The 71,897-nt window shown below is 43.3% G+C and overlaps 2 protein-coding genes across 10 annotated transcripts; both read right to left on the reverse strand.

Moving 5' to 3' along the window:
- Window positions 1-2,728: 2,728 nt before the first annotated feature.
- Window positions 2,729-19,408, reverse strand: FAH (fumarylacetoacetate hydrolase). Its single transcript, XM_053955186.1, has 14 exons — window positions 19,260-19,408; window positions 16,904-17,014; window positions 16,163-16,284; window positions 15,006-15,055; window positions 13,423-13,513; window positions 12,782-12,879; window positions 12,473-12,525; window positions 10,987-11,086; window positions 10,185-10,315; window positions 9,353-9,428; window positions 8,711-8,757; window positions 7,655-7,756; window positions 6,552-6,669; window positions 2,729-2,948 (listed from the first exon to the last, which is right to left on the reverse strand). Exons 1-14 carry the CDS (start codon window positions 19,338-19,340, stop codon window positions 2,869-2,871), a joined length of 1,260 nt encoding a protein of 419 aa, XP_053811161.1. The 5' UTR covers window positions 19,341-19,408; the 3' UTR covers window positions 2,729-2,868.
- A 2,211-nt stretch (window positions 19,409-21,619) lies between these two features.
- ZFAND6 (zinc finger AN1-type containing 6) lies at window positions 21,620-57,958 on the reverse strand. Of its 9 annotated transcripts, XM_053954533.1 has the most exons (8): window positions 57,854-57,868; window positions 56,595-56,626; window positions 55,049-55,139; window positions 32,764-32,933; window positions 31,577-31,688; window positions 29,384-29,484; window positions 23,190-23,303; window positions 21,620-22,602 (listed from the first exon to the last, which is right to left on the reverse strand). In XM_053954533.1, exons 4-8 carry the CDS (start codon window positions 32,912-32,914, stop codon window positions 22,454-22,456), a joined length of 627 nt encoding a protein of 208 aa, XP_053810508.1. In that variant the 5' UTR covers window positions 32,915-32,933; window positions 55,049-55,139; window positions 56,595-56,626; window positions 57,854-57,868; the 3' UTR covers window positions 21,620-22,453. The 9 variants fall into 9 exon arrangements, with proteins under 9 accessions (XP_053810508.1, XP_053810504.1, XP_053810506.1 ...); XM_053954529.1 differs by lacking the exon at window positions 56,595-56,626 and having other exon boundaries at window positions 57,854-57,937; XM_053954531.1 differs by lacking the exons at window positions 56,595-56,626; window positions 57,854-57,868 and adding an exon at window positions 57,371-57,466.
- Window positions 57,959-71,897: the final 13,939 nt, after the last annotated feature.

Below are 71,897 nucleotides of genomic sequence, written 5' to 3' on the forward strand. Positions count from 1 at the left end.
CCCACAACCAGAAGAAAGATCCATCAGCTTCATTTTAAAGGAGAAGGGTGCAAACTGCTCCCAGCTGCCCCAGGGGAGGTGGAGCAAGCAGGAGGTGCCCATGTGTGTTTCCCAAAATTCGGGTCACAGGCTGCTTTCCCCCCAGGCAGTGGGTGCTGCTGGTCCCAGGCCAAAGCTGTTTTGTGGGCAGCCCTGCACACTCAGCACAGGTGTGCCCTTCACTCTCCCTTGACCCAAGGATGAGAATCAGCACTGCTGGTGGCTCCGGGCTCGCTGCGTTGGGCGAGGGCAGCGTGGCCATGAGCCCCCCTTCTCCACAGTGCCCACCCAGAAAGAGCCCACTGCATTCTTCTGGGGGGGGAAGAAAGTGGTCTTGTGCACAAAAGTTTGTCTCCTTTTTTATCGTCTCCTGGAATTTTGGCCCCCATCCATGTAGCAGGCAGCAGATGACTCTGAGCTCTGTCCTGAGATTTTGGACTTTGTCCAGCTCACCTCTGAAACCTGCTGTGCCTGAGGTCCTTTTCAGAAATTACCCACCTTCTGGGAATCTGGAACTTCTCCAGATGTCCCCAGGCTAGAGAAGCTCAGCTCAGTCACCTTGGGGCCACAGGGGGCCCTTCCCTCCTCCCACCCATCCCCAGCGTGGTGCAGGGGTGCTTGGCCCGGGGATGTACAGAGCGGCCACTGCAAAGCCACCTCCTCCCTCGGGGCTGGTTGGCTCTGGGGCACGAGCCAGCTTGGAAGGGTCTGTGGCTGGGTGCCTCCATCCTGGCCAGGTTTGGGGTCTCAGCACCACTGACCTTCTGCCTGAGCAGGCAACAAGCCCAATTCCCACTTGCTGGCAGGCCTTGCAGCATCCAGTTGGCTCTTTGGAAGAGGAATTCATTGGGTGTGTAAGGAGTTGCCTTCACCTTGCTCAAAGGTCAGGAAGAGCCCTATGGATTTACAGTTCCCCCAAGCATTCCTGCACCCAGAAAGCCTTGACACCACAGGCCTTCTTGGCCGTGCAGTGTCTCACACCAAGGTCACAGCAGATGGCCGCTGGCATATTGCCCCAACACCAGCTCTCTGTCTCCCTCCTCAGACATTGCACTTCCAGAACATCAGCTGTGCCAAGGTGCACCACAGATGTTGCTTCTGCAGAGAAATTTCTCTCCTGGATAAATGCTTTTTGTATGTCCTCCTGCTGCTGCCAGGAGCAAAGCCAAGCTGTGCTCAGAGGAACAGGATGGGTTATTTCTAAATCCAGGGGGGAAGGTGTCAACTCACAATTGTTCTTTGAGGTCAAAAGATTGCACAAAGCATCTATAAATTGATGATCCAGTAAGAGTACATTAAATAAATATCTGCCTATTAGTTCAGCTCCAAGAGCCTGAAGGCAAAATAGCTTTTCCTTGATAAACAACAAAGAGCCAATGTTTTCCTGGGCAGGTCACCCTTGATTTGGGGATGAACCTCCAAGCATCATTCTTTAAAGAACTATTATTGTAGCACACTAGAAGAGAGCTCATTACAGTGCACATGCCCCATTAGCAGTGATTTATATGTACTGCCACATTTTTTCTTTAATTTTCATTTCAAATTCATTTTCCTCCTCTGCATGGCCATAAGGTTCATGCTCCTGGTCAGCCCCAGGTGCTCCCCAGGATGACATCAAATGTCCTCACAGCGCACATCAGCAGAACTACCTGGTGGAGCTTTTGAGCAGCAATGGGACAGCTGCTGGAAAAGCAGCATGGGCTCATCCTGCTGTCACCACATGGAGCCAGCAGCCTCATCAGGTTCTTCACTTTGAGGACCAAGCAAATATTTAACAAGTTCCCCTTGCACTACACCACAGTTCATTATCCGGTCTCCCGAGCTCCTTCAGTCAGTAATATCCTCTAATTGATGTGATTTGGCACTGGGCCATGGAGTTAAATTGATTTGTAGGCCAGCAGGAGACAGCAGATGCCCTTTACACTTGAGGAAAGTGGCATGTGGCTGTGTTTACTGGCTGCTGCAGGGGAATGCTGTGGCACGAGATGCCTTTTAGGGTGCAGGAAGGGGCTTGGCCAGCTTGGTGTCCTCTGTGCACAGCCCCTGTTGAGTGGCAGGGTGTGACTGTCACCAGGGAGTGCCTGGGGATCACTCCAGTGATGAAATTCCCCCTCCCTCCTCAACCCAAGGCATGCTGGTGCACAGGGTGAAACAGGGAATTCTCTTCTCTAAACCAGGGCAGGAGGAACAAGGGTGATCTCTGGACCTTTTGAAGGGTGTCCCAACACAGTCTCCCATCTCTGGGCTGGAATCAGTCTGGGGCAGGAGAGTTGCCTCTGGTTGTGTAAGAGCAGGAGGTGCAGGGACATCCTGCCTGTTGCCTTCAGTAGTGTTGATTTTCACATTTCCAAACTGCTTTGCTGCAAATTATTTTAGGGCACAGTCATGTGACTCTTGCTCAGGAAGGTCTACAAGTTTTAACAACCATATGCAACTCGCCTTCAGGATTTCACCTCCAGCATACTAACACTGTGGAAAAAGGAAGTCAGCATGGAGTCTCAGCTCTTATCATCAGCCTAGTACTCTGAATATTTAAGCTTACTTGAAAGCCTCTTTTTATAATTATGAAAAAAACATTAAAATGGTAGACGAGTTAGGAATCTCATTTTCCATTTCAATCATCTTATTCATATTCAGAGAATTTTAAGCTAGCACTGAAATCCTTTCCTTGTCACACCAGAGAGCCACATTCATCTTTAAGATATTTATTGATAATTAAAAATAGTAAGATTACAATCACTCATATAAAAATAATAAATCTGAATAAAGCAGGATGACTGGTAGAGGTGGGAGGAGGGTTCCTCCTTGGATGTCACATTACTCCAGTTCTCATGGATTTGACAGGGCTGGAAGGATTTTTCCTGAGCACTGGCCAAATCCCACACGGAAGCCGTTGCCCTGGCAGTAACCTAGGGACAAAAAACAACACACAGCTTGTTCTGTAAGGACAGCGGGATTTTGCCAGGAATAAAAGTGAATAAAGGCATAAAGAGACCAAAACCAATTGAAAACATCTCAGATATGCAACGAGGGGTAGAAAAAGAGAACACCTGGAAGAGTTCAAGTAGCCCAGGAACATGAGGAAAAAAAGAAGCACAAACTGTTAAACACAGCAATATGCAAGTTCAGTGAATTGATCAAAGAACAACCAAGATGTGCCAGCAATATTTCTGTTTTCAAACCTAACCTGCAGCACCATCAATCTACCTGGCAAACTGATTCACTCCCTGGCCCAGCCCTGCAATTAATCAAATAAATCTGGATTCTCTTTCTGCAGCATCAGGAGTGCTCTTGGGATGTTAGGATGCTGACAGCCAGAAAGGCAGTCATTAAACCCCCTCAAACAGCAGCACCTACCCTTGCAGAAGCTGTTTCACTTGCTAAAGTCAAGTGGTTCTGTTCCATGAGAAATTCAGCATCTGACTCCAAGTTCTCATTAATCCTCTGTTATATAAGAGGGCGTGGAAGCTCTGCTGGCTGCTGCTGCAGAGCTCACGGGGCTGTGACAGCATCTGTGACCACGGGACAGCTCTGTGTCTCCCTGCTCCTGTGTGATGGAGGAGATGACATTGGGACAGGGAGGCTGCAGCTCCTCCTGCTGCCACGGGCCAGCCAAGCTGCTCCACAAACAGCAGCCACCAGCAAAGCTGCAGGCAAGGCAGGGGAGGGGACACAGCCAGGGCCTTCTGGCCCCTCTGAGAAGTCTATTCTGGGAAGAACAGCTGAGGAGACCTACTGTAGCCTTCTGCTACAGCAGCTGATCTAAGGAAGGACAAGTGGCATATGCTGCATTTTAAGGACTGATTTCATAGTTAGAGATGCATTTTCCTGATGGAATACATCACCTGCATGTGATTAAAAACAGCTGCCTTCAAGAAGCCAAGAAGGAGCTCAACAGAATAGACCTGAATTCCCACCCTTAGCACAGATCAGTGGAAAACTCCCCTGAGGAAGAGAAAGGGTGGGCTCAGGCTGCAGGGCAGCCAAAGTTACTGCAGCACAAAGAGAGACCCGGCCAGCCCTAACCCACACTACAGCTCTCACAGCCAGGCTGAAATTAAGTTTTCCAAGGACAGTGGTGTCTCTAAGTGCTTGTGTAAAGCCACCGACACCGTCCTGGTACGTGCCAGGTAATCCTCATCCTTAAGCAGCAGTGGAGTAAGGCACTGTAAGGCTCAGCTCAGCTTGCATTTGCCTCATTAGGCTTCATTGCCAGCTTTCCTTTGAGCAGCAGCTGATTATTTCAGTCCAGTTTGGTTATCCCTGCTGTCAGGCACAATTTAGAGCAGCACCAAGGAGCAGCACACTGAACAAAGCGAGCCCTGTGCTGCCAGCAGCCCTGGCCTGAGCTCTGTGTGTGCCAAGGAGCTACTGAGGGGTTTTTGCAGGCAGCTGCCAACACCACCAGGAGCCCTTCCCCTGCCGTGCTCCCTCCTTGAGACACTTCTTGGGAGAAATATATTTCTCATTTTATCCGCTAAGTCTCTGAAATAGGTCCCACGTGGAGAGTAAGAATACAAAGTTGAAACAGGAAACCAGAAATGATGTGTTGAGCACTTGGCAAGAGCTAATAGCAGCTCCTTGGGAGAGGATGGAATAGCACCAGCCCTGCCCCAAGGGTGCCTTAAGGCCCTGGACCTGCCATACATCACTAAATAAATAAATAGGAGCAGCTCCCAAACGGCCCCAGCAGACCCCGGCTCTTTGCAGGTGTGGGCTGTGGTGCCCACAGCCACCATCTGTGCCAGTGTGAAACAGCCCAGCAGATCCATTGACATGGCACTGTCCCACTGCCTTCCCCAGCTGAGCAGCAATGCCATCATGCCATCTTTAAAGATTAAAGACATTCAGGATTCTAAGTATTTAATTAATTGCCATAGCTCGTCCTGGGCAGGAAGAGCATGGCTCGTGGACTGGTCACATTTGTCCCCAGGCTGGCTCTCCGTGCCAGCAGCTCCCAAACTGTGAGGTGCTCCTTGCCAAAAGGGATATGAGTGTGTAACACCACAGGGATGTTCACCATCCCTCACTGTACCCTAATTTAGGGCTCCTGGCACAGTTACTGGGGACTCTGGAGGGCAGTGTGGCACTTTGGATTGCTGGAGGAGTGTCCCTGGATATATGGGGAGCCTGTAGAGAGCAGTCTCAGATGCCTGCACGTGTCAGCATGAGCAGTCACTGGGCTGTTGGGAGACTGGAGGGTGTCAGAGGCACTGGGGACTCCTCAGGTTCATCACCTATGGCTCTCCCTAGTACATCTCAACCTCCAGCTGTCTCAGCATCTTCCTCTGTCAAACTGGCAGCTGCTCACAGAAACATGATTTTCAAGGCTATTGGATGGGCTGCCAGGCAGGAGGCAATGGAATTGCCAGGGAACTGGAATACATACATTCCATTTTTGTTTTTTTAATCACAGAAAATTCTTAACTTTTCTTAATTTTTTGTCAGAGAAAAACAGTTTATAATTTTAAACTGTTTTGCCAAGAATCCTAGGAGTCCAGGTTGGGTTGAGCAGGCCCAGGTACACAGGTACACATATTAGCATCACACCATGAGGCAGCTGCCCAGGTGTTTGTCACTCCCATTTTCTCTGCCCTCAGTCACACCTGTGAAGTCTTTCCCCATTGCTTGAGCCATGTGTTCCTGTGCAGCTATCTCTGATCACATCAGCAGGATGGAGCTGCTCAGAGCCAGGTGTGGCACTGGCTGGTGACACACAACATCCCACAGGACGTTCCCTAAAATCCCAGTAGGTCACACAGCGAAGGCATTGGAGGCTTGAAACAAGTTTCTCATGGCTGTCCTTGCCAAATATTTGCCGTCCCAAAGATGAGAGGAAAGAAAAAAATAAATTTGTTTTGCACTAGGCTTTGGGTTAAAAAGAAGTAGGAGTGGGATTTAGATCACAAAACACCGTGGTAGATTTTAATTCATAAAATCCTTTGATTATCAAGATGAAAACGAAAACCATGTCTCAGCATGAAAGAGCTCTCAAGCAGAGCCCTTTCCAGAGGGGAGCTGGTCAGCTGTTCTAGAAGGCTCCATGCTGTTTCCCACATACTTGATTTGCAACACACTTCACTGAATATGCCTAGGTTGCAAATGAAATATTACTTGAGAAATAACTTCTTTTAGCATTTGCCAAGCTCTACTCCACATGCAAACTTGTACTGTGGTGGAAACAATTAAACTTCTCCTAGTCCTGGGGTATTTTTACCCATAAAGGCAAACCTACCTCCACCATGTCCTTGGTGCTCACACAGTGGCATAGCAAGAGCATTAAGGACTTAGCAAAGCAAACAATCCTATAATAATAATTCTAGAAAGCATTTATGGCAGGGAAATTTCCATCCACCTGCTTTAGCCTCCTCACAGGTAGGATGGAAACAACATTGCTTGCATGGCAGGCATGTACAGAATAGCCCAGCTCCACTCCAGGGGCTTGTCCTGCTGGGATCAGCCTATGGAAAAGTGCCCTTGCTGCAGTGTAAGAGCAGTTATCCAGCCATTACCTGTCAAAATTACTTCATCTCCATCCTGCAGGAATTTACGAGACTGCCCACTGCCAAGAGGGATTTCTTTTGTTCCATTCCAGGACAGCTCCAGCATGGAGCCAAAGCTCTCTGGCTCCTGCAGTAAGAGTTCATAAACAAATAAACAATTTTTTAGTGTCTTCCCTGCTGTTCAGCTTCTTGCTGCTGGGAGCAGACAAACAAGTATGTTACCTCTACTGAACTGAGTTTTGCTGTTGATTTAATGAATTGATACATTGGGTCCTTTTCCTGACTTTGCATTTTAATTTCTTGCTGGCTATTAGCAGTGGTGCTTACAGCTGTTATCTGGTGTATTTAACATAGTGTTCAACCTGTTAAAGCAGCTTGGGTGTGCCACAGCAAGAATGGAAACAAGTGGAGGAGCATTCTACAAGTCCAGTGCTTTTATGTAATCATGTTTCAGATTTTTAATTACATTTTGTTCTTCAGAAGAGCAAAGCTGGTGTTTGTGTCTTTAATGTCTTCTGCAGTATAATAATCTGAAGATTCAGAAAGCACCTCAGAAATGCTCAAAAGTGAAGTACAGGCATCCCAGCTTGCAGACAACTTACCTGAGGCTGTCTTTGTGACAGCATGTACAGGATTTGTGTTTGGTGGTTCAGAAAGTGAGGCTTGCCCATATATTGCAGCCACTGTCCAAATGGCAGCTCAAGGGGAGTAACAGCTTGTGAAGCTGGCTCCAACTTAAAGTTATACCCAGGCACCTTTTACATTCTTTTCAGAAATAAAAAGCTGCATTTCATAGAGGGTAAATGGATTGTGGGGATGATTCCACACAGAAGTTAATTTGCATCTGTTGTAAAATAGTTCTTAGGGAAAGAAGTACAGGAGAGATCAAAACCCCAAAACTCAACACCTTAAAAAAACAGCCAAGCAAAAACCCTACCCAAACCAAACCACTGCTCAGTGTGAATTTGGGGCTACCAAAGTAGCACCCCAGAGTGCCTGGGAAAGAGCTGCAGATGGTTTTGTGGTGCTCAGATAAGGAAGGGCTTAGCCCCAAGCCCTGCTCTGTTGGTTCTGAGTTGCTGACCAGTGACTGTCATTGTTTCAACACTTACAGGTCCACTGATGGTGCCAGAGGCCAGGAGGTCTCCAGGCCTGAGGTTGCAGCCATTGATGGAATGATGAGCCAGCTGCTGTTTCATGGTCCAGTACATGTGCTGGAGGAAGGAGGAAGAGGGGCTAAAGCAAGGAAGCAACGAAGGACAAACATCTCTGGTGGGCCATTAGGCTGTGCAGAATGCAGTCATGTGGCCTGGCCTATGGCATTCATAAAACTCACAATTTAACATGCAATTTAGTCCCTTAAAATTTTTCATATTTCAGCTGGATTTAATTTTTCCTCTTCTTCCTCTCTAAGACCAGTACTGCTGACCGAGGCTCCAGTATTTTAACAGCCTTGTAGAAAAATCTACTTATTACTGATTTGCTGACTACTGATTTACTGATTAAGGTAATTACTATGCAAAGAGCCAAATGTGAATATGAAATTGATTGAGAATTGCTGCAGCTGGCACATAAATCTCCTGGCTTCAATCGGTGGGTGGAGGCAGAGCCACCACGCTGCCCACGGAGGGGATGGGGCAGACCCAGGCTGGCAGCAGTGAGTGGCATCTAAATTAGAGCTGCAGAGCTGTATTGCAAGAAACAATTCCCTCTTCCTGCAGTCCTCTGCTCTCGTGGCTCCCTGCCAAATGGGCACAGAGATGAGGATGCTCTGAGCACCCCAAAGCAAGAAGCAGAAAGAGCTTCTTCATCAAGCATTCAGGTGTTTCCACCTCACAGGGGGGAACCAGCACCATCCTCCCTGTGAGCTGGAAACACTTGAATGTTTTTCATTTTTTTTTAAATTATGGACTGCCCAGGGAAGTGGTGGGTTCACCATCCCTGGAAGTGTTCAAAAGGTGTGTGGATGTGAGGGACAGGTTTAATTGTGGCCTTGGCACTCCTGGTTTAACATTTGGACTCGATGATCTTGGAAGTCTTTTCTAACCTTAGTGGTTCTATGATCCTGTTCTATGAGTCTAATACAAAAAGCAGTGTTTGAAATTGCCTGGGCTGGAGCTGATGGCATCAGCAAGATTGCAAATAAACAAAAGATGCTGGAGTCTTACCTTGAAATTGGATCTGCATATAGTAGTTGGCGTGCTCATTCCTTCTCCTGCAGAAAATAAAGGATAAAAAAGAGAGAAGCAATTTGTGTTGGATGAATGATGTTGGAGTCTTTTTATTTTACAGATGGATGGAGACTTCTTTTATCACTGTAATCCCTAGTGAGAAAGCAGTAATAACATTTTCTATTGCTATGAAGATCAGGATTTCATAGAAAACAAGTGTGTGTGTTGCACTGGAGTAGCATCAAGCTTCCCATTTCCCACTCTCTGCTCTCCTACAGGAGAAACACCTGGACCTAGTGGTCTGCAGGGCCCTAAGGTGGGGGCTGAGCTGGGTTAACATCTGGATTCCACACAAATCTGCTCAATCCATGCTTTGATGACCTCTGTCTATGCAAGGAGACCCCTCAGGGACCCTCCTCAAGAGGAGCTGACCAACTGGGGGGCATTCCCTGCTTGGCACATTGCTGCACAGCCAGCAGGGAGCAGGAGGAGTTCTGCCCCTTCCTCTGACAGGGGCAATCTGGGCAAAGCACGAAAAGAAGGAGCACAGGGCCCAGAGCAAAGTGCCTGAAGGTTGTAGAGGTGCCAGAAAATTTAATTGGCAATTGCAGCTTTGTAACCCACTCAGCTTTGTCATACCTTTAATGGCAACAAAGAGCTTGATGTCAAAAGTGTAGGGCTCTTTATCCTGAAGGTAGGGCAGCGGCTTAGGATCCTAAAAGCACATAAAACACATCATAATCTAAATAAAAAGGAATTTAAAAATCCACAAGACATTCCAGTGAGTATTGGTGTACCCACCCTGTGTTGGACAACCCATTCACTTCACCATTCTTACTGCTTAGATTATCACTGTTCTTGGTCTCATGCACACACTTTTAAAGATCTTTCTGAACAGACATGATATCCTTGTAATCCAATTCCTTTTTCTGCACAAGGCTCGCAAAAGCCATGCCCATCATTTCAGTGTGGATGTTAATCCAGCACAGAGTGCCAGCACACCTTTGCTCTGTGCCTGCACAGAGAAGATGGTGAGGTCTCTGCAAGACTCTGTTATCTTTCCCAGTTTTAACCACCTACACAATGCAGACAACTGGAAATGCTTGAACAAAGTGTTCTGGCTTGACTCCAGCCTCTCTCCACCCCTTATTGGGGATGCTAAGTGCTACCAAAGACCCAGAAGAAGCTCTGATTAATTTATTTTCCAGGTGTTTTAAAGATGATTTTTCTGCCCTCCTCAAACAGAATGACAGCACAACATGTGCCAGGGCCAGTGACATCAATGAGCACTCGAACTCAGAGGGCCCTGATTGACTTCATCTGCTCAGCAGCAAAATCACAACTGTAAATTCCATGGAGACAATCCTTGGCATGGAGGCAGCTCAGTGATTTCTACTGATGGCACCTTCCAGCTCTGCTGACATTTTTCTAGCACTGCTTTTCCTTTATTTCAACCTTTTCTCTTGCTGACCTGGACAGGGTTTGGCAACACAAATGGCATGAGAGCTTCCATGGTGACAACCCACGGAGAGATGGTTGTGCCAAGGCTTTTGCTCAGGAAAGGACCCAGAGGAACATATTCCCACTTCTGGATGTCACGGGCTGGGAAGAGAACGTTCAAAGCAATGCAGGTAAACATATCCTAGGAATTGCACATCCATCAGACCCATGAAAGAGTAACATGAATTGAAATTGCTACCCCCAGCCTTTTCTAGCTGTTGTGCCCAAATCCTAATTTAAATCCATCCATTTTCAACCCATATTTCTTAGATCAACTAGATTAGGATGATAAATCAGCAATAAGTAAAACAAACCAGATCATCCCCATATAACCAGTATTTTTACCCCTTCTTTAATTATTCCTTTTATACCCAGCTAATGGTCTTTGCCAGTCATAGGGAGAATTTCAACAAGTTAAATCTTTGCAGAGACTGAGGCATTTGTGATTGCCAAATCCTTTTCCTGACACCGAAATCAATCACCATCCTTCATATCACCATTCTTAGGATTCCTCCATCCCTGCCCAGAAGAAACTAGACTGATATTAGCTCTTTCATAAGTAAATAAATCTTCATTAGGCAGCAATTTCTGGTTCTGCTAATTGATCAAAGATGGATTGATACAGGCAACACTTCATTTTCACCCCCTTTCACTCGTACCCAGTGGTTTCAGTGATCAGCACTCTACTATTAAGACATGTGATTTATGCCTCTCTAGGGTTTCCCGTGGAGCTGTAACCCCCTCTCCAGGCAGATTCCCACAGCACCAGTTACCGCTCCAGTCGTTCATCAGCACCATCCCAAAGATGTGCTCCTGGGCTCTGCTGATGGGAATGGGCTCCCCAAACTTGTTTCCAGGACCTACAAAGAATGCCTGAAATCAAAAAGCAACATGTTGATTATGTTTTTGAAGCTAAAAATCTTTACTGCACAGAGAGTTACAGACAGCAGCAACAGAGGCTGGACAGGATGAGTTTTGCACCATTTCCCACACACATTTGGACAAAACCCATGGCCTGCTCCCCTTTTCTTCCCCTCCATTGAGCTGGCAGGCTTGAATTACTTAAGAGCTCTGTGTTGCTAAGAGACAGGCATTAAACAAGGGCATGATGTTGTCAAAATGCAGGAGGAAAAAATGGTCCCTCCTAATTAGAGTCCGGATGCAGAACAGGTTTGCCCACTGAAGGAACTGATTTCTGCAGACAGTGAACAGGAAGGAGTTTGAAGTTATCCAAGGGGATACTGAACGTGGCTGGAGCCTGATGAGACAGTGGGCAAGAACAGGCAGGTGGAGAAATGTGCCCACTAAGTAAAGTAGGCCATGAACTGGGTGCCTGCACTCATTCCCTTAGGAATCCACAGCCTGCAGATGCAGAGGATTTTATAGGAAAACTCAGCTGTCTCTTTCTCTGTACAATATGGAAGCTTTTCCTTCTGTTCTTGCAGCGGCCAGCAGTAGAGCTCAGGCTGGAAAGCAGAGCTATGGCAGCACTATGGGAACCCCAATTTGTGGGACTGCATCTCCCCTTACAGCACTGATTGGCAAAGCACACAGCATTAAAGAGTTTCACTACATTTTTATAACCATTTCCATCAATATTACACTTCTTCCACTATTTTTTTTAAAGGGAAAAGATTGGGAATAAAACATACAAAAATTATATAGGCCATTAAAATGATATAAATCTTAATAGAATCCTATGAAACCCTCCCTTCTGGACCACACTAAACCACAGCATGATGTGCCTTCCCACCAAGTTTTTTTACAACACCCACAGCACAGGTTTTAACTTTCCAGGCAGGAGAATCAGGAGTTTGAATCCCACTGCCAAGAACTCAGGGCTTCCTCTGCTCTAGCACAAGGTGCAGACAGCCTGGACTTCCCAACCCCCAGTGTCCATTGACAGATCCTGGCTGCAGTGCAGAGGGAACTGCTGACCAGGAAACGGGCTGTGGTGGCTCATGGAAAGAATTCTGCTGCCTGACTGCACCACTGGTGCTCAGCTTTGGCCAGGTGAGCTTTTTCCAGCCTGAGAGCTGTATGAGCAAACCTCCCAATGAGCTAAGGCACCCTGTTCCTCATCCAAAGCAAAGGTTTGTTCCACAGAAATCTTTACTGGCTGCAGCACAGACAGCTCTGAGAGGAACACAGGAATGGACCTTGTGGGATATTCAGTTTAGAAGAAGCTAAACCCACCCTTTTTTCCCTGTTTCTATTTTAATATTTTTCAAGTCATAAAGAGAAAAAAAAATCTCTCACCATTTCTAACTCGATATCCAGACGTTTACAAGCACCAAACACTGGAGGTTTATCTGTGGGTAGAAGCAAGAATATATTACAACAAGGGGCAGCTAGGGAAATAGAAGTAATGGCCAAAAGAAGCAGCAGCTGGTGCTGCTCGGCAGGGAACAGAAAATGGACTTAAACCAGGGCTTTCTCTTGCCCTGACCCCAGGCTGGGCTTTAGGCAAGGCATCCCAGACCCTTCCACTCCACTACTCTATGATATGGAGCAAAATTAAAGAATAAAAGAAATAAGAATCCAGATGAAAATCCCCCCAGAACTCACCATTGTCAGGTTTTGTTTGTCCCACAGGTCTCCTGATGGGCGTCCCAGACACCACCACAGACGATGCCCGGCCATGGTAACCCACAGGTAAGTGCAGCCTCGAGAAAGAGCACCACAGTGCCTGGGTTAGCTGGGTGCCAGAGCAGCCTTTTGGGGTGGAAGCACCACGGGAGTGTGAGGTACAAGGAGAAGGAGCTCTGCATGCATGGGCACAAACCTCAGCACCTTACTCTGATATAAGGATGGAAGTGAAATATAATAACAAAGCCATGTTGTAGTCTTAATGCACTGCTGTGCCACTGCTCCAATTAATTCCTTGGATCTTAAATTCTGCTCTCTTGTCCCTCAGCAAAAAAATTACCTAATTCTTTAGGTATACTTGTCTTTGAACTGGGGGGGCTGCACAGTAACTGGTGTGGCCACTGCAGTGAAGGGCAGTGCAGATTCAGCTGAGGCTGGGGACGTGTGGAACTTGGTTCTGGTATTGAACTCTGGACATCACTGATTCTCATCTGCTGTGAACTGAAACCAGTGTGATCCTGAAAAACTACTCACACCTTTGAAAGAGGATCCATATCATGTATATGTACAGATAAGCCTGCAAAATAATGCTGCACTAGAGAACAATCCAAGCCACCCACCAGTTGGGCATCAGAGCGTTCTCCTTCCCCCTGAACATGATCCCAACGTTTGTGGCGTGTTGGCGTGAAGAATAGAAGTCAGTGTAATCTCCTGCACGAGGAAAAAAGCCATAAAACAGGGATCAGTGGCAGCAAAGTCCCTCATCTGCGGGGGCTAAAGCACATCATACACTGCTGGGGATGGAAGGAGCAGAGAAGGAGACAGTGAGAGAACTCAGGGGATGTCACTAATAGCATAAAGGGGTGATTAACAGTTCACCTATAAATTATGCAGACAGAAATGGCTTTTTTGTTTTGTTTTGTTTTGTTTTGTTTCTTGAATCTCCAGTAGAGAAGAGGAGGGAAAAAGCAGGACATAAAGCAGCAGCCCCCTTTCCATAGACAAGGCAATTCCCGCTGCTTTTCCTCCAGCCGGCCGTACCCGGCTCAGGAATTCGGGCGATACTCAGGACATCTGCTGCCCTCTGCTGCCATCCCTGCAAACAGCTCCCACCCTCCTGATCCACGGGAAAACGGAGGCAGTGAGGGGAAATCACGAACTGGGAGGGTGCATTTGCATTGTGCTGGTTGGTGAGCTCAGTAATTATCCAGCAGCTCCAGGAGGATCCAGCAGTAAGTTATCCCTTGCAGTTCCAGCCTCCCAGAGGAGGACCCAGCCACCCAGGAGAGGCAGGAACCACACACAGGACAGAGCTGCACCTAAGGGCTGTGGAATCCTAAATGCCTCCTATCTGTGTGCTCCAGTTCAGTCACACCAGGGCAGTCCAGGGCAGTCATGGGAGCCAGGAGCCAGCAATTTTCTGACAGGACATGTTCAACCTGAAACTATTTTCAGGAAGGTATCACACCTATGGGAACTCCTCATGGTTCCTCTGGGACAGGCTAGACTTTGTCCCAAACCAGGGCTGTGCCCCAAGGAAGGCAAAAGCCAACTCAGAACAGAGCTTGGATAGAAAATGGGCAAGTTCACATCCCTGTTCCTGTGCAGGTCACGCCCTCAAGTGACTTTGATCAAGATGGTTTGGGTCCAAACACAAACTCCTGCTAAAACCAGGAAATTATTATCTATCTGTATGAACATAGGAATCCCAAAGCAGTCCTCCTGGGAGTGGAGGCAAGATCTGGGATGCAGAGTAATGGTCTGGGAGTGGAAACTCATGCTTGTTCATGAGGCTGTGCTGGGATATCTGCCTTGGAAACTTTGCAACACCTGAAATATTTTATGATGGCAAAAGGGGAAATTGTTGGAAACTGAACAAGTGTTTCTTTCCTGGCTCTAATCACAAAGGCCTTTGGTGATGCCAAGCTGATGACAGGAGTTATGTACCACCAGACACCCCTGATTTAATGGAAATTGCATCCAGGAGTGCTCTGTCTGCTATTGAGCTTCCCCAGGCTTTTATTCTTGTGCCACAGACAGCACCTACCTTTCATTATGTACAATAATCTACTTCTGGCTGCTGCAAACCCCATTCCCTGTCACAGCTATGATCTGTCTGTCTGAGCAGGCTGGAAATGAAGCAGCTGCTCCGTGTGGGAGCAAAGGGCAGCGCCGAGGAGCCCTTGGCTGCCCCCACACTCACCGATGTGGGCAGGCAGGTGCATCGTCGCAGAAGCTTGAGGTACAAGTGCTCTGAAATGAAAAATGATGCCTTCAGATCTCGGAAAACTTGCAGCTCCCACCCGTAAGAAGCATGGAAGAGGCCGACTTGCTCCCCCAGCTCCTTCCTTAATTTAGTTTGCAAAGCCTTGCAGAAATAAAAAAATCTGGCAGAAGAGCTGGTGACTGCACAGGCTGCTGCTGTTACTGGGATGGCCACAGCAAAAGGAGCAGCTGCCAGGGTGTGAGTGGGGAGGGGGCAGCCCTGGGGCTGGCTGGATTCCCAAGGGGCACAGAGAAATCCCAGAGCCCCTGCCCAGGACAGCACTGCCTCTGCTGTGTGGGAAGGATGAGTTCATGGCATGGGGCTCCTGGGGGGTCTGATTTGAACTGCTGGCCCTGTTCAGGGAACATCCACGTGGCAAGCAGCAGTTCAACCCCTGTACTGCTCATGAGAGCCTAAATCCTCCCAGTCCCCCTGGCAGGACAGGGAGGAACAACTCCTGCTCACTGCCGGGGCAGGCACCTGTAGTGCCTAAAGCATCACTCCAGACAAACGAGAGGTGAGGGGTTAACGGGCACAGATGTTTTCCAGCAGCACAGAACAGAGCACAGTCCTCCCCTCCTGCCCCCAACACCTCTGCACAGCCCCAAAGCTGAAGCCAATTTGTGACCACATGCTCAGTTTTAGCAAAGCCGAGTGGTTGCTGAGGACAGAGTGGGGGGGCGTCCCCACACCTGCTCCAGGTGTGACAGGCAGGGAGGGAGGCCCCGGGGGAGGTGGGAGAGGTGGAGACCCTTGAACAGCGTCTCCATGGAAGGCCCTGGTGGAGGGGGGTGGCCAGAGGACCAGCCCAGCCCCCACAGAGAGGCAGCAGGTCCGGACACACCCCAGGGCAGAGCTGGCTGTTTCCAGGTGCAGGGCGACACCCTGGAGCTGCGGGCAGTCACAGGATTAATCACAGATTAATCTTTACGTAATTAAGAGAAGGAAGCACTCGATGTGCACAAACCCCAGTTAATTCCCACGTAGGAGGCAGGTGGCCACGTCAGACTGTTGGTTTTGGTGTCCTGTCACTCAGGTGACACAGGGCACAGCTGACACCTCCCTGTGCCTGCAGCCACTCTCTGCTCCCTCACCTTCTCCGCAGCTCCGCGTTGTCCCTCAGGGTGGGCTCTGCAGCTGACAGCAGCTTTTGGAGGAAAGCCCTGGCCTCGGTCCATGCCGGCCAGCCCAGCCCCATGAAGGCATTCAGGGTGGGCTGACAGTGACCCAGAGGTGCAGGGGCAAAGAAAAGACCACATTTTGCTTATCCTTCACATGCAGGAAGATGTCCCACACTCCCATCCCGGTGTCGGATGCCCGTGGCCGGGGTTATGTGGCCGTGACTGCCCAGATCACCCGTCCCCCTGCCCATGGCTGCCCACACCCATCACACCCCACAAGTCCTCTGCAGCAGGACCTGCTGCATGGTGGCCTCACCCCATCCTTACACACCACTGCAGGCCCTGCTGGCTTTGATATCTCAGCCAGCTGTAGACAGAGGTTGTTTTATTTACCTTTATCCTTAACACAACCTCCCTGTCATTAATATCCCACCCACGGAGCGTTGAAGGTACAAGCAGGAGTGAATGAACATTTAGGTTTTGTGTCAGATACTTGCATTGCCAGAGGATGATGACACTTTCCTGGAAAATGACCTTTGGACCCCGATGCCCCTGCTCTCCTTGCTGTCACACCTGTGATGGTTTTTGCTCTACCAGAACCTGCCTGACAACATATTTCCAGTTCATGTTCTCTATCTCACCACAAGTTGCTAAAGTGCCTTATGGAATATTTTTTAAATGCTTGTGGAAATCAGAACAGACTCTGATAAATACCTGATCAAAGACGTGCTGGTGTTTGGCAAGAGCTGGTCCATTGAAAAGATGTTTAATGACGCTGAGATCCAAAATCTGGTCTCCAATGGCTACCCCAAGCCTGTGCCGAGGCTGCAAGGCAGCAAGAGGAGGGGGGAAGAGAAGAGTTTATGCTTGTACCCAAAAATGCCCCAAAGAGGGCTTAGGGGAAGACAGTGACCACACAGCGTTTAACCCATCCAGGACAAAGGTCTGGTACCACAGCAATGGACCTTCAAGAGCCAGTCTGAGTCTGGCTGCTGAAAAATGTTAAGCCCTATGGGCAGAGCATCACTGCAGACTCCCTACAGACCATGAGGGGTGGAAAAGAGCCTCATCCCCATCTTTTGGGGAAAGGATAGCAGAACAAAGAGAAGTTTCTCTCCCCGCCCTCTTTCCCCCAGAAAGAGGCTGATTTGCTCATTAACACCCCTCATTAACAACATGCATTGCAGAATAAGCCCATACATCTTCAATATGCTGTGAAGTAGGAAAACACTACTTCTCCTTCTACAAGTGGGGAACAGAAGCATAGAAAGGCCATGGGCAGGGTGAATTCCATGCCTGTGGGTATGCCACTGGAGAAACAGTCATTTCTGCACCCCAGCTCCTCCCCAGAGGACTGAGGGTGCTCTGGACTCCCCTGGAGATACCAGGAGGCACTCCATGCCCAGGCACACGATTTCTGCGCCTCGGCGGAGGAGGCTGCCCTACACCGCCCGTCCTCACACCACACCAGGAGCTCAGAACGTGCACACCGAGCCCAGCCTGCATCCCTGCTGGATCCTCGCTGCAGGAACAGCATCCCACACATGGGGAAATGGGACAGATGCAGCCCAGGAGACAAAGCTCCTGTTCATGCCCCGGGCGCGTGTGGAGCTGGCGGCGATGGCGGGGCAGCAGCACCGACAGACCCACGGCAGCTGCACGGGGCAAAAACACACCACAGCCTCCATTATTTGTGTCTTTGGGCAAAGAGAGACAAACTATTACAGCCACTTTGAAAAGCAGCTCACCAAAATAACCATCTTCAAAGATGCATGCTATTAAACCTATTTTTCAACCTTTAATTTCTAAACAAGATTCCAAATGTGGTAGTAGGCATTTATTCAGCAAGCATTCCTGCAGAAAAAAAACTAAAGGTCATGTCAGGTTAATTTGTAACTGGGATAGTCAGGAATGACACCAATTGTTTTAGCCTGAAATCATTAAAACCTTCAGCTACATTATTCTCCTAAATAATTTCTGTAAGTCTTGCCTGTCATTTCATAGGGTTTGAGTGAAGATGTCTTTTTCAGAGAACAGTTACTGAGGAAGGCAGAAAAATAATCCAAAGTTGCTAGATAACAGCATGCACATCTCAGAATAGATTAAACACACCATCTCATTTTATCTTCAGAAAATACCACATCAGAAAACACAATCTTCTGGTTCATTTTTTTTAAAACCTACATGGATAACTAGCAGAAACCAGAAGATAATAATGAAGTTTCCATAAGGAATGACAAATAAATTCTCCACTTTTTCCTTCTGAGAAGCAGCTCTTCACTTGTTTCCCTATCTCCATGAGGACACATGTCTGGAGCTCCATCCTGTCAGGCACTCAGAGGGGTGAGGCTCAGCCTAGCTGGGCTCAGTTCTCATGGAAATTGGGAATTGAGAGCTCCCCCCTCAGTAGAAAGGTTGAGTCACATTTTCTTTTGTGATCATAATAAAACAGAAGGCCTGGAGCTGGCTGAACTGGCAGGCTTTGAGCCCAGCTTTAAACATGACACATTTGCACACATTTAATGCAGGATTGCATAAACATACACTCAATAGAACACAATGGCTCAGCTGCAAAAACAGGTGAAACACACATCTGGTGCCCTGGTTTAATGCTTTGGCAGCCACCAACAAAACTCCCCAAGAGCAGTAGTTACTGGGGCTTTTTAAGGGGGATGGTGTGATTACAGTCACAGAGAAAATTAATGACTGAGTTAAAAACAAAAAAATTGAGTGTGAAATGTGCTGTGCCTCTACATAGGGAGTCAAACATAGATTTACTGATGTCACAGAAATGATGGAAACCACACAAGAACTACAGTACATATTAGCCAAAGTACTTCTCATCAGTATTAACACTTCCGATTTCTTTTGTGCAGTTTCAAAGAAGCTGTAATCAAAATAACCACACTAAGGAAACAGACAATGTGCCACCTACGGCTTTGCCATCAGGTCAGGAAGCCCATGAGTGTCTCAGGCTGGGAAATCTCCCTTTATCCCACATTGCTGGGAAATTCTGCCCTCTCATAGCCCTGGAACAACAGCCCAAGAACAAAGTTTGCTGTTAACTCACCTCCTCCTTCGTGGAGAAAACCCCATAGGGGAGGTTTTGGAGAGGAAAATCTGAGTCCTTGTCTACCTGGATGAAAGACATGCTGAACCCCGAGCAGCCCCAGCTCACACACAGCTCCCACTCTCCAGCTGCTGCAACCCAGAGCAGAGGGGCATCAAATCCCACCCTGTCCTCAGGCACAAACCAATCGCTGCTCCGCCACCATCCCACCCCCTGCCTGGGCCCTGGCAATGGTTAATCAGTGCCAGAGGTTTGCCTGAGTCAGCAGCTGTTAATTGTTCCCAGCCAGAAAGTGACCCTGGTGAGAGGGGGTCTTCCTCTCACAGGCACCTTTCCTGGAGGTATTTAGAAGATGTGTAGATGTGGCACTTAATTCAGGGGTGGACTTGGCAGCGCTGGGTGAGCAGTTGGGCTTGATGTTCTTGGAGGTCTTTTCCAACCTTAACACTTCCATGGTTTTACAAACTCTCACATGAAATCAAGGCTTTCCTGTAACAGGTAACTTTCTGGGGGTGAAGGATCCAGCAGCTCTAAGAGCAGAGGAACTGCCCTGGTTTAACTTTGGAGGGGTCACTTATGTGCCAGGTCCCTGGTGAAATGATTACGTCCACACTGATTCTCCCACCACAAGCTCAGCAGGCCTTGGGAAGTTGCACAATTCACACCTGAAACTGCACCTTTTGTGGCTTTTAGTTTTGCAATGCTGCTGCACCTCGTCAAGTTCTTCCATTTTCTCCAGATAGTTCCACCATCTTAAAACCAGAGACATATGTGCAGCCAACAATAAAAAACAGGGAAGCTGGTGCTTCTGCTCCCAGTCCCAGCATTCTCCCACTTGCAGCAGAAAATTCACTCATTGTCAGAAGTAGAAACCAATGAGGGAACATCCTTGAAATTAGAATAGCAAAAGCCAAATCTTTCCAATAAAAACAGGAAGACAACTGTGATTGCCAAGACAAAGAACTGGTTTGCTGCTCAACCTTTTTTTTTCTTTTTGGCAGAGGAGTCATTAGAAGAAATGCAGCAAATGGTTCAGCCGGAGATTCAGTGCAAGATGATATAACAGCATCATCTGTGACAGCTGCTCACTCATTGAGACACAAGCTCACAAGGTGCTGTTTGAAAAGGGGTCTTACTTAAACATCACAATGCCTAGCTTGTGGAATATTTATTGTAAAATTTCCCCTGACTGTTGGAAATGTTTTAAACACAGTGAAGATGTTTTGGGGACAGATTATAAGATCTGGGCTATAGAACCTGCTTATTCCAAAACAGAAACAGAAACATGTTGAAAACCTGTTCTAATACAGTGTCCAACACAAGGAGACAGACGCAAGCATTTTGTAGTGCTCTGAATGTGCTGGTGTTAATTAAGATGTTAATCTGCTAACCTCAAACTAATGACACAAAATACAGATTGAAGTGCAGATCAACCACCAGGAGAACACAGGGCCATGCCAAAGCAAACAAACATGACACACAATTCAAAGGTGTCACGGAAAGGTGGACATCCAGTCTAAATGTAAGCTTATACAACAGACAGGAAGTATGTGAATACTTTTCTTGTACCTTTCCTTCTTTCAGGCACCAGAGCACACAAACATACTAGGTTTCCCCCCACCTTGTGAAATCTATGGTGTGTTCTCTCTGCCTGGCCCAGAAGCATCACTGTCAGGTGAAAGGCAGATTGGTCAGGAGGGCACACAGAGAGAAAGGGAAGAGAGAGAGACCAGAAATTGGCAAGAAGAACAACTCAAAGTGAGAAGAATTAGAGAATAGGGAAGCAGCAGCAAAGAGGAAAGCAAACAGAAACACCCACCAAAGGTGACACTGCAGCTCCTCCACACTCTGTGCTGTGTAAGAGGAAGTTTAGCAAATCCTTTGAGGAAATACAGGATCTCTGACCCATGATAAGGCAGACTATTACTGAAACTTGCCAGTAAGTTATTTATTCCTTCCTTCACTATAAACTCCATGTGCTTCATAGATTGTGGTTAGGCCATTTCTGCAAGCACAAGCTACTCCATTTATTATTCGGTCTTGCAGATTACTTTAACTACCAGAGAAAGCTCCTTCTGCTGCAGTGTTTATATCCTAAATGTAGTGTTTTATCTACTAATTTCCAGCCATAGCTTTTTAAGAACATTCTGAATTTGAAAATCAACAGACAAGGTCTGGAATCTGCAGTGTCTCTGGTAGTTACAGGTGAAAATATAAAAAAAACCCATCAGAATTTAGCTGGCATTGGGATACATGTGGTAGCTGTGACTAAATAAAGTTTCCATTTATCAATGGAAGGTCCCCATTAAAATAAAGCAAGAGAAATCCAACTTATATATGCCAGTGACAGCCACAGGGGCTCAGATTTTTTTAAATTTTATTTAATCAAAGTTAAGACGTGGATAAACATAAATACAGCACAGGTACTTCAGATCATTCTTCATATTTGTGTACAGACAAACTGATGGATGTAATCCCAATGAAAACTGCAGTCAATGAAGCGCATACAGCCTTCCCCCCACACACACAAAAACAAACCCCAATTAAAAAAAAAAAAAAAAAAAAACAACAAAAAACCCCACACAATCTCAGCACACACTCTCATTACAAATGATTCATACATAAATAGGTAGAGGGTGCAAACAAGCTAATATGCGAACATGTATAACCTCTCGTTAATGGGAAAAAAAAACCAGAAGCAGCCATAATGATTAAAATACATTCAGTTACTGATAACTAGTTGTGCCATACAAGGCATTATCAATAAAAAAAAAAAAAAAGGAAATTGTGCTGCAGAGAAAAGCTATATACAACAAGAAAATAAACTGCAAAGTTAACGCATGCATGTTTTATCCTGGAAAAGCACAGCCCTCCAATATTTTCTCCATGTTTGTTATAAAAGCCCTCTGCACTCAACTAAAATTAAAATGATCTTAAAGGATAATACTTGTAAAGTTTACTTAAGTCTTCAGCCACAGTAAACTGCAATGAAAATAATGTTCAGAGTCATTTTCAAAACAAAACAAACAAAAAAAAACAAAAACAAAAAAAATCTATTCATCTGATGACATGCATGATTAAAAGGTCTAGGCAAGATACACTGCTCTACGTTCCTGATGACTAAGGAAAAAAGCTCAAGTCAATTTAATCTGCAGATGGTCAGAAGATTTTTGTATTCCAGCAGTAGCAGCAGTTCAGATCTTCTGGATCTTTTCCCCAACAACTACAGGATTCTCTTTTCTGATTTTCTCAGCAGCATCAGCTTTGTAATTGTAAGAGCAACTGTGTACATCTGAGTAACGGTGCATTCCACAGTAAACGTTCCCACACCGACATTCGAACCCTGTGGACAGAAACAGCAGCTTAGGCATTTCAACATTCTAAATTACACTGGTTTGCTTTAAATCCTGAATGTGTTCACTCACTAGCAATAAATCTCAGTCACCAGTGTCAATCAATCAGCCAAAGAGCCTCTGCTGCAGAAAGCATAAGAATCACAAATAATACATTTTTAAGTGATTACAGCAAGATTTGACTTGATATTCCTTCTTTTCGCATTACACTCTAGGACATTCCTAGAGAACTCCTGCCCTTTTGCTATGTTTATGAATATTCACCCTCCAGAATTCAAGCCCTTTCACTGGACCACTGCAAAGCTGGCTAGTGAATGGCAGCAATCTATCATCCAATTCCTCAGCTAAGCAGACTTCCAAAAGGAAGTATTTGGAATTATGAACTCCACTTTTAGACAGGAGGCTGAAAAACAAAATGATACATGAATGACTAATCTAGTAAGAGTCAGCTGAAAACACCTTTGACTGTTATTTCAAATCATTATCAAACGACCATGCCCTATTTTCTCTTTAAGATAACATTTCAAAGGGCCCAAGCCTAAACAAGCCTAAGGAAACCGAAATCAGTATTTCTTACCAGTCAGTCCAACCTTCTTCCTGCACATGAAACAACGATTCTTTTTCTGTTTTGGTTTGTCAAGCGACTTGTCCTGTTCTTCAGGTGTAGGCTCTGCATTCTCTGACACTGAAGCTGACATTAAAAAAGTTAGTAAGAACAGTGGAGAAAGAAGTCTGTCTCTGCCCTTTAAGTCCTACAATAATCTAAGGCCCATGTTGTACATTTGGCCATTTTGCTGCAGCTTCCATGTCTGAAGTGCATTGGTCTCTCCGTAGCGACTGGAACTCCCTCCTTCTAGACCTTTGATTTAACTTAAGAAAAGAACACACCAAATCCTTGAAAATACCACAAAACCAACCAAAACAGTAAACATTAGGTTTAACAGCAAGATTCAGCACTGTCAGATGCAGGAAGAAAATCCAACAGCCAAGTGTTTCCCCGCAGTATTACTCGCCCAGCTCCCAAAATCTGCTTGCAAGAAGCACTCTATGCAACAGGATCAGTTGAGCCAAACACCCTCTTTCAAATCCTGAATCAACATTATTATTGCTGAAGACTGCAACATGGAGGCCACGCAAAGCACAGTGCTTCAGAACAATCTCCACCAGTGTGATGCTGCTGCTCTTGCACACCTGGAAAAAGCCTACAAAGGCCATAAGTGACTATCTGGGGTGAGAAACACCAGCTCTAGAGACCCAGACTTATAGGTGGAACTACACTGCACTGGAGCCCAGAAGGAAGCAGGTAAAAACCTAATTTTAAAGATATTTCTCCTAAGGCATCTTTCAACCCACTGTAGTGTTCTCTCACATCTAAAAGAAAGAGGTTACAGGTTGTGTGGGAGAGTATGAACAAGTAATAGTAGTATTTGCCTGAGTCAGAAAATAGAGTCAAAAATAGAAGTTGGCTGGTTTTCCTCAAGTATTTGCAGATTCCTTACATTACAAAGCAGAAATAGAAACCAAAAAAAAAAAAAAACAAAAAACAAAAAACTCAACTTCATTTCAAGAAGGGCTAAGAGCCAACCTCTGCCTACCAAACACAGCTGGACCACAGCAGGACAAGTCTCCCGTGAGTAAGACACACACAAGTTGGGAGTATTTGCAGCAAAGAACAAAAGCAAGCTCCAGCTGGGAGGAGTGTGGATGGAAGCAGAGCTAGAACCAGTGCTGTAAGGAAGGGAATACAACAGCAAGCTCAGACATTTGTCAGGGAAAAAGCTGCAGGCATCTCTGTGCAGCTGGACTTTTGTTTGTCAGAGACTGTCAGATGTAGTTCTGTGCTAGCTCTTCACCAGCTGACAGCTTTTCTGCATGACAAATCCAGTGGGGTTTTTCATGTGCTGCTATTCTGATCTTTTTTTTTTTTTTTTTTTGAAAGGAAAGGGCACTCATCACTTTTGCTATGTATCAAAACATTGTACTAAGCAACATCAATGGATAGCAAGATACCTGATCACCAGCAAAGACTTTGCCTGAGGGGACAGTATATTCCACAGGTTAATCTAGCAAAGATACTATTATACATGGTCTATTAAATCCTTCTCAGTCACCATCTATGCTATAGCAGAGCTTCTTTGTCCTGAAATTTCTAACAATTCATAGTTTGCAAAACAAAAAAGGTTCAGTGGCTTTAAATGGCTGTTAAAGGGCACATTTCTGAGTGGGTATAGTATCAAAAGGATTGCAAGGTAAGAACCAGAATCAGCAAGGACTAAAAGAGGTGAGATAAGTACCAGAAGTGATTAAGACTTACTCAGATGTTGTAGTTTTACAGAAAACAGATACTGCAGTCTTTATTAATTCATTAAGACATATTCATGCCATGAGCTAACATTCTCCAGCCTGTACTTCCTGTTGTAGCAAATCCAGTTACCTCAATCTAAGTTTCACTAAGAGCCTCTGTAACTATTAGCTAAATTTAGGAAAACTTGGCACTCTTCCCTGCATAACAAGGCTCTCATACACCCTTACTTACATTTTCATTGTGCGTATGGCTCTCACATTAAAAAGGTTTAAAAATATTTAAGAGCTACTGCTCAGAGTAGAACCTAGTGGGAAGATTATTCTACTGCACCACAAGTCACTTTGTATCTGCTGTAGTAACCATAAATTTTAGGTCTCAATTTGCTCTTGAATAGAAGCTAGAGATTTGAACCAAAATCCTGTATGATAATCACAAATATCCCAACCACTTTAGATGACCAAGTGCCACTGTTCAGTCTATAAGCTACCAGTGATGACCACAGCAGAAAAAAGCCAAGTAAGATGCTATACTGTCCAGCTTGGAGCTTGCAGGAAATATGTTGCAGCCACTCCCAACAGCTGGATTTCATCTGGATTCCAGGATGCTGCTGCCTGCTTTCCTTGAACCAAGTCATCCCTTCCCCCAGCCCAAGAACAGAAGCCCTGGTAGCAGCAGTACAAGCTGCCAACTAACCAAAAAGGAGTAAAGTATAAACACAGTCATATTTCTGAGTTAACAAGTTGGGCTGGTCACTAAAGTTCCCGAATTTACAGAACATGTTCCTAGCTGACCAAAACAAGCAGAGCCTGGATTTCTTCCTAAAGGCACAAGCTTTTCCTACTGCTTTGCTTGTACAAACCCCTGCCTGAGCTTCAGTGTGCTCTGACTGACCACAGAAACAGCAGCCACATGACAAAATGCACTCCAGCCTCTGCACCCCTGCAGGCACACACAACACAGCTCTGTGTGTGCAGCAAGACAACCAATGCTTCACCTGTTCTCTCTCTCGATGTTTTACATTCATCACCCTGCATTACTGGGCAGAGGTTTTAAAAGAAAAAGGTTTCCCATTCCTACAGAAGAGCATGAACAGCTACATTCACTTCTTAAGGGCATTTCACTAGGCCTAGTAAGAAGAACCCCCACACCTCCAGAGGAGTGAAATGTAAAGTTAATCCAAAGGAGAATATCACTACTTGTGAACATTTTAAACTGACATAATCAGCCTAAAATACACTGTTTCAAAACAAATGAAGTTAGAGCACACTCACCCACAGAATTTAGCTTTAATTCTTCTGTTCTTCTTAGCTTTAATTTCCTCTCCCCCTGGAGCATTCACCCAGGATATCAGGAGATCCTGTATTATTTGATACACTTGTATCATAATCATACTCTACCTCTGAGTCCCTCGTACTATCAGGAAAGTGAGAAGCATCCATCAATTCCTTTCCAGTACTGTCTACTGTGCCAACCCTGATAAGGCCCACTGAAGCTGAAGCCATTAGCTCAACTGCATTCATCTTAGATCCAAGCAACCCAAACATAAAATTCTGCAGCAAACTAATTGTTTTAATATCAAGTTTTTTAAACTTAGTTTGAACTTCACTGTTTAACCTCACTAAAATCCAGATATGCACAAAATCAGGTGACTTCATTCAGAACAGCCATGTACCTTTTAGACAGTTAATCCAATCTAACTTTGTACTTTGGTTTTTCAAATAATAACCACACCACATGACGTGAGTGATGGCATTTTGCAATGCTAATAGTACATGCTCCTCTCCAATTCACAACAAGCTTGAAAATCACAGAGGCCGTTTTCATTCTCAGAAGTTTTTACCCTCAGAGGGGCTGAGTTCATCCATTAGTTGGATTTATACTTTTACCCCCATGTTCTTCAGCTGTAGGAGCTCCACAATGTTTGTGGTGGAGTCCTTCTGCCTCCCATGAGAGTTTCATTTACCTTTAAAATCCTCCCTGGACCAGAAGCATAAATCCTAACCTGGATGGTTTTAACTCCTTTACCTGCTTGCAGGCTTGCCTGGAGGCAGCCCCGTTAATCCTCTAACAAATCAGGAATCCTGACTAGTTAATCCTAACAGGGCCATCATGTTGAGCAAAAGGTACAATAGCCCAGGAGGTAATTAAAATGACTTGGAGAGATGCTCAGAATAGAAGAAAGCTGCTAGAAAAGCTGGACTGTACTTAAATGAGTTTCATTTCAGGTCATCTTTAATGGCATGTTCATGGTATTTAAGAACATTAAAGTTAAAAAAAAAATTTATTAGTCCCTATCTTAGAGCATCTAGGCTTTTGCACTGTTCCACAAGCATCATCATACAAATGCTAGCTCTAAAGTCTACACTTATTAACATATTCTAGAGTTTTCCTCTATTTCTTCTGCAATGTATAAATCCAACAAAGACAAATCTGAACTGCTCTTTGGGAATTTTATCCCTTTGTAGTTTTAGTTTGACTGCAAATAGCAAGGACTGTGTTGCACGCAGCTCAAGTCTCATTTATCTGTCTGCTTTAGAAGAGTAATAATAGTAATCTAAGAAAGCTTAATTATTCACCCAGTCTTTCATTCAATGTTGTTGTAGCCTGGTAATTTTTGTTAAATGGCAAGTTAAGGGGACCTCAGCTGAACACAATATATTAACTTACACCAGCAGCATAGAACAACTCGCCCCAGAACAGACATTCCCACGAGGCAAGATTTTATCAAAATAATACTGACATTATTTCTCCTGTTCCCCTACATCAACAGAAGTACTATTAGACACACTTCACTCTGGGACCAACTTTTTTTTTTTCTTCTAAATGTTAGAAACTTAGGCAATGCTAAAAAAGAACCCCTTGGATTCACGTTTGTATTACATGCTTGTCAGCAACCTAAAACTCAAATTCCAAAAAATCGAAACTTCAGGATGCACAACTATGACAGCAATTCAATAAAATCCCTCTCAGCATCCATTCTAAGCTGCTTTCCTTCCAAACTTACATTTTCAAATCAAAAAAACTTTAAAACTGGAAACACTACGTTTCCTATGATTTGCAGTTAAAGGACATCACAGAAGGAACTCTTAAGGAAGTGAGGCTGACCCTGCCAGAGAGTTATAAATAGGGATGGTAATTTAGAACTCAACTACATGCTGGTGATGTTCTTAGTTTAGAAATGAGGGTACAAAGAAAAGGACAGAGGACACAGCTGAGTAACCTAAACACCTGATATATGCTGGTCCTGCAGATACATCCCTAAATTCAAAGCTTCTGGTTGATAAATCTTTTATCTTCTCATAAGGAGAATGAGCTTGAGAGGTGGAGAATTAGAAGCAGCACAAATTTATCCGAGTGTATAAGAAGAAAGACATGCCTCTGAAAACTTGCTGGGAAAAGTCTTTTCACAGGCCCAAGGCACCTCAGAGCCAGGTCAATAAAGTAAAGTACTGCCTCTGTCTCCCAGTGAAAAGCCAGTAAATGCATCCTACAGAAAGGGACAGGTCAGGTTTAGAAAAGTATCTGAGAAGCAAAGCTTTGATACCAGAGATACAGTCAAAGAACTAATATTTACAATGTTTAAGTGGAATTACAAGTTGTATCTGTAAAAAACCCACACTTCTATGTTTAGATTAGTCCACAGAAAAATAATCCTCCCCACTAAAACCTAAACTGTCTCAGCAGAAGGCAGAATACTTACTGACTTACCTTTAAATATCTTTCATAATGCCTACAGGTTACCAGTCTGAGCACATTTTGTATACTATCTGGCATTTTTGCATTTCCTAAGAAATACTATTAATTTTTTTTTAGTCTTAAGCTCTGAAAGCCTTCACACAGAAAACAAGAAAAAAATGAAAAGAAACTTTACATTGTACCAGCAAGAAGGATTTTAGGCCAATATAGTTAACTCTCTTAGCCATTGTACTTTCAGCAAACATAGCCTGTGGTTTGGTAATTTTATATTTGATAAGTGAATTTCACTAGTTCAAAATCTTACATCACTACAGTTCAGAGGAGAAAGGTTCTTTTATAGGTGTTTCCTGTTTATAAAAGATACTGACCCTGTTCTGGCAATGGCTATGTCAAACACCCTCTAGCACAAATATACTCAAACTTCAGAGATGTGCTGTAAATGGTTACTCTGAGAAGTAACAGATACTCAAAACTCTACTCAGGTGTAACAGCCATGGCATAGAGACAGAACAGGATGTTGATTTATGATGTGCATTTCCAACACCAATTAAAACACTTGTTTATGGCAGACACTGACATCGCCAATTAAACATAAGGTTTTGGTTTCTACTTGCCATTTAAGAAAAGAAATTTTGTTCTTATTTTGCCGTCTGATTTCACAGAATATTTAGGTTTGAGAATCAGACATGTTTGAACAGGAGTGTATTAAGAACAGCTGAAGTTTAAAAAGCATTATTCATAAGTTCTGTCACTGAAAACTACACACCAACCTTGCAACTCTTCTGTCTCAGGTACTGTTTTGTCCACAGCCGTACTATCCGCTTGGGATGATGCTACAGATTCTGTTAAAAGTGACTGACTGGACACAGGGCTGAGAAGCAAAAGAAGAAAATTATGATTTTTATGATGCATTTCCACATTCTTTTCCAATAAGATATATTAGGGCACCTCTTGATGAAAAGGTATCCCAGAACATTTCACTCTGAAGTTGCTTCTGTAAGCACTTAAAACTGCTACAATCTGAACTGACACAAAAGGTAAACATTTTTTTTTAAACTCATACTGAATGCAACAAAACAGTTCCACTATAAAAAAGGAAAAATATTTTGGGTGATTTGGCATACCATCATTCCAAACAGAAGCAACAACGCAACATTCAATATGCAAGGATCTTTATAACGGAAGTCAGCAAGATAATTGTAGAGGAGATAGTTTCAATGTTCTGGTGATACGAATGAGAAAATTGCAGCATGTCAGTGTTTCCAGTAATAAAGCTGCAGCAGCTGCACACAGAACCCCTTGGATTTTCACAGTGTGAAGTGGTGCAGGCTAAGCTTCCCAACCCTTTAGCCATACTGCTAAATCACAGCATGGCTGAACACTCACCAATGAACACCCTGAGCAGTTGAGAGAGAGCAATTCAACACTAGCCATGACTCCCAGCCAAGCTGCTCATCCAGCAGCTATGGAACAAGACAGAGCTCAAGTCCCAAGCAAGAGGTAGCACTATCTCATTTGCATTTTTTTTTCTTCCTTTCCAGTGAGGAATTCACTCTTGAAGGCAAAAACCAGATTATCCAGCAGCCCATGAACCAGCACTCCATGGCACAACCAGAGCACTGGAGTCGCAATTTTAATCATCAAGAACTGCATGTAGGTCTTGAACTGCCTGTCTGGCCACCTACAAAAGGCATTGTCAATTAATTTTACCTGTCCTCAGAGTATCATAAGTCTGAGGTATTTCCAGAGACTAATATTGAATTCCTGAGGTTTTTTTATTTTGAAAACAACAACCCAAGCAAGTGACACTGATTTTTTTTCAAGTGCCAGTCCAAGAGCAACCATCCACTCCTTCTCCCACAGCCAGTAATCAGTGAGGTACTTCTGTTCTTTCATTCTATTGAAGTTGTGAGAGAACAAAGGCAAGGCACTGTGACTGGTTCACATCTGTGCATTGACCTGGATGCACTTTTTTTTACACACACCAGAAGAGTTGTTTCAGGGTAAGATATGTATTTTCTACTCCAACTATAAACCTCAGAATGGAAAGACTAAATATAGCATCAAGCATGGCACCTAGCTCTCAGTTCATATGCAGGATCCAAGCATGAGATAACACCTCCTATAAAAAGCTAGGGAGCAGAAAAGTCTGAGCAGAATCAGTCAGCAGTAACTGATGGAATCACCCTTAGCCTGTGTTCTACTACATTCATTTTTTTAAAGAAAAGTTGAAATGAGTATTACTGCAAATTTAGCTTCCATAGTATATATAACACACTAACACTTTTCACTCAAAATTTCCAAAGCACTTAAGTTGCTGTTGATTGTGTCATTCTAAACTGAAATGGAGTTGCTAAATATAAACAAATATTTAGCTTTTACAAATGGAGAATACTTAGTAAGTCTGAGTGATTTATAAGAGGACATTATGTATCCTTGAATAATCCAGACAGAAATTACTTGTTTAATAAGAGATCAGTTCAGTAGCACAACTTGTACTAAGACTTGTGTCTTTACCCTGTTCTAGTACTCTCCACTTCTTGCTAAGTAACTGGCTTGTTAACACATTATCATACATTTATTTATGAGAGCTCTAGTAAACAGCTCCCTGCCATTTTACAAAATCCTCAAATTTCTGGGATGAAAAGAATTCTCCTTTAGTAAATATACAACTGCAAGTTGAGGAAGCAGAAGAGCAGCCAGACAAATTTCTGTAGAACAGAAGCTGACAACTTCTATTTGAGGCTAAATTCTAAAGACAAATTTCCATTTGAATGCCAGATGAAGCACAGAGATCTGCTAGCATTCACCCTGAGATCCCATGCTTTAAAGTTAGCACTGAAATTTTACACCTTTTCCTAATCCTGGTTCCAGCATTTAATTATGCAGGATCAGCACACTTCATTTAATCATTTTGACAGAGATTTTTCTGTAAAGACACAGAGCAGACTGAAGCACCTTACCTTGGCTGCATAGATGGAGTCGATGTAGAATCTAAAGTGGACTGAGTTTCCTGGGCACTGCCCTCTGTGCACTGGACCGGTAAGGACTCGGTGATACTACTGACAGAGGCTGCTGCAAGACACACCCAGGGAAAATGGGTTATGCTGCTTCCTGGGATTACAAAAATTACACACTGCATTTACTCTTCGACCCCTACAACACCAGTCAGGAAAGTAATTGAATCTCTGCCTACACCATAAGGAAACTTAATTTTACAAAAAAAGTAATTATGTTTGGCCATATTTTGACCTCGTTCCAGCCTCATACCCCCAGAACTTATACTGCAGAAAATTTTGAAGCTGGAGTTTTAATGCAGTTACTATTTTTTACTAATTAAAGCATCTACAAGCAGCTTTCTCAGCATAAACTGCTGTAATCTGACATGAGAAGCTGATGTTTTGTTTAAAAAACCAAGATGGATCTGTGAGAATACCAGTGTAACATCCTAATGCCAACTCCAGATGCATTTTGAAGGTGTAGAACCCAGATGCCCAGATTTCTATAAAAGATATTGCTTCTATTTAAAAGGTCAGGTTGAAGGAAAGGCAAGAGTACAGACGGCACTGGGCCAAAAAGAACAGAAAGCATGTGAAGTTAAGGAGAAACTATTGTTGCCTTTTCCCAACCTGGAAATGAAACTTAAGATAATTTTACTAAGGAGGAGCAGATCTTTCCTTGAAGGCCTTCAGGGGCAGTTATGGAAATATGTCCACAAAAGCCCCCAAAAGCCTTCAAAAGGAAAAGGCATCACTATCAAGTGTTTACAGGTTAATCCTTCAGAATGAGGTCACAGAGATGAAATACCTGTTCTTAAAACGCCTTTCACAAACATTCCCCAAACTCAATCCTATCTCTGTCAGTAATTTCAGCAAAAATATGTTGTAGTGTTTTTTCTGCGGTTTTATAATTTTAAATCAGAAGCACTCGAATACAAAAGGTATTAGTGAGAGTCTACTTCTGAGCAGATTAGTGGTAACACAATTACATTATGAGCATTCCATCCAAGCTCATTCCATAAGTTAAGATGCTGGAATGAAATGGTTTGCACTAATGCTCCAACAATCAGTATCTGGACACAGCCAGGAAGCTGCTGCCCGCTGTGTCAGGTTGAGCTGTTGACACACACACATGTGCTGGGGTTACTTACCAGGAGGGCTAATTCTACCATTACTGTTCTGCCTTTGAAGGTGCTCTTTGTAGCACACTGAACACATGCCATTTGTGCGAGGGTTCCCGTAAAATCCACAGCCAGTGGAACAAAGCATAGGCACTTGGCTACGGTTAGTTTCTTGAGCCATTCTCCCTTCTTCTATAAACCTGAAATTGATACACACAACCCAGTATTTAGAGGCCTGAGAAAACCCTTCTTTTACAGCTGACATTTTAAAATATGGAATTTCCTAAAACTCAGCAAAAAGAACATCCAGAAAAAACGCCTTGTGGGTAACTCAGTGCCCTTTCCCAAAAAGTCTATAAAGTCTGTCCAATAACACTCACATCATATGTAGGCTTTGCATGACCCACCCTCCCAGCCCCACCAATTTATTTTCAATATATAGCCCACAAAGAAAAGTAATTTTATTAAATATTGGAAGTATTACTGCTTCTGGCAGTCAGGTAAGGGAAGAAGGGGAGGGAACACTTATGCTGAAACCTGAACACCTGACACTGTGCATGAGAACTGTAAAATAGAGACAAGCCACGGTAACACAGGATTACTTGCTGCATAATTATAATTAACAACAGTCACATGAATTCAGATGTCACTGTTTAGTCACTGCATCATTAGTGAAAGACGACACAACTGCTTACCACAAACCCCGTATTGTGATTTTTCACACACTAAGAGAAAAATCACCCTTACAGTCAGAAATACTAGCCCACATACACATAACCTTCTATTTATAAATAGTGTGAAAATATAATAAAAATGAGAAGTAAGAGATATACGACTTAAGATATATATATGATATATGGGCTGCTACATTATTCAGCATCCTTAAATTTGGTTGTTATAAAGACTATCATTTTTCCCCCCTGGCTTGTATTACTCAAGTTTAGAGATATTTGCAAGACATTACCAGAAAATTAAAACAAATGACAATTTCCACCAGTGTTCCGAGGCTCCAACTATTATCAAGTGGTCTAACTTCCAAATAATTTTTGACATGTTATTTCATGAGATAAAATTAATTTTCCATTTTTCCCCCCTCCATAAATACACAACTGTAGTTCTTTTTAAACAATTTTGAAAGAAAAACATAGCTTCACATTAAGAAACTAGATATATCAAGGTATAAATTACTTATACTTAATTCACAATCAACTTAGGTCTACTACTTCCTGATTAAAAAGTAAGCTGAAGCATAGGTAATTTTAATTCTTGCGAGTCAAGCTGAACATAAGCAATATTACTGAAAAAAATCAATCTTGTAAGTAATATCAGCATACATTTCAAACAAAAAGAAAAAATACAGAGGGAAAGGGGTTTCAAGATACTTGAACACTTCACCAATTGCCATGTTATAAAATTAGATGAAACCATAGTAAGAAGTGCCACAGTAAAAAAGATCTCCTTTTACATAAGATGTATTCAAAGTCAAACAAAAACAACGTTCCCATTATTTTGTTTCCAGAGAAATCTCCACATCTCCTCTCACACCCACATCCACTGTGTTTTGTTTTTATTTCCCCAAAACCTATGAAATTGATACCAAGAGCAAACCTCTAGGTTGCAGAGCCAACAGCAACACTTAAACAAGTCAAGTCTTCTGCTCACAGCAATAAGATACTCTATGGACGAGGAAGGATTCAAGATCTAAGACAAGAAAGATGTACAGGCAGGAAGACAACCAAAATCTGATAGTATCTTTTTCAGCTTCAACCTGCAATTAAGCTTATTTCAGCTCTTGACTACACTCCCCCACCCCAACAGAGAATCACTTGCTTTCAACATACAAAGCCCCCATTGACCTCACACGACAGCTAAATTTGATTTTTGCTGAAGTACTGCACTTGTAGCTGAAAGAGCACTTTCATTCCTGCTTTTCTCCAGACAGTCTTTCAGAATGAAACTGCAAGTAGTGCATGTGGAATTTAATTCTTATGCTGGGCCCAACATTTCAGAGAAGCCATTTCAGGGAAGTGCAAATGAATATGAGTTTGCTGTGCTTTGGTAACCAGAACCAATTTAAAGCTGAAACCTTACGCAAGTCACTTTTGGCATAGAATGTTAAAAGATTGAAAGACTAATTAAAAACACTTTCAACTGAATATTTCAAGAGCTAATAGAGATTCAATGTCACAATACAGTATTAATCCTTTTAACTTTAGGCAGCAGCATATTAAAGAGCCCTACACTAACTTCCAGACTGTACCATGATTTTCTTTCTGTTCAATATTAGCTTCAAGCAGCACACAGGAACTCGGTACCAGCCGCTGCTAATATTCCCCAACACAACACTGCTGAAGGGATCAGGTGCTAACGCAAACACGAAATAATCTCTAACATGGATGTTAAAAAAAAAAAAAAGTTCTGCTCCAATTCAATAAACAAACTGTCAAAGGTGCCCAAAGATGCCCAGACAAAGAACAAGAAAAGCTGGCCCGAGTTCCAGCTAAGCCAGTTCCCAAGTTCATTAACCAGTGGATCCTGTCACCAGTCAAAGCTCAAGCCACTGGCATGAGGCTCCAGAACACTTCAATCTCCAAGGGGAAGTGCCAGGGATTCTTCTGAAGAGTTTTAATAAGGGCCACAGGAAGCGGAAGATCTTTCATTGGTTGCTAATATTTGAGAAATACAATGAATAACAGATAGGATCAACCTGATGCAATGTTATGAAGTCAAAGGAGACCTTGCACCAAGACAACAGCTTGTTGGGTTTGAAGGGGACAATTGGGTACAAGCCACCTGACCCACGCAATTACTGCTGTGAGCTACCAAAAAAAACCCAGCAGGAAAAGAAAGGACCATCACCAGCACAAAGTTTTCTGACAGTTCAGTAAGCTTAACTAGTTCACATGCAGAAACACAACAAGTAGAAACTCCAACACAGGAGAGCCTCTGGAATCGATGTGAGGGAGGACATGTGACCAGGAGGGACAACACATGCTTTAGCAGCCTGTAAGCTCCTGGGATGGTTGAACTGATCTATTTGAACCCTAAAGCCACAGAATGCCAAGCCAATATAATAAGCACTCCCATGCTTAGCCCTCCCTTTCAGCTCACATGTACCAATATGAAACAAGGAAATGATCAAACTTTAAAAAAAATCAACCACTCCACCTTCTGCCAATTAGTTTCAACACAGATTGGTTTCTGAGCTCGCCTGCGTGCTATTTGGGCAGGAGAGGGTCTAGCTGCAGACACGTGTGAAATGCCTGTTTCAGCAGCAGAGCTGCTAAGAGAACCACTAGCCAAAAAGAGGCATTGAAAACAGAACGAAAGAAACCCAAGTACTGGCAGTTCCTGCCACTGCACTCGAGCCATGCCTCTCCTGCACACACGCACTCCCGCGGGAGGGCAGGGGCCGGACGACTCGCAGGGACTCCGGGCTCCAGGCAAACTGCCACCAGCCGAGCAGCCGGACTCTGGCCCCACCGCAGCAAACAGAGCAGCGAGAGATCACTGAGCAGATGCTTTTGGGGGAGGGAAGGACCTCCTCTCAACCCAGTTCTTGGCTCAGCTTCAGATGATTTTTGCTTCAAAACCGTAATGCCTCACGCAGGAAGACACACAGTATCACCGAGCCCAAACATCCCATAAAGCAGTGGAGGTGAGCAGTCACTGCTGAAACCACTGTCAGAGGGGCAGGCATGCTCCCACAGCTCTGGCCACTGCTGCCCCCCATCCCTGCCTGCGGCCACATCAGCTCAGCCATCTCATGGAAACAATACAAATATTTGTTCTGGTGCACTGGAGAGCTTGCTCATCTGATAGAAGATCAACTCCAGAGACATGACATCTCCATGTGACACTGCACAGGAAGTGACATGGCTAAAAATAGGACAACCCTTTATTAGGGGCAGCAAGCCCTTGCTGAGCATCAAGCTTACTGTAAAATAAATCCCAAGTGCATACACTATCCATAATTTCAAAAATGGCCTCCCCTAGCTTGGCTTCAGTATGACACTTGAAGCAGCTTCATAGCTGAAATGACAACAAGGTCTTGGGATCAACATGACTACATGTATGTCCCTCTTGGTTTGAGGTGTCACAAAACAAATGTGGAGCTTGTCAAGCTCCTGGAAATGCCTCTGGGCTCTGCCTGCTCCCCCAGAGCTGTGCCTGCACAGCATTCATAGAGTAATGCTATGATTTCTGAAGGTTATTCTGAATGAAGAATTTATTTATCTTAAAGAAAAAAACTCAAAACAACAGAGCTCCTTACAGTGTTTTAAGCATATTCCCTGCTTTGCTTTACAATATAGTTGTATAACCAGTTGTACAAGCCCTAATGAGAAGGAACAGACTAGAGGGAAGTGCAAGAGCTTTAAACAACTCCTCTCAGTACAACCCCAGAACATCTACTTCATTGAAGATTATGGAATAAACACCCTCTTTCTGTATTAGCTAAAAATTGCTAAACTTCAGCTGAAATTACCTCTGTGTTCTTAAAGATATTTATTGCCTCTAGAAGCATAGCAACACACAGCTCTGCAGGCTAAGTCTTCCTTTTCCTACAAATAAGGTGCTTACAGGCTACCTGTTCCTGTTACTCCTGCAATACACAACTTCATTCATTTAATAATGCCCTCTTGCTCCTGCTGCTACAGGTCTTGTCTTTCCTTCTTCACCATCACATCCTCAGAGTAAATTCCTCTCTGTATGAAGCAAAAAATATGCAAAGGACATGTCTATAAAATTGATAGAATTGAAGCTGTAGAAACACTAAAGCAGAGCAAATCTTCTGGACATCAAGTTCTCAGGAGAAAGAGACACATCTTCCAATACTCTGTAAAGCAAGCAACAAAATACTCGTGGACATCTCTTCCCCACACAGCAGGCACTGTGATACTGGTCTTCCTCCCCACCCCCCCTCCTTTCTTCTTTTCCTTTTAATTAAAATGTTTATATGCCACTAGTTTCAAATAACTGATACCCTAGCTTTATAGGCTTCAAATGTTAATCAGTAAGATCAGAGAGAGCGGCATTTAGCAGGATTAAACACACAAGGTTTAAGAATAATCTCTTTCACTGCTGCCCTCCCCCCCACCCCCCCAATTCTAGACAAGAAAAAAAATCTGTCACAGAAGCCAGCTTTCTCTTCATCTGTCTTCACAAAGAAAAAGGTCTCTTGAATACCAGTTACCCTCATACTTCAAGTTCTGGTAAGGAAAACAAGCAGATCCTCACATCCTGCAGTACAGTCTTGTGTTCTGCAAACACTCCTGAAATCTGTGACTGCTATGGGAAGGATCCCCCCCAAAAGCTAATGCTGAGACCACCCAAACAGCTTTGTGCCTCAGCAGTAGAGCAGACACAGTTTGAACCATTCTAATGCCAGCTTCGAAACTGCTGCTCAAAGAGAAAGCAGAACACAGTGTGAGCTACTCTTCACTGTCAAAATCAGCACACTGACAGTTTTACCTGACACTCACCTCAAATGATAAATCCAGTTTTAACAAGTGATTAAAATATTCCCTCCTCTATAATAATCACCTTTATAATGAAGCAGCTTAGCACTGACTGAAGTAGCATCAACACTAATGGTCATTTTCTCCTTGTGCTAATGAAGCATAGAAGCTGCAGAAGTGGTAATGTGTGCTGCTTAGACATACAAAGCTTCATTCCAAGCACAAATAAGACACAGAGTTGGGCACACAAAGATACACTTCACTTTGTAGCATGTACTGGCACAGATACCCAATACCACCTGTACCACCATATGAAAAGGCAGGCTGGTACAAAAGGCAATAAATAGGAAATGCATTTTTCTACAGGCTTATCAAAACACAGGGCAAATATAAAAGCCCAAGAACAAAGTTCTGTTGAATCTTGCTGCAGAGCTCCCAAAGCACTGGCTGTGACCAAGGATACCAGTTCATACTGGAATTTGCTGTTCAGGTGTCCTGCTACCAGCTCAGGGTATAAAGCACTAGAATCACAACTTAATAGCAAGCTACAGAACAGTCCTGTTTTTTTTTACTCCATTGCTGTGTCCCAAAAGGCTCCAATTTACATTCACTGAGCAGTAGCTGCTTTAAGGCATTATCATGTCCCAGCAACTTACTATGGAGCCAAGAAGAACTGGCAGATTTGAATAGGGGCCTCAGTCATTACAGCTCAGCCCAGCTTGCTGGTTGCAGTCAGACATGTCATTTCATCTTACAGCTCACCCTTGCTAAAGCACTGCAGCTGGTTCACATTTGCCAGCACAGCTACATGTGTAGTTACACTCTGACCCAGTTTCATCAGAATGCTTTGAGTTAAAAAAAGTGAATATGGTTAAGGACCAGCTATGCAAGCAGATCTGTAAGGGCAGCGACCTCTTTGTTCCTGTAGCAGCAGAACACACGGCTGCTGCATTTTTCAAAACACAGGAGTTCCAACTCCTCAGCACCAAGAGAATCCATACATTTTAAAGCTTTCCACTTATTCTACTGAGTCTCCAGTTTTCTTCCTGCTCAAGCAAACTAAAGTTTTAAATTGCAATGTGAAGTTGAATTTATATGACTTCATAACAAAAACAAAATACTCACACCAGTGACCAAAGACTTACATAAGATGTTCTTTTAACTCACTTGACAAGTCATTTAATATCTACTATGTTCCTGTCTATTCCTGTTGAACAGCTTTTTATTTTTGTTTCATTCACAGACTTAATTTAGGCTACAATCAAGTACTTATACTAGACACTCCTAGCAGAAACTTTACAAAAACGTGTAAAGAGTTAGAGAAGTCTTTTCTTCACTTCCAATTTTTATTAGTTAGCAAGCTTAAATCCTTCCATACAAGAACTAAAATATAAATAAAACTGGAAACTTAAGAAAGCTGTATCTCAGATTTAAGATGTCAAAGACTGTGAAAGAATCACACTAGTGGGAAAAAAGATACACTCATGAGAGAAAGTGACAGATGGACAGAAAAGAGACAGTTGAGGTCTTAGGAAGGGACAGAACATTAGCAACTTTTATAACTAATCTGAGCCAGAATATCATAAACTCAGGAACACCTGGTACAGACAAAGCCTCCACTGTTAAAGCGTGCATGCTGCTAAGTACAGCTGACTGCTCTTGTACTCAAGGTTACATGAGGAACAAGAGAACATTTCACTACAACCTCTCCACTCTTGCTAAGCAAGAACAAAGATGCACAGATTCTATACTGGTATCAAGGAGATCACTGATAATAAGGACTCAGCTTTCCATGCTTGTCTACATACACTATTAATAGATGTTACTTTGAAACTGTAATTACTACTTGTGACCACGCTTAACCTTTGCAAAGCATGGATTACCAGACCCAAAGATTAACTTCTGTAAAAGTGGTACCTCAGACTTTCATTCACCTCATACAACAGCATCTAATTGCTTGCAGTAACCACTTAAAGTCTACAAACAAAAACAAGTACAAGCAAAATTTTCATACTTAATTTCCAAGCTTTCTAGTATAGTCAACACACCAAATAAAGGGCCAATTCCATGAATGTCATTACTGAAAATTAATTCTAAAAAAAAAATCCAACAATTAACAAGCAATGTAAGAGGTATATTTTATTACCTAGTAGGAAGAATCATATTTTATCTATTTTGGATTTCAAAGAGACAGACAAAAGGATTTGCATTGGAATAGCAGAAAGCTGCCACACAGAGCTACTGGTGTGATGGTGGTTTCTTTGCAGTAATGACCACTACTTTATGGAGCATCTGCTAAGATGCCTAAAAAATTAAGTGCAGCACTCTGTATAAAGCCTTCAACACTCCTATTTATCACGCATTTCAATTTGAGTCTAAAGCAGCAAAATACAAGTCAGGATGCCAAGGATTATCACTGCTTGTACATTTAAGCCTGTACATTAGAACAACTAGGAAGTCCCAGACTAACACTGCAGCACCACTAGAATTAGACCCTTGCATATGACAGCAAACTTCCTGAGATTCAAAGAAAAAACTTTTTTTCATCTTAAAAAATTTAAAAGCTTCTTATTCCCCAGTAGCACAATACATTTGTAGGCACCCCCAGTTCAATCCAGCAAACTCCAGTCCAGAGCAACACAGAAATGCTTTCAGAAAGAGGCACCACCAACATGTTCTTAGTTTGTGTCTCTCCAGTGATGACTATCAGAAAATCTAAGCTGACAAAGCTGCCTTTTTGGAGAGGTCAACCTGAACGCAAGTGAAAACAAAACAAAACCTAGACATATAACAAAACTCACTTCTCCGGTTCAAGAGAAAAAACAGCAAATAACCCTTGGAGCTAGACATGCTTGTTTACAGTGAGCCATGACAGGGACCTTCAATAAAGATAACTAGTTAAACATTAAAAGCACTGAGAGCAAATGCAGTTTACTATGTACTGAACAACTATAGTTAAGACAATTTCTATGTGAGTTACAAAGAAAAGTGAACACCAGACAAGAGTCATCATGTGTTTCAAGAAGCTAGTTTTTGTTCTGGCATCCCTGGGGAGGCATGGTGAGAGAAGTTCAAGAGGCATATCTGAGGAACACAGAGAGGACACTGGCCAGCCACCCCACTGGTCCTGCTGTCCTACCCAAAGCACTCTATGTTCATGCACAAGCCAGAGAAGAGTGTCCTTCCCCCCAGACATGAAGTTATACTTACTCAGTTTAGCCTCCCCAGCTCACCCAAGGTTTAAGGCTGAGCAGGCCCATTTTTGCAAGATAGCTGTCTCTGAGATTATGACTGATGCTGAAAACTTACATGAAGTTACACTTGTGACAGAACATGCAGCTACTTTTAAAAGTAGCTGCTTTTAAAAGCACTTTTAGAGTGCTTGCTCTGGCATTTCTGCTTAAGTGGAATAAAAATTCAGAAGTTACACCCATTAGAAAAATCAAACCATGTCAGTAATTGCTCATCAGCAGTTGGCTATGTCAGCTCACAGTTTCCATCATGTGTGGCTGAACTGGTGCCAAGCTGTACAAGTCACAGACACTGCTTGAGGAGCCCTTTTCTTTCCTCTGGAGTTTGTGCCATCTCATACCTGTATTCTGGCATTCAGGTGCTGCAGGAATACTTGAGTTGCCCTTCACAGTCCCATAAATTTAAGGTTTACTTGAAATCTGTCAGATAACAGAAATGCCTTCTTTCAAAATGCTCTAAGAAAGGTAAGAAAGCTACTCTGAAACAGACCAGGCAGGGTTGGATTCTGCTTTCTCTGGTATCACATACTGAAGCTGGCCATTTCAGAAATCAGAGGTTGTATAGAATTAGAATCAGGAGATTCTAGAATTCTCTATTCTCTAAATTCCTTTAGAATACCAGGCCAACAGGGATGCACGAGAGCAACTCCATAAACTATCTTTGGTGCTGTATTTTAAAACAGGTTTGACTTAACACACTGATGAGAAATAATCTGCAAGAAGGATTCAAACACTTAGAAGATTACCCTCATAATTACTGAAAGAATAGATATAGATTCAGTAATCGCTTCTTTTGAGCTTCAGTGAATAAGTAATCTTCTCTCAATACAGCATAAGTTTCACTTATTTTAAGCACATCAAACCCAGAAGAGATAAAAGCCATTTTAACACAAGTTCCCAAAATAGACAGCTTCTTGTTAACAAAGCACCTGTTGCTGAGAACTGACAGTAAGCACAAAACACATTATAATTTGTTTTCATAAACAGCACTGTGTAGAATTTTAATTAGCTGATAATGCCACAGTTCTAAATGGGCCTAATGCTAAAGGAGCTCCTGCTCTAATATCGGGGTTTCTATGTGTTAATAAATAAAACTACCATCATTTCTGGCTAGGGCATCTTGAATTCAGCTTAACTTCCAAGAACACTGTGATTATCATGCATGATGTGTAGTTCTATTTAGAATTATGCACTATATCTAATTTAAGTGTGTAAAATTATACAATACCCTTACTGTGGTTTGATGGGGAACTCAACCTAAAGCTAAAGCCTGACCAAAGAAAGAGGGTATGTAAGGACAAGTTTTCAGCAGAAGAGGTCTAAGTACAGCATTCCCTGTGGCAAAGCTGCATTTCTCATCTCTTGCAATACACTTAAATTTAGTCAAGGGACTCAAAGGTATTACTTTGTTTTAACCTCAGTGCATTCGGGGGGGGGGGGGGGGAAAGAGTGTGTGTGCTGCTTTTTTAATCCCTTAATTATTTCAATCACTGGGGAAGCCAGCTTACAGGATCCCAAACAAATTACATGTACTACGTAGATGTCTACATACTAAAACTTATCACTCTGCACAAAGCATAGGAAAATACTTCACAGGTGATCAGCAGCTGCCATGTTGGACAACTGGTATTTATCCATCACTTTAATACACTGTCAAGTTTCACTGAAGATAAGAACAGACCAACTGGTCACACTCTGAAGTTTTGCATCTTTCCTTAGTTTCCTCTCAGCTGTCACTGAAACAATGGGACATGTAAACATCCAACTGCAGCCTATACACACACATTCAATACCAATTCATATGCAACTAATGCAATGGTTTCATGATACAGCTAACTGGGGGCTTTAGATACCTGTCACAGCATTGCTAGAACAGGAACTGATCTACCCTGAAGACTTCGTTCTTCAAAAGCTTGGATTAGCTCTTTTATCTGGTTTATGGTGCAGCTCTGTGCCAGAGGAGTCAAAGTTAACAGTGCACTGCAGGAGGAAGGTGAACCTACCAAGTCAGTAGCAGAACTAAAATTTAAGGCACAGCCTCACTTATAGCTTAAGCAAAGGAAACAGGCCCACATCACCAGGAGGTCACAGCATGAATTAGTGAGAGTTGCCTTGTGTCAGCTTTAACTATCCAAGTGTCAAGTTAACAGATAAGGGGCTAGAGAATTATCAGAAATTGGTAATGAGACACTCTCCATTCTGAAAGTTTCCAGAAGTACACCACTTGCTCAGATGGAGAGGTCACTGCTTAAGAAAAGCTTAAAAAAATACTGGAAGCAACTTGATTGAGGACAACTGGCATTTCTTCCCCCACTGCCATCATGGAACAGAAAATAGTTTTTTACACTTCTTCCCTAAGCCCATACAGAACAGACTGTACATATTTCAGTTTCTCAACTAAGAAGAAAGCCAGAGCTGACAGCTCTCGAGTAAGAGTCTGCATTGCAAACACTGTGCTTTAATCACTAGGGCATCCTTTTTACCTACAAAATACTCCAGTTACAACTCTGTGAACTGCCCTCCTGATAACCAAGTCTGCTATTCATTCTATTTCCAGACAAGATTCCACTATGTGAGCACACATTTCTAGTACAATGTCTCCCCCACTCACTGTCCAGAACACTTAGATCAGCAAGTTAAGAACACAATCACCTAAAAATAGCATGGCTGGATGCCACTGTCTCCCCACTTATTACTGTGCTACCTTTGTACAGAGTTTTCTTCTACAATTCTACATGGAAAAATAAAGCCATAAATGGTTTTACAGGAGGGACTTGTAATCAAAAAGGCCAAGCTGTTAAGTAGTGCCCTGGGATTTCCCCTTTTCCCTCAAGCCACATAAACAAATTTACATTTTTAGAAGATTTTGAACAATAACTCCTTAAGTAGATCCAATTTCTCTTTTTATCCTCTTGCCATAGTGATTGTATTCTGCCAGAGAACAGATTGACACATGGCAAAGTAACAGCACTTTCTAGAGAAAGAAAAGTTCACAATATAAAGGAAAAGTACACAAACGTAGAAAAATGCAGGCCAGATCACCAACTATTTTGCTTGGCATATTAAAGCCAGTGTCACACTTCAGAATGGATAAAAATGGGGAGAGAAAAAAATCTGCTCACAGGATATTGAGCTTCAACTGTCAACAACATGTGGCTTTCTATCATGATGCTCATTCCTTTCCATTCACAAACTATAGCCAAGAGGGCTATTATCAGGAATCAGTGGAAAAAAAAAGAACAAAGTATTTTCCTTTTTATTATGGTACTGGGTCAGAAACAGGAGGGTTATCAGCAAGAACAAGGCCCTTTAGCTTGGCCTAAGGATGCAGCCACAGGCACAGCAGCTTCAGCTATGCTGGTTCCACAAGAACAGCAGCCTCGCTACGGCTTGGAGAAAAGCCCGGTGCCCTTACACTGTCTCCCAGAAATCTCTTCTGTCTCACTCCTTTTGTGAGGGCAAAAATCCCCACACAACTGTTGAAGAATATTTATATCCCTTACATTAAAAAAAAAACCTATTAATTTTAACCCATAAGCCTGCATTTCAAAAATCAATTGTCCCATTATAAAACTTGATGCTGCTCAAGGAAACTCAGCAACACTGCAATGCACATTTTACACTGCATATGCCACCCTATTTAAGTTCACCAGGCTGAGCTTTCAGGCCGTACAAAAAAGTTTTAAAAAATTCTTCATTTCAGGCCTTGACAATCTGAGAAATTAAGGTATCAGAGCTGCAGCAAGGACACAGGTATTATTCAGAGAAGACTAATGTTCCAAGCATTCTGATTGTGTAGTGTGGGATCTGAGGATGAAGACAGAAGGATAAGTAGGTAGCAACTAATCAGGGATTTATTTATATACAGAATGACTAGGTATAAACTTAAGACCATGGGTCACAGTCACATTATGACTTTGCAGAATAACAAGCTAATTCCTGCAGAAAGAGAGACCAGAGGCAAGAGCCAAAAGCTTCACAGACACCAAGTAAGAGAAAAGCAACTGCAGGAAGGCAACAAAATCAACCAAGTGACCAGAGTGTGAAATGAGATTTTTTTGTTGTTATACTGAAGAAAAAAATTAAAGCAATTACTCCACTGCTATGCACAGAAGTTTTAAGATCACTTTTAAATGCACTCAAAGCACCAAGTTTCACTGGATTTATTAAGAAGGCGATAAAGTCATGCCCAGATACCAGACCATTCTACAAATCAAACACTCCTTTATCTCAGCACTGGTCTTAGCCCCTGCATGGTTTGTCACACACAACTGATAATTTGTTTGTTATGTAACTAATAGTAATACACTTACCTTGACCTATTGTTACTAATGCTGCCTTCCTCCTCTCCAAGGATACTTAAACAAACCCTATGGAAATATGTTGTTACTCAAAACAGTTCTACTGAGCCATTCTGAAGTTTTTTCCCTAAAAAGCATTTCAGCAACGTCCTTCCATGTTGCCACAATTTTCTTCTCTTTCTTTGCACCTTAGTAATCAAATATTTTGGTATAAAATAAATACTTTTCTTGTCACCTTTCACCTGGAGAACAACAGTTGTTTGATAACTAATTCTAATTAATACCTACAAAATCGTTTAAAGACTTGACACCAATATCCAACAGCATGCCATACTAGCATGATATTTGGATAGCATAATCCCAACATGAGAAGTCTGGTGAAATTCATTTAGAAAACTCTCTGGTATCAGCAACTAAAGCTACCTGATAAGCACTTTACCTGAATCTGAATGAGGTGGGCAAGGAGAGCAATCTCCAAACCTTTCAGTTTAACACTCACAACCACTTCTTTTGCCCCTACCTTGATAAGGGTGCAGATCCCAATGCAAGGTCATCCTGTTGCACAGAAAACATTCCGGTGCATGGCAACATTGCATTGCATCAAGGACTTGATTGTACCTGATTTTACACAAACATGCTGAATTCATACAAAATTCATACAAGGGGTAGTAGAGAAACAATTTTATCCTTCTTTGTAGTTTTGTATCCTCCCTGTCACCCCATCCTTGAAACCAGCATGATCAACAACTCACTGAATGTTTTCTCCTGGCAATCTAAATTAGAGATAGCGTTCTGTATAAAATGCATTAATATGTCCAATTTAGGTACAGAATACTACATTTCTGCCTGAAGAATCAGTGGTTCTCTCACTGCAAACATATTTTAAACCTTAAGTGGAAAATACCTGCCTTTCTCATGCAATATTCTGCTTTCATCAACACAATTATATTCCACAGCACACACATGAAAATCATCCAGTCTCCTGCATTGCTCAAACTAATCGTGAAAACTTCAGGCCTTGCTTAAAAAAACCACACAACGCAAAATGTTTCAACGAGCCCAAAACACCTCACTTCCATCTCAGAAATACCTCTCTCAAGCTCTCATTCCAATTTGATTATGAAGTTTGTATTTGTCTCCCTAATCCTTCACATAAATAAAGATGCATTAGCATCATGAATTCCAGGACACACTGGTACAATGCTGTCTTAAACCCTGGGCTAGCTATACTGCTGGGGTGGCTGCCAGGGCCTGCCAAGCCAGCCACACTGTTTATAGTTTAGTTCTCCAGATACAGGATTATTACATTTCAGACTGACAAATACCATATCCTGAAGGTTAGAGTCTTGTGACACAAATACATCCTGGCAGGGCAGAACAGCTGAGCAGGGATGGTCTTCAGCACAGAGACAGTCTGAGCTCCTGCAAGACGGCTGAGGCATTAAGTTAAAGGAAGAACTGTGGTTTTAATAAAACTGCTGCTTAAAAAGGAGCTATTTTTAGGAAATACTCAAATGAGTGTATTCATTTGTCTAAGTAATACCCAAAATACTGTCTGAAGTTGATCTAAATGGAGCAGAAGATGGATCGAGTTAGGATTTAACTCAGTTTATCTCTTAATGCACAATTTAATAGCCAAAAAAGTTACTTCTCAAATGAAAAAAAACCTCAGTTTCTTTCAAAAACTGGAGATTGAGCAAAGATTCCCAACATGATTGAGGAGAAACAGTTTTTGCACTGTCAAAGCTTTGTTTTAGTTAATCTCGGTTTAGCTCAACAGCCCTATAAACACACTTGGAAGAAGGGATCTGTTAAAAATATATCACCCCACCCCTTCAATTAAGGGCTGAGAAGCTTATGACACATCTGAGAGATCCAACAAGAACAGGGAAGAAAGACTTAATGTTCCTGATACTTCTAAAGGTAAAAAAAAAAAAAAAAAAAAACAACAAAGCAGGTTTAAAAATCCCAAACATGTTTCATGCCTCTATTAAATGGATTTTAAACTAAGAACAGATCCAAACTATTTTTATTCTTTTGTAGGTCATGTGCAATTAAATGCTTATTTTTACAAAACCTTATTACAGTGTAAACATCACTGGGCAGATGATCTGCCCCACCCAGAGTGAGCTCCACACCACAGGAGGACACAACTATCTCCTGAGGAGCCCTTGTATCTGCAGGAGAGGGCTGGTCCTGGGCACCAATCTGCCCTGCAACAGCAGCTCTGTGCTGATCCTGCCTCCTCAGCTCACCCCTTTCCTAGAAACTGCAAGAAAACCTGTTAGAGGCCAAACCTCCCAGCTAAAAGCAAGGGCAGGTGTCCCTTTTTGGGGGTGGCTGACAGGCTCTAGGATGACATTATTCCTCTCCCCCCTCCCTTCTGCCTTGGGCACAGGGCAATTAGCAGAAATGATCCCTAAACCACTTGGGAAACAGGGGGAGGAAGAGAAGGGGAAAAGAGCCAGTTGGGCTGGCTCCAGCCAGGAGTTGAGAACAATTTGAGCCAGCCTAGTTGACTGTGGCTGCAGTGCTCACAGAACCCCTCTGCTGGGAGCGTGCAGGAGGCCCCACGTGTGGCAGAGAGGGCCCGACAAGCAGAGGGGATCCAAAGCCCACATTCCTGGTTTTGGGGTAGGCAGCAGCCTTCCAGAAGGCTTGGGGATATTATACAGAGATCAGCCCATGGCAGGCACACAGCCTGCTCCAAGTAGCACTGAACAGGACCAGAGTGCAGGGTCACCGTCCAGCTCATGCTGGGCCACCCACCTCACACTGGGCAGTGCCACCAGCAGCTGGTGGACTGTAGGGCACAGATGTCCTTTGTCACAAAGAGGGGAGATAAAATTTTGTCCTGCATTTTGTACACAGGGTTACAGTGGGTTTTAAGAATCTCTTATTCACATCAGAGATGTATATTCCATCCTGGCACAAGAAGCAGACACATAAATCCCACAGCACACAACACATTCACAGTGTTTAAGATCTGCAGATGGAGCATGTGCAGGAGAAGGTTTTTATGAACAAGAAATGCTGGAACAACCAATCATTGTGCAGGGACAACACAGGTCCTGCCAGCAACGGCTTTGAATGCAGGCAAGAAACATTTGCTGTAGCCTGAATACAGAAGTTGTACAGCTGTGCCAGCAAAGTGGTATGTTTATCCTTTAGGGCAGATTTGCTTTCTACAAACAGCCTGCATTAGAACTGTATACATGTGGCGAGAGAGTTGAGCATTTCACTCCTGTGTTGAATAAATCAGCAAAACTGGTCCCAGATAATACATCTTCCCTAAGTTGGGGGCCAGAGGGGACTCAAGAAACATGGCTGCTCAGTGATCAAGCAACAGGAACCAAGTTGACTCATGTATCAGCTTTTATCTGGTTCTAAATGAAACCAGTTTTTGGCTAAATGCAATATTGAATAGCACACAAATACTTCAGATGGCTTTCTTTAGTTTCAGCAATTCCAATATACTTACTCATCAGTTTAGAGAAATTCCAGCTAACTCTTCTTGCCCTCTCACCTCATACACCTGATCTAGCCACTTGGTCTTAGGCCTAGCATCACATGGAAGTTAAGAAATTAATATCCAGGTATTAAACACTTATGTATCCTGGTCTTAAACCCAGTACAAAAAACCTATCCTAGCTCTCTGCTAAAAGATATAGTCACTGCCCATTCTAAAATAGTATTTTCAGGATTTAAATACAATACAGGGCATTTAAAAATGGCATAAACAGATAAAGGCAGCAAGAGCAAATTAGTAATTCAGACCTATAAGCCACGAGCCCATGGCAAGACACCAGTGTGTCAAGACACTGATATATATACATAAAAGCAATCTATTCCCAGCATTTTAGGAGAAAACACAATGGCTCAATGTAAAACTGAAAGAACGAGCTACACTTTGAAAATAACACTTGTTTACATTCAGTAAAGGTCCAAGCAATTGCTTTCCACGGTCATTTGAAAGACTGTTGCTCAATTTTTCACATCCATTCTTCTATCACCATGACTAATCATACAAAATCCATCAAACTTCTTAGACTCAACAAGTACTGGGAACATGAGTCTTTCTTTCCAATTCCCAGGAGCAGCTGTGTATCAACCCAAGTGATTTTATAAAAACAGGAAGTATTTAGGGAAGTAAGAAAATAGATTTCCCAATCTGAAAGCTTTGTTCTGTATGCAGCCTCATCTAATATAGAAAGGGTGACAATTAAAAGAAAGTCTTCATTCTCATTAGAACCCCCCTGTTTCCTGCCTCACCACTTCCTGCTCTCCTCCCTCTCACCCCATCCCATGCTACCCATGGCAATTCATACTTTTCCTGTTCCTGAAGCCCTTTCAGATGCATAAAGTGTCACTAAAAATACCATATATGATATAACTGGTGCAGAAACTGAAAACAATCTTCCCTCAAATAAAACACCTGCTACCATTAGGCAATACAGGTTTCCAAAGAGATTCAGACCAATTCCAAAGAAAAAGAAAATTCTCCCCCCTCCTTTTTTCTCCCCCTTAGCTAGAAGGGTAATAGCTGCAACACAGAGCAGTAACACTTCATTTTTTCTGCCTGTGTTTGTAATCAGAGCTCTTACAGACCCAGACACCCTACAAAACTGATTAAAATTGTGGAAAAAATTGCCATGTTTTACATAGTTTTTACATATCTTTGTTCTAAATGCTAAAGATCTGCGAGACATTCTTCTCATCAAGAACAAACACACAGACAACAGCACAGCAGCCTTCAGTGATACAACAAAGGACAATTTAAGACAAATGACTTGGAGCAAATGCTATCACTGAATAATCCCACAGCAGCTGTCATAATTAGTTACCTCCAATCTCATCAGAATCAGGGAAGTTAGAGTTAAAATCGAGCTCTCTTCCTGTAACATTGTGTAACTCCAAAACAGCAGCATTATCCACGCTATTTTAGAATTAACATTTCTCCGTAAGATAATGTGGAACCGCTCGATTCTTCCACGCCAGAACACCCGGTGCAAGGCGAGAGATGACAAAAGAAACTCGGTCAAGTTTGAGTCTCTCAGCACCTTATTTCCTGTCTAAAGAGCCCTTTTGTTCTGCTTCCCTGCATAAATGTTAATATCCTGCCATCATTAGAGAGCGAAACGACGAAGGAAAACCCCACGCACATGAACTCCACTGCCCCGGAGGGCGGAACGACGGCACACGACGCGATTAGAACGGCAAAATTCCTACCAACACGATCTCCACAATTTTCTGTTCGCTTCACCCCAGATTAACTTCACTTGGAGCTGCACTTCGGCGCAACCTACCGTGGGCACGGGGCCCGCCCTCCCGCTCCTATTGGTCGAAGCGGCGGAGGCCCGCCCCGCCGGCAGGGCCGCGCCCGCTGATTGGCGGAACGGCCTGTCCGTCACGTAAAGAACTTTTCCTTGCTAGCAGGTTAGGCTGGGCGGGCTCGGGCACCCCGGGCGCGCGCTCTTAAAGGGACCGTGCCCCGCTGCCGCCGTGACAAACCCGAGCCGCGGGCGCAGCCCGGGACTGATGCCCGGCACGGACCCCGGTCCCCGTGGGGCACCCACCCCTCCTGGCACCTCGCTCCACCACGGGGGTCGGGGGTGGAAGAGAGGATAGCTCCCGAGAGGGCTGGGAACGCTGCTCCCGCGGCAATTACACAACTGCCGCTTGCTCCACTTATGGGATAAAATTAGCTGTGGGTTTGGAGCCCATCCGCGCTTTAAGGGTGACTGGAGTTACCCTGGGAGGCCGAACACACTGTATAAATTAGTAACCCCGGCTAAAAATACATCGGCTCGCCGGTTCCAAAGACTTCCACCCATTTAAAGCATGAGTCAGCAGGAGCTCCGCAGGAAGTGACTGTCTCCATCCCACAAGGTACCACGGCTTCTGCCAGAAACTTTTTGTGCTTATTCAGGCTTCACTTGACTGAACAAATTTGCAAGATCCTGGTCACGTTATGACAGCAGCGTTTCTCACGGCACAGCTTCCCCTCAGCACTACACAAAAACCTGTGTTTTAGACTGAAAGTGGTTCTTTTTCCTTCGTGCAAACACAGATGTGGTTCCCTATGCAACTATCCAGTGAAAAGACGAGTAAAAACCAAACCAGGCTTAACAAATATTTCACAAGTGCAGATAGAACACCTGGTTCAAGACGAACCTTGCCCCATCCTAACAAGCAACACAGGGAAGAGCCAGAACACAGTCAGTGTTCCCTCCTGTACCCACAAATATCATCATCGTTACACAAGACTTATCTGGGTAGCAAGGCTGCCTTACATAAAATATTTTCACGTGTTTAGTGTAAAATAACTAAAAACATTAAGCTAGAGGAAGATAAAGCACTTGTCAGCACAAGCAGATTGGGGTTGTTTTTGTCGTGTGTGAAAGCAGAGAGGAAAAACTTGTTTCTGGTTCTTGCCACCTTTCCCAGTGCTGGAACTGCCTGCCTTCCCTTACTTCACCCACTACCAATACCACAAACCAGGGAAGTTTCAACTTCCCTAATACAGATTAATGAAGTCCAAGGCAGTCCAGCACACTGCTTTACTGCAAATACTACGCAACATCAGGAAAATATTTACAGCTAAGTGCTCCCTTGAGCTGTGATAACACCAAAAAGAGCATAAAAAACACCCTCAGGAAGGATATTTACTTCTGCTAAAACAATGAAATTGCACATTTTGTGTTAGCTATTTTAAAGCAACCTATCATGCCACAAATCCAAGTACAACTGAAAAGCAGCAATTGGTTATAAGTTGATATGTATGAAACACTACAAGAATAGAATTAACAATATTTACAGAACTTCCCCCACAACACCTAAAATATAAACTGAAACAACCAGACCTCAATCCTTGCATCTGAATTCAGTGCCCCATGAAAGCCAGCACTGCTGGAAGCTGATCTGAGGTCCCCTGAGCATAACTCACACTTGCATGACACTTTTTTTGACCAACCCTTATCTAAGCAATCAAAACCAAGAAAACAGTACACACAAACAAAACAGACCAACAAAGTATCTCAGGAACCAATCTTGGAAAGCTTCAATTCAGAGCACATTCACTTTAGGCCCATAGAAACAGCAGCACAAGTCACAGACTATATCAACCAAACTGTTGAGTGCTAGAAGACATGACAACCCTATAGTCAAGATTGTTGTTGGGATACTTTAAAAAGAAGAGGGGAAAAAACCCAAACCTAACATAGTACTCCAAAGTCTCCAGCTCTGTTTGCTACCACAGCAGTCTCACCACCTTGTAATGGCAATGAAAAATAATTTTTATCAACAAACATCCCACACTTCAGCTCGTGCTTCTGTCACACAGGCAACTAGCAGCTCTTATCACCACAGGGGAGATGTTCCATCCCTTTTCCTCCCCACCTCTTCCCCCCTCAGGCCCTGCAGTCTGGCCAACTCCTGAAACCAGCTCTGGTGCTAATCAGCCCCTTCCACCTGCCTTGAGTCTCTGAGCTGGCAGAAGTTTGGCCAGCCTCTGATGAGCAAGACTATGGCTTACCCAGAGCAGAAGGGGGATGGCAAAGCAAACTCAGCACTGGCCTCCCAGATTTTCTTACCCCATCTCATTTAAAACCAAAACACACCCATACCTCACTGTCCTAATAAGAAAGCCCCAAGAGTAATTTGCTATCCTCATAAAAGTGAAGATCCCCACAACATCTGTGAAGTGGGGTATCCAAACTAGATTCATGGTTGACCCTAAGGTCACTGGACTAGAAATCATAGGTAAACATATCTGTATCTAAATGTTGGGAATCCACGCATTTAAAAATTGCCATTCAAGCCATTACCCCATGCTGAAGGAAATGTAGTGAAACTGGATTGTAGTGAAACCTCAGTTTCTGCAAGAAGCCATCTATTTTCCCTCTAAACACACATACATTCTGGGAAAACAGCACAGGCACATTTTAAGGTTCAGGCTCAAGTTAAGCCTTTGCTCCTATTACAATATCTGTATCAATAACAGAAAAAAAGGAAAACAGCAGATTGCAGCTGCGAGAACACAAAGCAGGGAAGCTTTCACAGCAGTGTTAAAAAAAATCAGCTTGCTGCCACCCAACTTTGCACTTGGGCAGTAAGAGAGCACCTGACTCTCATTTGACTATGGTAATCATGGAACAGCTAAAAGGCCATTTGTTCTCTAATCTTACACACACAGAAGACAGCAAGTTTGGGAGACTTGACAGCTCAAGAGATCAGGAACAGAGCCTTCCATCTGTAAGTCACCAGTTCAAACAGAGACAAGAATAGTAGTGATCAAAAGCCACATGTGATGGCTGTTCAGGGATTAGATGAAGAGATGGTTACTCAATCCAGGCCCCAGCAGATCAGTGTGAACCACAAAAGCTTTTCTTCACTATTTTGCACCTGGTTTTCAGTCCTGAATCCATGACATCTCCTGGATTCTGTACGCGTTAATAAGTAGCAAAGAAACTGATCTGCTGCATACACACACTGAACTGGCACTGGAGAAAAGGACTTTACCCTCTGGTTGTCAATGATGTCTGCACTACACCATGCTGAATTTTTTCATTTTTATTATTATAGTTCAGACTTTTAGCTTTTCTTATTACTAGAGATAGTTTTCAAAGTAATATTTAACTTCTCATTCCTTTCACACCCTCAGATGCTGTAACCCTATTTATAAACAATAGTTGCCAAACTTGCTGTGTATTTCTTAAAATATATAAATTTTAAAAGTACATTAGTATAGGAATTTCAGAACTTTGGCATTTGAGAAATTACTCTGAGACAATATTATAAAGTTTTTATCAAACCTAAAAAAACCCATTATTTCATGAGTGCCATGTCAGCATAAAGGCAGTGGGGAAAAAATCCCTATGTGAAGAAACAAACATTCCTTTTCATTTTATGCATTCTTCAATACATCAGTCTCTGCAAAGTCTACTAGCAGTAGCTCCTTTTCCAGGCTGACTTTAGTTTTGAAAGTCTGCAAAAGTACCTGGAATTTCCAAGCTGGATAAGCAAGATGAAAACAAGTTCAGAGTGTATGTTGACTGAAGGTCCCCAGAGCTTGGGTTCATTGTCCTGCTTCAAACACCACTACCAAAAACAATCTTCTACAGAAGGCCAACAATACACAGTTCATAGCTCTTAGTAGCACATTACTTCCCGAGAATGAAATTGCTGATGAAAAGCCAAGATCCTAGAAACCTAGCAGGAAACTTATCCTTAGCTGTAACTAAGGAGGCCCTCACGTACAAAGAATTCAACTTGCTATTCCAGGAGTTTGAAGAGAACAACATACCAGACTGATGAGATTTCAGTAATCTTGAACTTCTGAGATCCCTCTTGCTGCTTTCAATCCCAGATGTACTACTGCACTGCAATAATCAGATCTGGAAACAACAAAGAGGTGCATGTGGTAAATACGGAGAGGTCTGCTGAGCTGTCTGGCCAGCAGCACAGACACACCAGACAGACACATCCCACTGGATAGCTTTAGCAGCTATCTCAAACCACTCAAAGCTTAGCTAACTTGAGACACTATTAAAGTTCCAGCATGTTACATCCCAACTCTTTCTATAAAGGCAAAAAGCCCTTAACAGAATCATTTGTCCCTGCCCTGTGGCCTCCTGGCCTATGAAGCTGGACATTCCTCACAGGTTTCAACTTCTCAGCAGCTGCCATATGGGTTTGCTTTGGGGTGGTTGTTGGGGGTTTTGGGGGGTGTGTGATTTGGTTGGGTGTTTTGTCCTTTTTTTTTTAAATCAGAACATGGAATTGTATCTTGTAGAGCTGCACAACCAAGGTCTCTGGTGACAGAGGACAACATCACTTGCTTCAGCCGAAGTCCTTGAAAAAGGATCTAGACATTTTAAAAGACACTTCCTTGACATCAAGTATCTCTTGGGTGGAGCAAAAAATAAGTATACTACAGTTTCCATTGAATTCAGCATAGTCCAAGTGCATTTATACATAAACTATAATAATCTTTGTAGGTCAAATGATGTATCTTGAATGCAAGTCGCAGCCCATTCAGTATTAAACAAAACAAAGTGCATAGCAATTAACTGCCAAGGAAATTGAGCCAGAAGTTTGTATACTTCCAATTTTCTCAGAAATCAGACCGATTAATACAGCTGTTACAAAATGACACACTTTCACAGAAACAGGGATTACCTTTATCTGTAACCATAGCAACTTTTCAGTAGTTTGTGTTAATGTTACTCACCCTCTGATAACTTGCCACTATCTCTTTCAAGCTATTTGTGTGTAAGGTTTTGAATGTGCTATTTGAGACCATGAAGTAACAAGAAGTTGAAATGTAAACTTACATTCTTCAATCACACTCCTCTAAGTATACTGTCATATACAATGTTGTTAATTTTTGCCATAAATTCATGATTAGTCAAGAAGCTCAATAGTAACAGATTAAAATAAATTTAACATGCGTCACAGGTTTTTAAAACAAACATTTTAAGAGGTATTCTATGAAATATATACAGGAGACAATTTTCCCACTAGTGAAGAATATCTTCTTCTCTATCTGCAAAGTAATAAACCCAAGGAACTATGCCACTGACATGTCAGAGACTTTGCTATTCAGTACCAGAAGGAACAAAAATCCTCCCATTATACATTTATTTTGGCCTGAACAAATACAAGACATCAGAAAAGAGCTTGTCACCTTGTTCGATGTTAGGTGATAGTAAAGAACAGGTGTAGGTACCTCAGCACTACAAAAACAAATCAGATAAAATTCAAAGAGTAAAGCTGTAAAAGTTAGAGGACAGACAAGAAAGGGACAAAGGAATGAATTGACATATTTACTTCCTCAATTGTTGACTTACCATCATCCACAGCTCAGAAGAGGATTAGCACTCTGTGCAAAAAAAATTATTTAAGACGACACAAGACAAACAAAAACATTTACTTGTAAGTAGGAGGAAAGAGAGAATAATTTCTTTCTTTTTTTTCACTGAAGTTCACAGGGCAGCTTACCAAGCTGTGCCCTTCTCTTTTCAGTGAAGAGTTTGGCACAGTTACGATGTGAGCACAGAACCTTAGAAGAGTGAAAGAAACTCGGCACGCTCTTTGCTCCCTGTAACTCTTATGCAATGACACCTATTATAGGACAAGCCCGGACAAACACTCGGGAATGGACTTCAGAACACAACGGTGTACTTGAAGTCAACCCATGCAGGGGGTGAAGTAACCACCAGGGTTTTGCTGAATGCCTCCACATTACACCAGCACATATGGTGGAAGCTTCTGTGTTTTGCTGTTGCTGCTGTTGTTATTAGCAGTAAGGTAACTGCCCTTTCTATTTTCTAAGGTTACCCAATCCTAACATCCTGTGGAAACAAGAGTGGATGTTCACACCCTTTATCTATCACTCCAGGCTTTTGGCAAAGCCTAGGAGGCAAATTGGGTTAAATCTCACAGGCTTCCTGGGCGAACACCAAAACAACAACAATAACTTCCCATAAAGCGAAACGCCGAAGTACGACAGACTTTACAAGCCTTAACCCTTGGTTTAACTACAAGAGTGGTACAACACAAAGCGCACGTTGGTTCCCGAGCACCCCTGTCCCCACACCAGCCAAGCCCGCTGCACTGAGCTCACCCGAGGGGCGGCGGGGCCCGCTCCGGGCTGGGGGAACCGTCGGGCGGGCAGGGCAGCGCCGCCGGCTCCAGCGCGGTGCCGAAACCCCGCGGTCCGTGCGGAGGGCGCGGGGCCGGGCCCGGCCGGCGCAGCGCTGGCGGAGGGCCGGCTCTGCCTCTCCCTTCCACCCAAGGACACGAGTACAAACACCTCTGCCCCGGGATGGCTCCTGCGCACGCAGCCGCCCGCCGGGGGTGGGGAGAGGAGGACGGAACCACCAAAAAAGGCAGAGAAAGAGCCGCGGGCCCCGCGCCCGCCGTCGCCCCGCAGCCCCCCGCCCGCGGCGTGCGGGGGTCGGGGGTACGAAGGGGGAACCCTCCCCACAGCCCCTCCGCCGCTCCCGGGGCCAGTGGGCGGGCGGCCGCCGTCCCCCCGCCCCGTCGCGGTGCGGGGCCGCGGCCACAGCCCCGGCCCGGCCGCCCCGGCCCCGCCGCGCTCCCTCACCTGCGCCGGGCCCGCCGCGCCCGCCGGCCCCGCTCGCTCCTCACCAAACTTTTTTTTCCCCTTTCTCCGTGTTTCGTTGCCCTCGGAGTGACGCGGGCGGGCGCTGATTGGCGGAGCCCAGGCAGGGAGGCCGCGGGGAGCGGGAGGCGGCGCTACGGCCCGCGAGTAATTATTACACGGCGACGGCGGCGCCGTGAACCAGCGAATGTTGTTTAAAGGGACAGCGGCCCGCCCCACGTCCCCCCCCCGCCCGCAGGGGTGACCTGAGGCGAACGCGGCGGCGGCGGCCGGGCGAGCGGGCAGCGGTTATTGGGGCGGCGGCGGCCGCCCTCCTGCCCCACAAATAAATTCATTTTGCTGTAAAATACCCATGGAGGCGCCTGCTGCCGCTCCCTCTGCCCTTCAGGTCCGTGAAGGGGAAGGTCTGTCGTGGCGGGGCTTCCTGCGGGGCTCAGGGGCTGTGTGGGGTCGGTCCCTCACAGGCCCCTCGCCTTCTGTGCCCTGTGGGAAGGCAGCGGTGGCCTTGGCGTCTCTTCTTAACTATGTCACCTGCTTGTGTTTTCTTCTCTCCTTGTGGGGCTTTGAGACAATCCACTACAGCTTCTTTACATGCCCACCATTTCCATCTCACACTCGATATATATGGATATATTTACTTTTTTTTTTTTTTTTTTAATACAGTCTCCCCAGTTGTCCCAGCCCATACCATGCAGGGAGGTTTTAAAGGTGAGATTTAACAATGATGAGTGACTTGATGGCTTGAAGCAGATATGGAGTACAGGATTCCAGGAACATGAAACAAATAAAAGGAGAATTCTGTCTGTGGATAGGGAAAAGGAATGGGCCAAGGCTCGAGTAGCTGGCAGGAGGTGAGTGGAGAGTTTTGGAGGAGGGAAGGAAGAGTGTGCAGTCATGCAGCCAGAGAAGCTGAGGTTGGGTAAAACATGTTCCCATTTCATACAATCACAGAATATACTGAGCTGGAATGGTCCCATCAGGATCATTGATGTCCTAGAGGTACTGTGAAGAGATTTAAAATTTGGGGTCTTGTTTTGAGCAGAGGAAAGCATTGCAAGGGGACACATAAAGATTTCAGCAAAGATAAAATCCAAGTAAAGGCTTCTCATTGCTAGGAGCTTGCTATCACCCATGTTGAGAGCTGAGTCGGTAGATCCATAAACCTGGAAAAAGCACTAAAAGGGAAGAAAACACCTTATTTGTTTGTTTGTTTTGAATATCAGAGCTTGGATCAACACTAGAAAATGCTGGTGCAACCAGCATGGAAGTGCTAACATAGCTTTACAGCTATTTTGGTAGAGATTATTCAGTCTTGGCTGCCTTTGCTGATGCAATCGGTTTTCCAAATGCCAGGTTGCATGAGCATAAGATGACCTGCATTGCATGTGGATATCACAGCATTCACCACAACATTATTTGGAGCACTTTCAAGGTCTTGGCAGTAATCATAAGGAGCTGCAGGGAGTGATGATTGCATTCCTCCCAGCCTCTCCATGATCATCTCTTTTTAAAATTATTTTTTTTAACTTGAATTAATTCCCTCTGGTTGTTCTCGGACTGTTTTCTTTGTGTCAAGTTTCATCTCATCATTGGAAATATAAATGCAGAATAGCAGGGCACAACATCCCCAGTGTTCAGGAAAAGGCCAACTGATTGTTCTGCAGTTGTGAGTGACCAGCACAGCAGCTGGCAGAACAGCAGCGTCGATACAAGGGAAATGCAAACAGTGAACAAGACAGACACCTCCCGCCAGGAGTTACTGACCAGCAACACATGGTGCAACAAATGTTAAGTTGTGGCATCAGATGTCAAGGGGGAGCAGCAGAATGTTCAAATGTGATCTTACTCAAGTTGCGGGTGACGCTCATCAGATCTCATGTGCTGAAAAGAGAAAACTCAGTTACAATAATGCTGGAGTAAGTGGGGTTTTTGGAGCATTCAGAATCACTATGTCTGGTACAGTCAAAAGCTGCCACAGCTCAGAAGAGGCAAACAACCTCTAGGAAAATAGGGAACACAAAGTTTTATGCCATTTGCATTAAATAAAGCCAGTAGTCAAGTTGTCTCTGAGGAAGAAAATTCCCAAACGAGATGGCCAGGTTTATTCTTGGGGTAGAATAAAGGATGCATTTAAAAATTAAATGTACATGTTGTTCTACTGAGAATGAAAAGCATAATATTGAAGTAACAGTGTTCAGTTTTCTGATTTGAGCATCTAGGGACTGATAGGCTAAAAAGCCTTGCTGAAGTCAAGTAGGATAAGGATTAAAAGGGAAGTGTATAATCAGAGAAATGGCTTAGATGTTAACCACCCAGAGAAGGGCATCCTTGGCTTTGAAATCAGCTGAAGAAGTCAAAAGTGATTCTGAGCCAACAGCTGCAAACAGAAGCCTGTTTTCTGTGGACCATTGCAGAGAAGGAGTTGGAGGCTATTGGTCCACCTTAAGTTGATCAGAATAGTTTTTATTTTTAAGAGTGCACAAATGCTCAGCAGGGCACAGGACTGCCTGAAGCATGGGGAGCCTGATATTCAGTGCAATGTCCTTTAAGGAACAACTTCATTCTACTAGGCATCATTTTGTTTTGACAGAGAAATCCAAAAGAAACTCCAAACATTTAGGTAGGGGATCCCAGTCCAAGCTGAAACACCCAGGAGAGAGGTGAAAGGTTTCCCAGCTGTGCCAGTGATTTGATGATGTATGGCAAAATAGTGAGTGGTAATCAGTGAACATTCCTTCCTCTTCTGTAACGTCACAACTGGAACGGTGTTTATTCTCCTTGACCTACATTACTCAGATCTGCTTTCATATATTAATGCTCTCATCACCTTCATTCCCCAGCACAACTTATTTTCATGGTTTTAAGGACTATCTATTCATATACCTCTTTAGAAAATATGGGCACAATTTTTCTGAAAGAGGTTTCTTCTGATTTTTACTCCCGTCTCCCAAATCCATTTAATCTATCTGCTAACACAGAGGACCTTTTCCTTTGGCTCCTTTTATGTTTGCTTCTGCTATAGTGGCTTGTTATTTCTTTTGCTAAAGATTTAGAAGTCACTAGAGGAATCTTAGTAATGTATTCATTTTGAGGTAGATTTATCTTCAGAGCTGGTAAATGGGAAGTCTCTTCTTCACCTCAGTGGGCTTTGGATCTGGTATTAAGTGCTACCATCATTTCAGTTCTAATCTTGTTATTTGGGGCCCAATGTGCAGCTTCTGACTCTGCTGAGATTTTCACCATAGGTTTATTGAGAGCAGAATCAACTCCTGCTTCCTGAGAGACAGACTATAAAAATACAAAAGAAATAAGCACAAGGTTCTCTTGAACAAGTGTATCTTAAATTTTCTTTTATTTGATTCTGAGTCTCACTGGATTTTTTTTATCCACGGGTACTTTGACCCCTGTTCTAAGCCTTATCCTAACAGGATGAGCTGGAGTTTCAGCTACCCAGGCCTGCTGGAAATTGGGCCCAGCAGTTATTTGGCAGTGGCCTCGATGAGCAGCAATGCCAGCTTTCCATTGCAATGCCCACATTCAGAGATTTGCGGAATTAGAGTCCAAATTCTGCTTGTATTTGCAAGCCCAGAATGCCACCGACTTCAAGGGGGTTGTAGGATTTTAGCCAAGAGCAGAAATTTGCCCAGGATTTTTTCAGACTCCCTCATGCTTCTGTTTATATGATATTACCATCAAGCTGTATTAGCATGCTCCATGATGCATTTTACTTTTAAATTACATAAAGGATATTTACTGTGCTGATGCTACATAGTTTGCAAGAAAGATGCACATGTGGAAATGAAAAAACATCAATTACCATCAGGATTTCCAGCTTTCGGCATTCATTTTCCAAAACAACCCAGGGACTATTTCTCATTAAAAAAAAAGAGCAGAAATGAAAATCCAATTTCTTGGCATTTATGTATGGCATTCTGGAGCCTTACTCATCAAGTCTGTTGTGAAAATGGTTGGAATAAAAACCCTTATATTGTTCAAAACTTTAATACTCTGCTTTTGGTTTTTGTATAGTGGTTTCCCAATCAGAGACATGAGTCCATCCCTAAAAATAACGAAATGTTTTTCTGCCTCTCAGAAGATGGGAGAAAAAATAATCTGGTGAAAACTGAGTGAACATCAGGGATAATAGGTAAAAACACTGGTAACGGTTGAGAATTAATGGATGAAACCTGTGAGAACAGGCAAGTGAGATGGCAGGCGCCAGACTATGCCCAGCGCTGCCAGTGGAGCCAGGTCAGTGCTGCCCTGCCCACAGGGAGGGCACCGCTTCAGGGCCAGCAGCTCCTGGGTGCCCTTGGAGCCGCTGAAGCCGAGAGCAAACCGGCTGCTCGGTGACTTTTCCTGGGCAGGGGCAGCGCAGGGAGGAGGGATTCCCCAGGGCAGCGCTGCTTTGGTTCGAGTCGGAGCCACCGGGCAGCTCAGCATCTTTCAAAATGAGGCAGATTGTGTTGCCACGTGGTTACAAATCTGGGAGCTTCCTTCTAGATGGCCTTGTTTAGAAATCTGGGCTGGGGCCTTTTAAAGCCCTAATGACTCCCCACTTAAGCTTTTAATATCCATGTTAAGTAGTTCATTGGGCATTCAGGAGAACAGTGTGCCATTGTGGGCTGATGAGTAACTTTAGGCAGAGAAGTTTTTTGTACCTCTGTGCTTTTTCTTCTCCCGCATCTGCTTTGTCTGTGTAGCTACTAAAGTCTTTCAGGGCAGGAGTGGCTCACGCTGTGCGTGTCTAGTCATCAACACAGCAACTCCAGTCTCCCTGGGAACCTCTCTGTGCTCCCCAGTCCTGCCCATAACACAACCCTCCAAACACGTCTGTGCTTTGTATATGCTACACGGTTTGAGTATTAATTGCTATTAATTACTATTTAAAATCTGGACTCCTAAATTCTGTAACATTAAAGTAGCCATACATGGATAAACCCTTCCACAAATGGGTCACTGCGCAGAAAGCCTGGAGGCTATCAACTGCTCTGGTGACCAGCTGCTAAATTGTGAGGACACAGGGACCAGAGATGCTCTAACAGGATGGCTTCGACCACTGAAAAGTCTCCATGTACTCAGGAAAGCTTGCCCTACCTGTTTCTGCTCTAGTCCTTGAAATTTAAGGGGAGCAAAGATCAGGGCAGAACTGCTTGGTGATCCTTTAATAGCAGCACTCATTCAGAGACCTCTAAATCCAGCAGAATTTAATGCATCCCTGAAGGTACTCTGAGCCAATTTGTGCTTTTGCAACTTTTTGTTGTCTCCACTGCATGAGTGGAGCTCATACTGTGTCACTGGATTCTTGGATTTAGAGGGTTGTTCTGCATGAATAAACTCAGTGCCTGGACACATCCTGGTGTCCAGAAAGTAAACAATACGCCTGAAGCACCTGTCAAGGGTCTAGGTACAAATGTCCCAAATGACAAAAATGTCTGTTCAGCCGTCTTCCCACCTGCTTAGGAATGCCAGGAGCACCAGACTACTCTGGGTTTGGCACTCTTGTTTGTTCTGTTCCTGTCCATCTGACCTTGCTAGCTCAGATAGGCTATTTGTCAATGCCAGAGGAATCTGCTGCAACAACAGAGGGAGTATCTGGTGTCAGTATTCTCCAGCTCCTTGAGGGAACTACCTCATTAGGGAAGCTAAAACATCACTATGATTGCTTAGAAGCAAACCATTTGTTCTGCAAAACTCTCCAAGCAGTTACTCACTTCTTGTAAAATTATAATGCCTGAAGTATTTTTCTAAAGCTGTCTTGGATACTCGAATGGCTGGAAATTTGCAGATGATAAAAAGTTGTACAGCGAAGCAGATCTGATCAGTGTTTCCTTAAATTAGACAAATATTCTTCTCTGTCAAAATGTCATTAGATTTTGATAGATTAAAAAAAAAATGTTCTACTGGAGAAAGTTATAAAACAGGACATTTCCATAGCTTCACAGATCCTCAAAATGCATATGAGATTTTGTAGGCTTTCTTTAGGAAATTTGAAGCTGAGACTTTTAATACACCTACAGCACATATTTTTGTCCCACAATATCCAAGTATGGTGTCATAATCAGCTTTGATCTCTCTCATTAACTTTGGCAGAGGACATCAAACTGAGATGGGATTACTGCTGTCCTGGTATTCTTCCTCAGAAAAGAAGCCTTTTGGAAGATTGATAGCTGAGGCTGCCTTTGGGTAGTACCTTTCATTCAAGGGTTCTAAAGCAATCTAAAGAAATTCCCAAGTCTTCCTAGCCAGAAATTGGGCCCAGCCTTTCTGCTTTTCTGCAGTGTACTTTGCTCACTGTATCACATCAGGAGGGACAGAGTCTATCCATCTCTCTCCTCTGTGCTGGCAGTTTCCCAGGAATTGCTAGTGAACATAGATGACAGACTGTGCTCCTTGCACTCTACACAGGGAGAAGGAAGGTGCAGAGGGGGAGAGATATTGTGTTCCTGTTCTCCTGGAACAGATGGAAATCTCTTGGGTAGTATCCCATTTGAGCAGTTCCTGCACAGCTGTAACCTATGTGAGTACCACAGTGACAGAATCAGAGCAGAGACCTGTCCATCCTCATTCCTACTCTGTCTCTGATACATTTTATAAAAGTTGTTCTGGTCCAGCTGATACACTGTTTAATTTAATTTAATGTGAAGAAACTCTGATGCCTGATTCCCTATACTGTCTTTTCATGTCTTGTGCACAGCCCAGGAGATATTAAAAAGCCATACTAGCAACTTACCTGAGTTACACACAGGAAATGCCCAGTGGACTTCCCGAGAAAAAGTACACACAGAACAAGATTAAGGATTTGGATCGCTGACAGGTCTACAGTTGAAGAGCAATAAATCACACCTCTCTCCCAGCTTGCTTCTCTCTGCTTCCCCCTTACTTTTTCTACTTCTCCTCTTCTAAATGAAAGGGGACATCTTACAGGCTTGCAAAATCTTCCCTCCTGTGGGAAATTGTTAATTATCAGAGTTGCCAGAATAAAGAACAAGTTCTGCAGAAAGAGAGCAACACACCATAGTAGAGCACTGCAGGTTTTTTTTTTGTTGTTTGGTTTTTGTTTTGTTTTTTTCTTCCTTTTTACTTAAAAAACTCTGGTATTTCTGAAAGTCACACCTCCTAGAATATAGTGTCCTGCATGTGAAGATATAGTGGGTTTTTATGCAGTTCAGCCATGAAAATGCTGGGGTGTGTAAGTAATATAAGGTCTTCATAAAGACTGCCTTGTAAAATCTGCTTTATACTCTGCTTCTTTTATCTAGCATTCTCTGGAATGTGCTTGGGAATATTTATTTTCCCTAATTTCTTTTCCTTAACTGAGGCAAAATATTTACACACCCCACACCAAGCTCACAAAGAATAGTGCTTAGTATTGCTGCTGTTCATTTGCTGGCATACCTAATTACACAGCTGAAAATATCAACATTAAGTTATGTCTGCATGGCAGGCATTGATGTGGCTGTTATGTAACACAGGTGTGCTCAACCCACCTTCAGCTGAAGCTCAGGCTGTGCTACCAGCAGCCATCACCGAGCCTGTAAAACCAATCAGAATAATATTAATTGAGTCATTAGCCTGTGCCAAACTCTGACTCTAACAACATGAATAATTGGTAATCAAGCCAGCTTGTGAAGACCTTGTGCAGCGTGTACCCACACAGCAGTGATCTCAGCTCTGGGTCACACCTCTCCACACCTCACCAGTACCACACCAGGTACTGGTGGGCCTGGCCACCAAAGGATATGGTTCATCACCCCCCTCTGTCTGCATCTTCCTCTCCCTGAGATGTTTCCACCTATTTGGTAGGGATTGGAGAAGGGGATGGTGACCTAGTTTATAATTCAGCTGGCCAGCTCACAGCTTAAAGCAGCGATGGAGATGCATTGGTGCTAAAATGCTGGATTATGAACTGTGGTACAGACACACACATCCTTTTGTGCTACTTCATGCTACAATAGTGTCTACAGAAAATGCCATGAGCAGCACTGACCATATACAATACTACTGCTAACTGTGCTGGAGCTGGGCTGCCAGAACCCATACTACCAGAAGAGAGGAATTGGGAGAAACACACACCATAAACCAGAAAGCTTTCTACTAAGCTCTACAAAATCAATATTAAGTCTTGAGTAAATCAGAGAAAGCAGAGCAATAAGTAAAACAGGGGGAATAATAAACATTAAAGACGTATGTATTAGTCCATACCTAACAAAAAGTTACTTCTCTGGGATGTTTTCCTGAGTGCTACAACAGATCTTCTGTATGATCTCGGGCAAAATCCATAATTTCTCTCTGCCATGATGTTAGATGATACTTCCCTACTTTATAGTCCCTCATGTTGAGTTGCTGAGTGTCAAAGAGTGCTTATTATGTAGGATTATATCAGGTCCTGAAGAAGAGAGAGGACCTACAGAAGGCAGATAAAGATGGGATGAGTTTAGTTGTCCTTGAAGTCATCAGGAGCTGAGGGCACGGCAGATGTGTTTTCTGGCTCAGTCTCTTGCTAAGGAAGCATTTCTCTAACCAGCATCCAGGGAGCAGATCTAGCATAGGGGCAAGTATTTGCACTCACAATACTCAGGGGACAACTTGATTAACTGCCAAAAAATGTGGTTTGATTTCTCATTGACACCACTTGTAGAAAATATTTCAGTGGAGTCAGGACTGATTCTTCCCCTGAAGAATGAGCTTCTGGTAAGGTCTTGAGAAATGTCTGAGTAAATGTCTGGAGGAAGGCAATGGTGGGTGTTAGCAGGTGACTGGGCATGTTACCCCTTACAGTGTTACATATGTTAAATTGAGTAAGAGACAATAGGAAACACTGCATTTGGGAAGACATCAGTACCTGGAATTCATCTGATGGATAAATCAAGTGATTTTATTTATAACTGGATTTTATGCCTTTAAAAATTATTTCCAACTGTTAGCAGTGTAATCACAGTGGGGAGATGAGAACAAACCTCATTGGCCATTTCTGTGCACAGATCAGAATCTTCTACCTGCAGCTCAGTTCCTTCCCTGTTACCTTTATTGCCTTATGCATAGCAAAGAATTAACACTTCAGCTTTGAAGCATTCTTTGTCATGCCCAGGTAATTAAAAGAATGCCACTGCACCTGGTAGAGCTATAAAAATGTCCTAAAAATCTCCACAACGTTTAATATTTTATTAATTGTTGTGTTGTTTGCTTTGCCTGCAGTAAAACAACCTCATGGAAGTGAGACACTACCACTGAAGGCTAACAAACATTTTCCCTTCAACATCTAATGTTAGCACCGTGCCTTTTTTGTCCTTCCGTTGTGAATCCTTGTTTTTAACAATCTTTCTGTTTTCAAGCAAGAAAAAAATCCAACAAACCAACATCTCTATTGCTGCAAGCAGGGAACCAGAACAGGCAGTGTTGAAGCTTTCATTCCTTTTCCATATGTGGAAAAGACTGTCTGAAAACTTTATTTCCCAGGGAAATATAATCCACATTTTCATCCTGTACTGCCTGAATAATTGCCTTGCATATAACACTATCTCCTCTTAGTGACTAAGGAACTAGAAGAAAAAATAAAACAAAGTTTAACATATACAAAATAACATTGATAACTTTATTAGAGAAGGTGTAGGAAGCCAAACCACACAAGCACAGACACAGCTATTAAAGGAAAATTAGAAAGTTGTCAACACAAGCTGTTCAAAAATAATTTCAGGTCCCCCAAAGCCATGTGATTTGCTTGCAGAATTTCAGCCTTCAAAATACAGGTTCAGTGTGTTCTTATTTGTTTTCACTTTTTGATATGCTGGGGATCACAAGGAACCAGCCTTATTTTACAAATGTGGAGGCTGAAAAATTTTTGCTTAATAAAGATTCTTGAGTGCTACCATGACTTCAGAATCTGGAGATTTCAGAAAAACATCACCAAGGCCACATGGTCAGCAGTAACGTGCAACACTAGTCTGTTTTTTTTAGGAAAAAAACTCATGTTCCACACATGCAGCTCCCTGTGGGCATGCTATGTTTTTCCATTCAGCAATGTCATCTCAGAGAAAAAGGGCTCTGTCTAGGATTTGCAGACATCTTGTTGCACAAAGGGAAGCAAAAGCAAGTTGGGACATCATGAAATTCCCATTATGTTCTGTGTATGCCCAGATTGCCCATAAATGCATATGCAGTATGTGTGACTCATCCCCAGATCCTGGATGTGAGTATAGGAGCCCCAGGTGGAGAGTGTGCCAACAGTGCAATAAGCAACATGACTAACATCTATCATATGTATTTTGTTTTCTCACCCTTTTTTTCAAGGGAAGGCCACATGTTTTGGCAGGTACTATTAGTGCTCTCTTTGCATCCAAGAACACGAGCTCTAGGAATTGCATCTCGCACAGGAAGCAGGAGGTGGTGATGTTTGTGATGGCCATGAGCCCCTGAGGGAGCTCATTATTTACCGTGGGATGTGGCCTGTCCCCTGCCCAGACAAGCTGCATTGTCATTTTGCAGAGTCCTGTTTACCTGAGGGATGAAGCTGCCAGCAAGGTGCTCAGTCTGAAGGTCTGGAGGATGGAGTGTGCCAAGTCCAGCCATTTGACCATCTTGCTGTAACATCCAAAATTTACAATGAGAAAAAGAAAATTAGTCTTCTCGCCTTTATTTTTTCTTATTTTTCATGTTGTAAATTCAGAATAGTATTCAGTCCAAGTATATGGAGCTGTGTGAAGGTGAAGAGGTGAAATGAATATGCCAAACCCAAACCAAATCAGTGGCACATAGGCTGAAAGTGCAGAATCTGAGGACAGTCCACCCCACTGTGACTTTCATCCAACGCCAACTCATTGATAGAATTTTTAAAAAGCCACAGCAAAAGCAATCTACACTTTCTCAAGAAGTTTGACATATCTGAACACTGAGACATTGTGCTGAAGTGAAAAGCAAAACCCTTATTCTAGATGGAAAGGAAAAAATCACGCATTTCGTTTCAGTAAGTACATTCAGTGTCAGCGCCAGTGCTGCCAATTCTGGCCATTAGGTCTTATAATATTTCCTGTTTTTCTGAAAACAAGAATTATGTGTAGCTCGTGACAAATGAATACCCTGAATTTCTAGCCTTAATGGTTGCAAATCAGGGCTTGAAAACCTGAAATGGGTGTGCCTCACAACCTTAAAAAACCCAAAGGCAATTTGAAAATATGCATTTTATTGTTTTTGATCAACCTTGTGATTTTAAGTCATGCATGACTTTTCTTGGAGGCCTGACTCACAGCTTTTAAATGTTCATGTGGGGCTGCAGTGCCCCACAAAGAATGAAGTGCAGCTACAAGAGCTGTACCCAGGTGACAGGTATGGGGCAACCAAGCAAACATGTAACATTTGTATTTCTTAGCAATTTTTTTTTCATCTTGGCAAACATGAGGAGCCTGACACTCTGGTGCTTTATGGGAAGAGAGAAAGCTGAGGAAGAGCAAGGCAAGGAGAAGGATTCCTGCCTAAACTCAACAAACAGGTGAAAGTTCATCTTGAGAAAAAAAAATAAACTAAATCTAACTGCTACCGCTGTTTTAATGAAGGGTTGGAAAGGCAGAGAAGGAAGGCATGTGTTTATATCTCAGAGTTGGTAATGAGGGACTCCTCTTCTCACCCTGGTTCTGCCACTGACTCAACTAGCAGGGTTAGGCCTATGTCAGTTCTCACTTCAGAGCAGATTAGACTTAACCATAGACCCAGCTGCTGTCACATTTACTTGTGTTGAGTAACACTTTCTTCCCTGGTGACAATAGCTGTGATGGGAGAACTCCACAGTTCACAAGAGGTGAATGACAGAGCCCCATTGTGGTTACAGAAAAGAAGCATCTGCAGCACAGAGGGCTCTAAGGCTTGATTAGCTCTATGCCTAAAGCATCTCTTAATTAGTTGAGCCATATGTAGATATCAGGATGTGCTCCTCTCCAGGCTTTTCTTTAGGAGCAAACAATCAGGAGCTAAGGAGGATCTGCGAGCTGAGGTTTGCTCAGTTGGCAAGCCACCCACTCAGCCGAGCAGCTGGCAAGGTGGTGAAGGACCACCTTGCCCCTCTTCCATGCTTAACTGAATCAGCAACAGAAAGGCTGAAGATCGCAATATATTCATGGAGATGCTTCTAAAAGTCATGGTACTTAAGCCTAAGATGCTCTGCTTCAGGACTGAGCTGAGTTTGGAGCCCAGGACAAGTCTCCTTTGTAGAACTTCTGCCAGCCTTGAGTGAGCACAGCATACCAACACCCAAACTTGTTACCAACCACTGACAGCACAAGGGCACAAAACAGGAAACCCTCCTAGGGAGGTTTTCTTCATGTCAACAAATGCTTGGTTGAAAAATAAAGTTTTAACAAGCAACCAGTTGTATGGATTCCCAGGCCTCATTTGTTCAGGAATTAGTTGGTTAATAGTGATGAGTATTATCAACATTTATATATACATATATAATTCAGAGGTGCCAATGAATATGATATATCTGCTTTTGTCAATGCTGGCACCCTGCCATGTCTCGTTCCCCCTTTGTAGAGTGGCTGCAGATTTGTTAATAAGCACTAGATTAGAAACTAAACCTCATAGAAACTACATTGATTTTAATTGTATTATTATGGCTATATTGCTTAAATATCAAAGTGAAATCTATGGATTGCTCCTCAGATTTCAAATAAACCATGTGTGTTGTGAATTTAGATATTGACCTAAATTGTGCTCTTATGGAGGCCTGTACAGTTTTACTTTTGATTTGAAGTGTTTCATATCTCACTTTGCTCTTTTCTCATAAGAAAACATTGTCTTGCTACAGTTTTCAACTCTTACATTATCTGCTTCACCTTTATTATTTTTAGTCAGGTACACAAAAATTGGACTGAACAGCTAAAAATTGTGCAGTATTAAATGCACACTTCAGGACTTACAGCTGCTGTAAGCCCCTCACCTTTATGCTTACTGGCTCAAGAACTTCATGTTCCCCTTTTATTATACATCCATAACTTACAGCAATATAAAAGCACATCATTGTTTTTCCTGATAATTTTGCCACCCTGCTATTTTATGAGCCAGTCAGTTGGTCTGCAAGTATATGCCCAGGTACTGTATCTTGATGAAGGAATTGGATTATTGCCAAATAAAACAGCCAGACTATTATTATGGCTAATACGCTAGAAGTGTTTGCAATGGGTTTTTAAATAATCCTCTACGTTTATATTGCACTATTCATCCTGAAGAGATCCAAGGTGCTGTGGAGGGCTGATAATGGGTCTTTTTGCTCATTGCTAGAACATGACTGCTGCTAAGCTGGAGAAATAGTGACCATCCTGCACAAACAGCATTAGCAAGCACAGCAGGTAATGAAGCAAACAATAATATTGCCATTTGGAATTGCAAGGTAATTGCTTGATTTGGAATTTGATGAGGACATAAGAGCTGATATGCTGCTGCTTGTAAAAATATGCTCCAAAGTATTTTGTGGTCGTTTCATCACTTGTGAGTGATGATGGCACTTCCACAAGCATTAGGTTCCCTGTGACCGTGCTCAGCACAGGATTTCCAGCTGAGCTCAGGGACAAGGCTGGGACTTGGAAGGTTCATTTCTATCAGCACATGAGTTCCTCTAAAATATTTCCTCAGCAGTCCAGTGACTTATGAAGCCCAGGTCTCTTTGGCTCAGGACCTAAACACACAGAGCTCTAGTCACTACAGCCTGAACATGTGGTATGTGTGGGAAGGTGGATGACAGGCAGCCTTCAGCCAGGGATGTGTAGGTGCTTTGCTGATAATGTAATGCAGATAATACCACCTTATTTAACAGACAGCAAATCTTTCCTAAGTGTAGTAGGAGGATATGTAACACTCTACTGGACTTTGAGAGATGAGGCATCCTTAGTGTGCTCCCACAGTCTGCTCTAATTTCTGCTTTGGGGCTGGCTCTGCCACATATACTAAAGGATAAAATCAGAGCTGAAAATAGGGAAGCTGAGAAATTCTTCTGTTATGTCACTTTTAAAAATTCACTGTGTTGCTATATGTAGTTATG

This window comes from Vidua chalybeata, chromosome 13, assembly GCF_026979565.1.
Source record: "Vidua chalybeata isolate OUT-0048 chromosome 13, bVidCha1 merged haplotype, whole genome shotgun sequence".
In the NCBI taxonomy this organism is placed as follows: domain Eukaryota; kingdom Metazoa; phylum Chordata; class Aves; order Passeriformes; family Viduidae; genus Vidua; species Vidua chalybeata.

Coding starts and splice junctions, on each gene's coding strand:
- FAH (XM_053955186.1), bottom strand. CDS start 19,340: ATGTCTTTCATCCAGGTAGACAAGGACTCAGATTTTCCTCTCCAAAAC. Junction 17,015..19,259: donor TTTTCTCCACGAAGGAGGAG/GTGAGTTAACAG, acceptor GCTGCCTTGCAG/CCTCGGCACAGGCTTGGGGT. Junction 16,285..16,903: donor ACCAGCACGTCTTTGATCAG/GTATTTATCAGA, acceptor GGTCACTGTCAG/CCCACCCTGAATGCCTTCAT.
- ZFAND6 (XM_053954528.1), bottom strand. Junction 29,485..31,576: donor ACTCCATCTATGCAGCCAAG/GTAAGGTGCTTC, acceptor TTTGCTTCTCAG/CCCTGTGTCCAGTCAGTCAC. Junction 23,304..29,383: donor TGAGACAGAAGAGTTGCAAG/GTTGGTGTGTAG, acceptor TTTTAATGTCAG/CTTCAGTGTCAGAGAATGCA.